The 72,089-nt window shown below is 39.4% G+C and overlaps 2 protein-coding genes across 3 annotated transcripts in view; both read left to right on the forward strand.

The window, feature by feature from the left end:
• Nucleotides 1–5,112: 5,112 nt before the first annotated feature.
• LOC121390940 lies at nt 5,113–46,733 on the forward strand. Its single transcript, XM_041522785.1, has 4 exons — nt 5,113–5,669; nt 33,913–34,004; nt 42,895–42,944; nt 45,275–46,733. Exons 1-4 carry the CDS (start codon nt 5,584–5,586, stop codon nt 45,527–45,529), a joined length of 483 nt encoding a protein of 160 aa, XP_041378719.1. The 5' UTR covers nt 5,113–5,583; the 3' UTR covers nt 45,530–46,733.
• An 11,914-nt stretch (nt 46,734–58,647) lies between these two features.
• Nucleotides 58,648–72,089, forward strand: part of LOC121371453 — a 34,963-nt gene continuing 21,521 nt past the window's right edge. For both annotated transcript variants that reach the window (XM_041497349.1, XM_041497358.1), the window contains exons 1-6: nt 58,648–58,756; nt 59,966–60,049; nt 66,314–66,464; nt 67,977–68,146; nt 70,334–70,505; nt 71,220–71,368. In XM_041497349.1, the coding sequence (XP_041353283.1) occupies nt 58,717–58,756; nt 59,966–60,049; nt 66,314–66,464; nt 67,977–68,146; nt 70,334–70,505; nt 71,220–71,368 (766 nt within the window). In that variant the 5' untranslated portion in view covers nt 58,648–58,716. The remainder of the gene's footprint in view (nt 58,757–59,965; nt 60,050–66,313; nt 66,465–67,976; nt 68,147–70,333; nt 70,506–71,219; nt 71,369–72,089) is intronic.

A 72,089-nucleotide genomic window follows, 5' to 3' on the forward strand; every position in this document is an offset into this window, starting at 1 on the left:
ATTTTCCTTTCGGTCTTTGACCAACTATTAAATTCGTATTCCAAATTCCGCCCACCTCAAACTTAACCCCCCCCCCCCCCCCCCCCCGGCCTGGACCGGACCATATAGATCGGACTTTAAACCTTTAGGCCTTCGAAATTTTATGTCGAAATTACTTCTTTTTTAAAAATATTATTAAATAGTCCGATCCTCAGTTCTTTCTCTTATTTATTTTTAGACTGTCCTTTAAAAATGCTCCAAATTATATAAATATTCGGCCGAGCAGTCAATTTATTTTATTTTTAGCTTGTAAATTTTTGTTATTATTATTTTTATTTTTTTTTATTATTAATTTTTTTTCTTCTAATTTTTTACTTATTAATTTTTTTTAATCCTGCTAATTTCTATTACTAATTGCTATTTTCAAAATTCTGTCAATTTTCACCACACCACCCCCGTTAAACTAGTTATTTATCTATCTAATGTCTTTTTGACAGCCCAATCTAATCTAGCGACAAAATTTAATGAGTAGGTTTTTTTATTTATTTATAATTATATTAATTAGAGATGCGCATCAAAATTTTAAAGGCCCACTAATTAATTTTTAGATGTAAATTTCAAAATTGTCCCCTTAATTTTTTCTGTCCCAGAGCAAGTCACTGGCTATCCAGAGACAGGCCCCGGGACGGACATGCTCGAAACTCTAGTGGTATATGAGCATGTAAAACTTATACTCGCACTCGCACTATGCATTATGGATATACACACACACACACACACACACACACACACACACTCTCTCTCTCTCTCTCTCTCTCTCTCTCTCTCTCTCTCTCTCTCTCTCTCTCTCTCTCTCTCTCTCTCTCTCTCTCTCTCTCTCTCTCTCTCTAAATGCAATACAGTAACATGATTTGGCATCTATGTTCAGCGCTGGAATTAAGATGCATCATGCTATTTAACTTTATTCCTTAATCTCATCATCATCTAGTGTAAGTGTCGGGTACTCGGGTCCGAGTCAAGTTTGACCCTTAAGTACTCGAGTCCAATATTTTGGACTCGTGGAGGCCCTAGTACCTACCAGCCTTAAGTCCTATGACCATGATACGACCAGAGGTCGGTCTGCTAATTGTAAATATACTTAAAACACTCACGCACTTTTAATTATACAGAATCCCAGATCAAAGTTCACAAATACCAGACACTTCATATTGCAACACGTGAAAGTTTTAGGGAAAACTCCATTCCTTAATAAACAGGAAATTTGTTACAACGAACGGTGAACGAAGATATTAATTTACAGTAAAGTACACTTATAACGAACATGCTTAGAACAAACTATTGCATAGAACGAACTGATCGGAAATTCCCGTTTTATCTCCCTACGCATTAATAACCAACTTGTACAAAGGCATACAACGAACTATTGCTATATAACCAAATAACTACCATGCCCCCTTCCGGTTCGTTGTAAGAGTACTGTATTACTATATATCGGCCTTATGCACTATTAAAGACATATTGTCACAGACCACTGATCTATTACATGGCCTAACAAAGTAGTACTTAAAAATATATATATTTGATTTGTCCCTAAATGTACTTTATCTAATCATCTACGTAACCACCATACTCCACTTATTAATACTATTTTGTAAAAATAATTGAATTATGGCAATGGTCCATAATTAAAAAACTAACATTGCTGAGAGGGTTAACATGGATTTCACTTCATCATGGTGTAATTAAAGTGATGCAATAGCTAGATTTGATCTGTAAAAATTAATGTAATTTTGATTTATTTTAAATTTTTAGACAAATAAGGTCCTTTAAGATGATCTTAGCGCTATGATCGCTTCGTAAATGGGCCCCTTTCCACAAAGCGATTTTAGCAGTACTATCGCCATAAATACCTGACATAGCGACCTCTTTTTTTTCTACGATCACCAGCTCGTTCCACGACGAGGCGAAGCTTGCTATCGTCGTAAAGGTAGCACTATACCAATTGATTTCCGGTTGGATCGAAGTTCGAGGTGCACCGAACTTTTGATAGAGAAGTTAACACCACAAGTCCTGTGATTGGTTATAAATGTGAGTGTGTTGGTTGTAAAAAAAATTAGTTTTATCAGGGCTAAAAATGTATGCAATTTTATTTGATGTAGTACCACCATGTCAAGTAGCCTTGTGCTTGGAACATGTGTGGGGTACCTGTATAAAAAAAAGTACTCACATTTTGTGCGAAACTAGGGGTGTTGTGGAAACATCTGGTTATACCGAAAATGAGCCATGAAAGGTACCATTTTCTGCAGTTAATACCTTGAGGTAGGGGTTGTAGTACTGATATTTATGGGTCATAGTTTGGTTGATATATTGCATATAGTGTTTTTAAATACAAACGTTAACATGGTCGCCTATGGGATTTTATTTGGTATAGTCATACCTAAATTACTGTGAAAATGTACACTTGGTATGAGGCAGTTGTAAGCCACTGACGTAGCTGATAAATGGCAGTTAGATGATAATTTTATAATTTTCTAAGAAGGATACTAACGTTTTGTGTAAAGACTAAAAGTGAATACAGACAAAGGTATACAGTGATGTATGCGAAATGCTGGACTTCCTAGTTTACAACATATACCGATGGAAATAAATACGTTATCACTCAAATTGTGACAGAAAACATAATAACTACAACAAAAACTATCAATCCATAGTGTTAGAAGTTGGCCGTGTCTGGTAGTCAATTCAACACTACTGACATTCAATCTCACGTTACAAGTTTGCACACAAAAAAATACGCCAGTAATAAATTAACTTTGGTCTACAATTCCACGCGTTCTTTTATTTATTTCAGGGCGGGACATAGCCCAGTGGTAAAGAGCACGCCTGATGCGCGATCGGTCTAGGATCGATCTCCGTCGGTGGGCCCATTGAGCTATTTTCCGTTCCAGCCAGTGCACCACGACTGGTGTATCAAAGGCCGTGGTATGTGCTATCCTGTCTGTGGGATGGTGAATATAAAAGATCACTTGCTACTAATGGAAAAATGTAGCGGGTTTCTTTTACTCTATTTCAAAATTACTAAATGTTTCACCTCCAATAGCCGATGATTAATAAATCAATGTGCTCTAGTGGAAGGAAAGAAGGAAATGTTTTATTTAACGACGCACTCAACACATTTTATTTAACGACGCACTCAACACATTTTATTTACGGTTATATGGCGTCGGACATATGGTTAAGGACCACATAGATATTGAGGGAGGAAACCCTCTGCCGCCACGCAACTGGCTACTCTTTCCGATTAGCAGCAAAACAAACTTTTTTCCTTTATTTCTTTCAATCAGTATATATGTCAATTTCGGGAACAGAACCAATAAACAGGAAATTGGAATCTCCAATGGTGCCAACTGTGCTCCACTACTTGCCGATTTGTTTGAGTAATTTTGTTGTTGTTGACTACTCTGATTAATTCAAAACAAAAGGAAACTGGCTGAAACATTTGATTTTACTTTCTGCTATATTATTAATCTTATATCATTCCAAACCAGCAGGATAACAATTTATCTTCTATTGGTTTACCCACTAGAGTTAGAAATAATTTTAAAAACCGCTGAAGGTATAAAATCAGTGCCATATCTCTATCTATGAAGAGGTGGGTTTTTTTTTTTTTTTTTTTTTTTTTTTTTTTTTTTTTTTTTTTTTTAACGACACCACTGGAGCACATTGATTAATTAATCATCGGCTATTGATTGTCAAACATATGGTTATTCTGACTCGTAGTCATCAGGGGAAACCCGCTACATGTTTTTTCTAATGCAGCAAGGAATCTTTTATATGCACTTTCCCACAGACAGGAAAGCACATATCACGACCTTTGTCCAGTTGTGGTGCGATCCAAACAAAGCTGTATGACAAAAGAGATGCATACGACTTCAGCTTTTCAATAATCAATTTTCCTTTTTGAAATTCGTGGAAAGAAACACAACCATGGCAAAGTTTAAAGTTTGTTTTGTTTAACGACACTACTAGAGCACATTGATTTATTAATCATCGGCTATTGGGTGTCAAACATTTGGTAATTTTGAAATAGAGTAGAGGAAACCCGCTACTTGTTTTCATTAGTAACAAGAGATCTTTTATATGCACCACCCCAAAGACAGAATAGCACATACCACAGCCTTTGATATACCAGTCGTGGTGCACTAACTGGAACAAGAAATAACCCAATGGGCCACTGACGACAATCAATCTCAGACCGACCGCGCATCAAGCGACCGCTTTACCACAGAGCTACGTCCCGCCCCTCAACGATGGCATTACCTTTTTGACTCTATCTTGTGTGGAGATACGATTTTTATCATTATTAAAGTTTTATTGAAATGCAAAAATAAGAAATCATAAATAATACTGATAACTTTAAAGCCATTCTACAGTGGCCACAGAACAAGGGGCGAGGTAGATACTCCCTATTTTTCCTGTTACTGTGTTCAGAAGGCTAGAAATGCCATTCTCTCTCTCTCTCTCTCTCTCTCTCTCTCTCTCTCTCTCTCTCTCTCTCTCTCTCTCTCTCTCTCTCTCTCTCTGTGTGTGTGTGCGTGTGTGCGCACGTATGTGCATGTGTGTGTGCATGTGTGTGCATGTATGTGTGTGTTTTGTGTGTATGTATGTGTGTGTGTGTGTGTGTGCGCGCGCGCGCGCGGGGGTGTCTGAAACATATATCTCGATACCGTCAATATATTCATCGATGTCTTATGTTAGAAGCTATCGGTTTTGAAATGCTCCGTATGAAACGTCTTATAAAATATTTACTTGTTTCTCTTTTATCAGATTACTTTCACTCTGATCACTCTGCGTCTCCTTGGGTTTAAAAATCTAAAGCTCTGTAAAAATTATAGATTGCCAGATCTAGAATCTGCTTCATACGTGTGGCAACATGTCGTCTCTCATCCTGTTATCTCCGACTGACGTGTTTGCGATGGTGACATCGAAGTTCAAGAAGGAAAACATGCTAAATGGACGCGAAAATATAAAACATTGTGTAATAATAAATTGACGGTGATACGAACGCAAAGACAGGCGATATGGAAGGGAACGCAGACGTCACTTGTCACCAAAGAGGTTGTGATACATTCTGCTCAAACGTCTTATCGATTTAACTGTGTTATTATTTTTTTTATACTGTGACTGACAATACTGAAATGATTGTGTGTCATTTACCTCAATCAATATACATTCTGGGTTGTTTAAACATGTTTGGAATCTATCGATTCCTGCCACAAAAGACTTTTGGTCTATTGTGGCGGAGCGCAGCAAAACAACCATCATCGCCTGATTGAGTGGACACCAGCAGCCGATAACGTCTGTGAATCAGTGCTTCTGGACAGAAGCAGACGACAACACACCCGATTCCCGCGCTGCGTCAAAACAGAAACGTCAAGCGACATCAGCCAGTTCTGTGAAAATAATTCAAAAGTCTTCTCTAGTTTGTTTTAACCAGTGAAACTTTCAGATAACTTTTGATCTAAAAAAGAAGAAGACATCTTATAATCGTCTGTTACTTCTAAATTTTATATATAAGCTTAAGTACATTTTAGAAAAAACAAAATGTCTGTGATATTTATGGGTGTTCATAAAAGGAGGGAAGCAATGAAGAAGAAACAAAAGAGGAAGGTTCACGTTACCCCACACAGGTAAGTTTTTCATGATTAGAAAAAAAGTGATCAGATTTGTTCAGGAGGCGGGGGAGGGGTTACGCGGGACGTAGCCCAGTGGTAAAGTACTCACTTGATGTGCGGTCGGTGTGGGATCGTTCCACATCAGTAGGTCCATTTGGGCTATTTCTTGTTCCAGCCAGTGCAACACGACTGGTATATCAAAGGTATGTGCTATATTGTCTGTGGGATGGTGCATATAAAAGATCCCTTGCTGCTAATGGAAAAAATGTAGCGGGTTTCCTTTCTAAGACTATATGTCAAATGACCAAATGTTTGACATCCCTCAGCCGATGATTAACAGATCAATGTGATCTAGTGGTGTCGTTAAACAAAAACAAACCCCACATTTTTTGTTCAAGAGGGCGGGCACTGATGTAGAGTTCTTAAAAGCCCCAGATGCGTGTTCAGAAGGCCCCGCCCCACCCCACCCCACTCCCAATCTATGTTGTTAGTTACATAAAACGTCTTTTACTTCCAGGGTCTCTAGACTTAGATACATTCTGAAATATATTAAATCTGGTTTTTCTATTATATTAAAAAAAATTTTTTTTAAAAAGCAGAAAAAAATAAAAGTGGGGTGGGCAAATGGGGGTGGGGGGGGGGGGTGAAGCCAAGTCAAGTCTAACCAACCGCCACGGTTTGACGACCCTGTATTGATAATTTTATCGATAGCTCACAGGAAACCAACATACGTCATCATATATTAGTCAATACACATTGTCGTCATCGACAGAAAAACCCCACCCTATTTTTAATAATAACACATCTAATTACTGTTTAGTTTGATCCTACACATGCCATTTTAGCTTTTCGTATCAATGATCAAAGGATATAATATTATTTGTAATATTGATGCATGCAGGCGTAGATGCAGGGGTTTTGTAGTGAGGTTTGCGAGTTTTTAAAAAGGCTCCATCAGTGCTAGGCTTGTATTCCCAAGTAGGCCTACACTAATATAGCCCATTGGGCTATTTCTCGCTCCAGCCAGTTCACCACGACTGACACATCAATGGCCATGGTTTATGCTATCCTGTCTATGGGATGATGCATATAAAAGATCCCTTGCTGCTAATCGAAAAGAGTAGCCCATGAAGTGGCGACAGCGGGCTTCCTCTCTCAATATCTGTGTGGCCCTTAATCATATGTCCAATGTCATACAACTGTAAATAAAATGTGTTGAGTGCGTCGTTAAATAAACCATTTCCTTCCTTACTTTGTTCTTATTTTCCCCAGAATACATTGTCATATAGATACTGTTACACAGAAATTCAATTATAATGGAAGCAAAAGTGAATGGTGATATGAATATGCTTCAAATTTTTTTACCCTGATCAAAGAAACTGTAGAGTAGGCCTGCTGGTGCGTGATGTTCCATTTGAAAACAAACAAATAAACAAAACAAAACAAACAAAAAACAACACACACACACACACACGCACACACACGCACACACACACACACACACACACACACACACACACACACACACACACACACACACACACACACAAAAGAAAGAACACAAACAAACAAAACAACCCCACAAAAAACCAAACAAAAACAAAAAACATACATAATTAAACAACAAAATTAACCAAACCTGTTCACCCATCTTGTTTCTTGGGTACATATTTTACAAAATGTATGTATAATTTGCTGCACTTTATGGTTAATACCTTTTACAAACAATTTCTACTTTTATATAACGTTCGTTTTAAAGGGACATACCCTAGTTTTTAAACACTAAGACATATTTAAAACTATTAGAGCTGTTTTTGATAACTGAAATCATACTTTACTTAGATTGTATTGTGTAGATTATCCATTTCCATACATTCGAAGTGTTTTTGACCATCCTGTTGTTTTTAATAGCACAGAATGCATTTATCATATTTTTAAAAACGCACATGCATCTGAGAAGAAACAGTTATGGAGTAGAGTTTTAGTCTATTTTTAGAGGGTATTTCACCATTTCAAAGTCACAGTCTCATGTTTCACTCAAATGTAACTTTATCCAAATGTGTTACAGGTTTGTAGATTAACTAAACTTAGTGTTAATTTTCACGGGTTGAAACTAGGGTATGTCCCGTTAATAACATATTGTAGTATCAGACATTATATACAACACACCGTAAGGTTCTGTTTGGTACTGATTTCACGTAACAATGGGGCTCAAATAAAGTAAAGTAAAGTTTCTTTTGTTTGTCGACACCACTAGAGCACATTGATTAATTAATCATCGGCTATTGGGTGTCAAACATTTGGTAATTCTGACTCGTAGTCATCATCGCTACATTTTTCTTAATGCAGCAAGGGATCTTTTATATGCATTTCCCCCACAGACAGGAAAGCACATACCACGGCCTTTGATAAGTTGTGGTGCACTGGTTGCAACGAGAAAAACCCCAATCAGTTGAATGGATCCACTAAGGTGGTTCGATCCTGCAACGCAAGCACGTCAAGCCAGCACTCAACCGACTGAGCTAAATTCCGCCCCGGGGATCATTCATTCATTCATTTCCACTTATTTACGTGCTTATATCCAACTAAGGTTCAAACACGCTGTCCTGGGCATACACACCTCAGCTATCTGGGCTGTCTGTCCAGGACAGTGAGTTAGTTGTTTTAGTTGGCTAGTGGTTAGTGAGAGAGAAGAGGACGTCGTGGCCTTACACCTATCCACTGAGTTGTTAAAACTCGCTCTGGTACCGGGCTGAGAACCCTGTACCTACCAGCCTTAAATGTCCGATGGCTTAACCACGACACCACCAAGGTCGGTATAACATACTAAATACATGTTCTTGTTTAGAATACCTGTGTCTGTATTTCCAGTGTGTTTGCAGACATGTGCTGTTTGTTGCATTTATTTTCGTAATGTTGCGTAATGTTTTTTACATACGTACAAAATTATTCGGGGGTAGGGGGAGTAAAATTTGGTTTGTGCTACTAAAAATATTAGGACGACAACAAACACCTTGTTTATACAGACACTGACATTCTAATCAGAAATATATATATATATATATATATATATATATATATATATATATATATTAAACGGAAAAAATATCTTTAATATGTAATGTTAGTCATCAGAAAGCATCCATATGTCGTAACCATGTTACAAAGACAGCTCACTCTGGATGATCCCTTCAATAAATTTGATGTAAAATCCAATAAACGTTTCAGCTGAACCATGTAATTTAATTATTAATATTAGCACATCAGCGTAACAAGCAAAGTTATCCTTCAGTGAATCTGCTAACACGTATATAGAAACAAACATTGGTTGACTTCTTTCTTTGTCAAACACTGGCGTAGGAAGCGGGTGGGTGGGGCAAGGGGGTAAGGGGGGCATGAGCCCACCCCACTTTGTAGCAGCAGCGATGTTTATATATATATATATATATATATATATATATATATATATATATATATATATATATATATATATATATATATATATATATATATATATATATATGTATTTATATATGTATTTATATACATGTGTGTGTATATATATATATATATATATATATATATATATGTGTGTGTGTGTGTGTGTGTGTGTGTGTGTGTGTGTGTATATGTATATGTATATGTATATACATATATATATGTATATATATATATATATATATATATATATATATATATATATATATATATATATATATATATATATATACATGTCGATCCCACACCGACTGCGCATCAGGCGTGCGCTTTACCACTGGGCTACGTCCCACTCAGTTATTATTAAGAACACTCAGCAACGGAAGATTTGGAAATATGTACTTTTATGTGGCTGATATTAAATGAAAACAAAAAACACTTAGTCATCAATAACACAAAACATATCCACCAGCACTGTTTGAAGCAAATTTATTTCGTAGAACAATGCTATGGGCGGAGAAACATGGTAACCAATTGGACGTTTTGTGTATTAATTTGAACATAGCACTTTCGATTAATTGTCTGCTTATTTATTCATATTACCCACGAGGAATATTTTTGCGTCAGTACTTCCAACACATCGTGATGTTAAGAAGCATGCATACCCTATCCTGGGGCGTAGCCAGAGAGGAAAAAACCCCGAGGCAAACCCAGACCTGTGAAATAAATAAATAATTTAAATAAAATAAATCTGGGGAAAAAAGAATGAAATGTTTTATTTAACGACGCACTCAACACATTTTATTTACGGTTATATGGCGTCAGACATATGGTTAAGGACCACACAGATTTTGAGAGGAAACCCGCTGTCGCCATTACATGGGCTACTCTTCCGATTGGCAGCAAGAGATCTTTTATTTGCGCTTCCCACAGGCAGGATAGCACAAACCATGGCCTTTGTTGAACCAGTTATGGATCACTGGTCGGTGCAAGTGGTTTACACCTACCCATTGAGCCTTGCGGAGCACTCACTCAGGGTTTGGAGTCGGTATCTGGATTAAAAATCCCATGCCTCGACTGGGATCCGAACCCAGTACCTACCAGCCTGTAGACCGATGGCCTGCCACGACGCCACCGAAGCCGGTAAATCTGGGGAAATTCAAGACGAGGCAAGCGCCTCATCTGTCTCATGCTGGCTACGCCATTGCTATCAGGAAATATTGTTATTATATCAGGGCCGTAGCTAGGATTTTTTGTTGGGGGGCGGGGGGGGGGGGGGCAACTGAGTAGTTAACAGTCTAAAACTCCTTAAACAGCTAAGAAGAGAATTTTCTTTAAGTTTCTTTAATCCCCCCCCCCCCCCCCCCCCCCTCCGCTAGCTACGGCCCTGTATATGACAATATTGTTGTTGTCTTGGTGAACTCATGATACACACATTCTATTTACACTATTGTAATCCATGTAACAATGCGTGGCGATTCGATTGCAGCCCTATAATAGCTGTTTGGTAGTAATGCTAATATGAAGTATCGTTGTAATCCAGATTCGGGCACTGTTGTTTAATTTTGGCAAAAATCAGCCTCTCTCCCCCCCCTCTCCTCCCCCCCCCCCCCCCCCCCCCCCACGATACACAAATGGGAGCCTATGTAACCACCCACGTACGTCTACCCTTTCTCTGGTCACTTCAGGGACGAGACGTAGCACAGTGATAAAACCCTGGCCTGATACGCGATCGGTCTAGGAATCCACGTCGGTGGGCTCATGGAGGTATTTGTTTTCGTTCCAACCAGTGCATCAAAACTGATGTAGCAAAAGTCGTGGCATGTACTATCCTATATATGGGATGGTACTTGTAAAATTTGTACCCATGAAAGGCGTGTGCTATAACAGCTTGCTCTAAAGGTGTACGTTAAACCACTTGGGACTTGAACTTGCTAATCAAAACAGAGGTTTTATGACTGGCATCATGGATCAGTAAATAAAAATGTGTTTAGTTCGTCATTAAACAAACCGTTACTTTCTTTCTATTCTGTCATTTAATTAACACAGGTAGTCGGTAAACCTTCTAGTTAGCCATCTATGCATATATCTCATTCTAGCAAAAATTTTAAAGCGGAGGTTTCCGGAATATTTTTATTATTTAAGGATATAGAACAGAAAATCCAATTACGTTTGGTGCATATATATGACTCCGCACTCCGCATTGGTTTCACTACGCTGGCTTATCCAGGTTAAAAACAAAGCCAGTATTTCGAAAGTGGGACACTTTCGACGGCTCCTACCGATCTCGGTTTTCATTGGCTTATCACAAGTGTGGAATTCCCCAACAAGAGATCACGTGAGATTTCGCAATTTTTGAACAAATTTAACTGTCTTGATTGAGGGGTCGTCTCATATCCCCAAAACATATTTATATCCATAGAGGTATAGTACAACGCCTTTCCAGGGGTCGGTGGGTGGGGGATTTGCCTTGAAATTTTGACAGTGGCCAGCTGTTGGCATACGCGTTACATGTAAGAGGGTGTTACTAATTACGTAACGCTCTAGGGGTAGAGGAAGAGGGTAAATAATAATTTCAAACTCGATGAGCAGTCGACATTCTTGACTGTGGTAAATATTCAAAATTTGCATTTAAATATAGAACGTCTTTGTTATTTAAAAAAACATTGAAGAAAATTGGGTCTGCCGTTTGAAAGGAATCGGTCGTGAGAAAGTTGTTTGCGTAACTACGTGTTTCTGTCTGCTGAGCAATGCAAACAAACCAATGACAAAAACATTGGATTTTATTCTCCTAAACTGTAGACTTAGCAGTGTAAAAAAGAATGCCATACAATTATATGCAAATACAGAAACAAAACAGACCATTGTTTTGACATTGCCACTATCAGTCATCCCAGCTCTCCAGTCTTGCACTTGAAAAATATTGAGATGATTAATAATTCAAGGGTTTTTTTTAATATACTGTTCAAAATCAGTAGGGGATATTCAAATATAACACAATATAACAGAGATGTATTAATTTTTATTGCAATATTAATTAATGGTAAAACACAAGCACTCATGTGATAAGGGATTGGCATTAAAGATTATAGCCAAGATAGTGATGTAGGTCCGGCGGAGACACAAATAGGCAACAGGGGTGATGCTTGTCAATTTGAAGTTTTCAATAATTGCACTAGTATCGGATTAAGTCCCCGCAGTTCGCCAAACATGCACGAATCCGACGTGGCATGCTCCTGATTAAACGTCCAATAACATTTTGGGGGATCCTGTCCCTTTCCTTTTGGAGAGCGGCGCCTATTTCAGCCAAGTTGGTTGACTGACGTTGACGTTCTCGGAGACGTAGCCCAGTGCTAAAGCGTTCGCTTGCTGCGCGGTCGGTCTACGATCGATCTCCGTCGGTGGACCCATTGGGCTATTTCCGGCTGGGGTCAACATGCGTGGATGTTACTTCTATGCAGTCTGTTACGAATAGTCTGACCAGATACTGTAACACCAATTCTCTTGCGATTTGATTGGCTGATTGCCTTCGATTCCACAAAGGGTAAGTCCTAATGAAGCGGTCTTGAACCGAAGTTGTCGCCCTTGGCCGTCCTGAACGGGGACGATCATCCACATTTCTGGTTTGTCGATATCGGGCCCACATTCGGCTAATGACTGATTATGACACATTACGTCTACGGGCCACAATTCGCTGGGTGGTGCCAACTTGAAGCATGCCTACAGCTTCGCATTGAGACGTCGCATTGTTGAAACGCTACACAATGTCGTAAAGAATGTCACAGCAAAGTTATAATTTAGTGTTCCAGTAACAAACAAACGTACACACAAACTAACTGTTCAATTTCAAATCAGATGAAGGGTGTGAAGGGCACGTGCAACGTCACGTCACATGCTTCGCGATCAAAACAATCTGTGCGGGGTTTTTTCCATGCCCTTTGAGTGAGAACAGTAACGCACACTAATACAAAATGAAATGTGTGACTGTCACGTAGTTATATGGTGTTCGGGGATCCATACACGAAACTCTGAGATTTGTCAATAACGTGTCTGAGCACCTTGTGGATTGGCAGTGGTACAACGTCCCTCATTCACTGAACATGAGCGAGGTGGTGGTGGTAGCGACATGGTGTGGGCAGGAATTCATGACATCGGACAATACCACCTCATTTGCATCATTCATGGGAACCTAAATGCTCACTATTACACACCAAACTCTAAACCGGGTCAACCCGGATTGATTCGGATAGGATACGGGTCGTGACACACCAAATACGGGTTCCAAACCGGGTCAACCCGGTTTGGTTTCAATTCACATATGTATGTGGATTGAGCAACACGCTTACGGGTCAGTTCGGTTTGGGATTTCGGTGTGTCAACGGTACATTGGCGAATAAGCATCAGTTCAAAGATTTTATTTTATTGCGGCACTGTTCAAAGCTTCTGCTGTAGCCATTGGTTTCCATCTCACTAGATATCCTTACATATATCTTCTTATTTCTAACTAAACCATCCAACTGGCCTTGAATACTGTCGTCGGACCATATTTTGATCAAGCATAGTACTTCTTCATACGTCCATGGTCGGGATGTTTCCTCCATTTTTGTGTTTGATGCGAAAAGGAACTTTCCAATGTCCCACAATCCTTAGCAGTGTATGACGTCATTTGTTGGAATTCCGCACAACGCTAGCTCTAAGAACCGTATTCGGTGTGTCTGGGTCCAAACCGGGTTGACCCGTACTGGTCGCCGGTGTGTCAACGGTAAAGGCAATTCGGGTCAACACAGATCAATCCGGATTGATACGCATTGGACAGAACCGTATTTGGTGTGTCAACGGTATTACAGTGACGAAATCATCACACCAGTTGTCATTCCTTTCAAGCAACAGCATCCAGGCGTTATGTTTCAACAGGACAATGCACGCCAATGTTCAGCCAGACTAACGACTGGACTTCTTCAGCGGACCAATACTGAGACATTAAAAACTGGCTTGCAAGATAGATCGCCTGTCTTGTTTCCTATTGTGCAGGTATGGGATTTGTTGGGCCGTAGGGTGCGAGAGACCCATGCGCATATTAACAACGTCCACAACCTAAAAATGTTTTTAACTCGTGAATGGATCTTTATAGCTATTCCAGATATCCACTGTCTCATCAGAAGCATGACCTGACGTTGCACCGCTGTCAACATACAATGCCCAATGTTTTGAGACACGTTACTGACAATTTTCAGATGTCCGTGTATGGACCCCAAGCACCATTCAACGACGTGTGACAGTCACACATTTCATTTTGTATTGGAAATATCTTTTAAGTCCACCGGATAAGTACATGTAGATATCTACTTGTCTACCAATATCTTTACTGGTCCAATTAAGTTGTTAGTTTTATTTAAGTGCAAGGATAATGTCTTTGATTGCACAAAATGAAGCCAATATATATATATATATATATATATATATTTTTTTTTTTATTATTATTATTATTTTTTTTTTATATATTTTTTTTTTATTTTTTTTTTTATCCCAGTGCCCCCTTTCCTTTCTCTCCTTTGAATTCCATCTCCTTTCTTCCCGATCTGGCAACTCCTTCTATCTTTCAACTTCTTTCGCTGTCCACCTCCACATCCCAGTCCTTGTCTCTCCAACCGCGACAGGTGCTTGTCTCTTGTGACTATCTGTGCCACACACCTGTTCCCCATCAGCTTTTAGCTGTGGGCTTAGTCTGACCACTTCGGGGAGTGTTCAGTAGTTACTTCTGGCATTGTTAAGAGGCACTTGTAACCACCTACTATGCACCCCTGCTACTGGCGATCGTTAGTTAGTGCCGTGGGTCAGACCAGATTTATTAGCGGCAGAGGACGAGGATGCCAGGTGGGTGCAGGGATATACACAGAGACTGCACCCGTGGAGGAAGTTGAGACAGGTAGGCGATGGTGTGGACAGCTCAGAAGACAGAGTCGGAGGAAATTGACAGAAAGGGTCGAAACAGATTCAAATCGTGGGAGAAATTGGCAAGTTTTTTTTATATTAAGATAATGAGAATGATAGGCAGAGGGTGATAGATGAGAAAGATGAATGAATGTGTGAGCCAGCTTTGACGGGATTTGAACCACTATCGTCAGCTTGATTGTCCAGAAGCTTATCCATTAGACCACGGAGCTCAATGCCACAAATATATGATGCCGCAGTTAAATCTAGCGACTGATTTTATTTTGTAAGTCACGAATTTCCTTTTATTTAAGCACATATACCAAATTGCTAAACTTTTTTTGGTTAAGTATATATATAACAGTATAACACCAACGACCTTCGCAAACATAATCGCCATGGCATAAACCAAAACATACACTCGTTTACACTACAACATTGTATTGAGAATCAATAAAACAATGAGTCTGGAGACAATCAAGACCATTGTCAACGATCATGCAGCGTGAACACTGGGAATTCCATGAAATGACGCCATCGGTGAAGGGGCAGGACGTAGCCCAGTGGTAAAGCGTTCGCTTGATGCGCGGTTGGTCGAGGATCGATCCCCGTCGGTGGACCCATTGGGCTATTTCTCGTTCCAGCTAGTGCCCCACAGCTGGTGTAACAAAGGCCGTGATATGTACTATCCTGTATGTGGGATGGTGCATATAAAAGATCCCTTGCTGCTAAAAGAGTAGACTATGAAGTGGCGACGCGTCGGCGGACCCATTTATCGTTCCAGCCAGTGCACCACAGCTGGTATATCAAAGGCCGTGGTGTGTGTTCTCCTGTCTGTGGGAACGTGCATATAAATGATCCCTTGTTGCATTAGAAAAAAATTAAGCGGATTTCCTCTCTATGACCGAGTCAAAATAACCATATGTTTGACATCCAATAACCGATGATTAATAAATCAATGTGCTTTAGTGGTGTCGTTAAACAAATCAAACTTCTTGTTATCATCAAAATTCTGTCACGTGCCAAACGGTCAAATCAAGGAGGGCGGAGGGCAAAGGGGGAGGGGAAGGGCGGCGTCACATAAGGCCACTATCGTGATTCTCATATAGACATTACAACTAAAAAAAAAACCCTGGGTATTCAAAACTAGATGTTCTAGACAAACAAAAATGTTTCAAACGAGAAGTTCCATACGAATATCTGTAGAGGAGTCAGGACCATGTGCCTCTAAATAAAACCCTACTATACAGGGCCCATATTTTCGAAGCTATCTTAGCCTACGAAATCGTAAAATCATCGTAAGCTATGACGTCACTATGGCGTGTGCTGTAGTGACGTCACAACCTACGACGGTTTTACGATTTCGTAACGCTAAGATGGCTTCGAAAATATGGGCCCAGGCATAGAGATAATCACTGAAAAGGACTAGTATAATTTGTAATTTCATAGTTCCCGATTTTCCAGTGGCAGCGGGAGCGACGACGTCAATCTTTGCGTTCTTAGTTCAGCTCAATGTTAAAGTTTAATCCCATTTCTCACAAACTACATCAATGAAACTTGGTTTATAGTTATATTTACATAGACGAATATTCATCCCAGTGCTTGATAAAATGTTTCAAATTTATTAAAGTAAAATGTTAATTTAATTGTGTGTTGTTGTTTTTTTTAAATACAGTTTAATCTTATAATTTAAATAATTATAATATTTATTTCTAACATGCACCGAGATCAGATTAAACTCTATGGATGCAACTATCAGCGACATTGAATTTAAGTTTATGGCAGGTGAAGCATTTAATTCTGTGGAATTATTGGTGGTTGTGGTTGTGGTGGTTGTTGTTGTGGTTGTTGAGGTGGTGGTTATGGTGGTGGTTGTGGTTGTGGTGGTGGTGGTTGTGGTGGTAGTTCTGGTGGTGGTTGTGGTAGTGGTGGTTGTGATGGTGGTGGTTGTGGTGATGGTGGTTGCGGTGGTGATGGTGGTGGTTGTGGGGTGATGTTTTTGTTGTTGTTGTTGTTTTTGGGGGAGGGGGCGCGTTTTGTGGCGTAGCGCAGTGGTTAAGCCATCGGACTACAGGCTGGTAGGTACAGGGTTCGCAGCCCGGTACCGGCTCCAACCAAGACGGAGTTTTTAACGACTCAATGGGTAGGTGTAAGACCACTACACCCTCTTCTCTCTCACTAACCACTAACCAACTAAAACAACTAACCCACAGTCCTGGACAGACAACACAGATAGCTTAGGCGTGTGTGCCCAGGACAGCGTGCTTGAACCTTAATTGGATATAAGCACGAAAATAAGTTTAAATGAAATGAAAATGTGTGTTTGTTTTATTTATTAATTAATTTATTTATTTGTTTGTTTGTTTTGGGAGTTGTTATATTTTTTCCATGTAGATGCTTATGGCCCGATCACACTGGCCCGAATGCCATTCCGTTTGTTTTCCGAATAGGAATTTGGGTGTTCGGGGAGCTAACGGATCATATTCGGGAAGCATTCGGTGTGTTCTAGGAGTATACTGGCTGTTCGGCTCCGTACGGATGCATACGGAACGGCATTCCGTAGCTCCAAAAAATTTTTTGCATGTTCAAAATAATTTTCATCGACCATCCGAATGTGGCGTCCATGTGATTCGGGAAGTATTCGGGAAGCATTCTAGGTGCATACGGCATGTACGGAAAACGTTCGGGAAGCATGCGTCTAGTTCTTGGTGCATTCGGAATGAAAATTTGGAGGTGCTGGGTTCCGTATGCTTTCCGAACACCCCGAATGGACATAGAACATGACGAACCCTTTCCGAACGCTTTTTGAACCCTTGCGGAAAGCATGCGGAAAGAGTTCGGTCCAGTCTAGGTCGATTCGCCGTGTTCTGAAAGCATTCGGAAAGCATACGGAAAGCGTTCGGAAAGGAAACCTTTCGAAGTCAACATGCGGGAAGTATTCGGTCTATTCAGAAAGCATTCTGAAACCATACTGAAAACATTCGGAAAACAAACGGAAAGCATTCGGTGATACATTGGGGAAAACACATTCGGAGGGACATTCGGCCAGTTTAAAAAATCACACCACTTTCGTATACGGAAAACAAACGGAAGCTCATTCGGGCCAGTGTGATCGGGCCATTACACACACACAACGACGCACAAGCAAGTATAGTTTTAAACTCCTGTTTTGTACAAACGTCGTTGTTAGATGGCATTTTAACTTACGGCTATTTAATCACATGGGGCGAAATGTAGCCCAGTGGTACAGCGTTCGTCTGATGCGCAATCGATCTAGGATCAATCCCCGTCGGTGGGCCCATTGGGCTATTTCTCGTTCCAGTCAGTGTTCCACAACTGGTGTAACAAAGGCCGTGGTATGTACTATCCTGTCTGTGGGATGGTGCATATAAAAGATCCCTTGCTGTTAATCGGAAAGAGTAGCCCATGAAGTGGCGACAGCGTGTTTCCTCTCTTAATGTTTGTGTGGTCCTTAACCATATGTCCGACGCCATATAACCGTAAATAAAATATGTTAAGTGCGTCGTTAAATAAAACATTTCCTTCCTTCCTTTATGTAATCACTGGATGGGATCGCAAAAAAACATTAAAAAACCCCCACAAATAACCCTCACCAAGAAAACCCCACCAATACCAACAAAAGAGAGAGAGAGAGAGAGAGAGAGAGAGAGAGAGAGAGAGAGAGAGAGAGAGAGAGAGAGAGAGAGAGAGACAATAAAGAGTTAAAAGTTTAGAGAAGAAAAACCGACACAATAGACCTCGAGTCTATGAGGGTGATCGATCCTTGACCCATCACACCTCGCGAACTGAATATTATGTATATGCGCATTTATGATCCGTCTATACCCTAACGAAAACAGCCATCCCTTGAAGAATAACAATCCAACATCTGAATATTATTATGTATATGAACATTATAATCCGTCTATACCCTAACGAAAACAGCCATCCCTTCAAAAATAACAACCCAACATCTGAATATTATTATGCACATGCGCATTTATAATCCGTCTATACCCTAACGAAAACAGCCATCCCTTCAAAAATAACAACCCAACATCTGAATATTATTATGCACATGCGCATTTATAATCCGTCTATACCCTAACGAAAACAGCCATCCCTTCAAAAATAACAACCCAACATCTGAATATTATTATGCACATGCGCATTTATAATCCGTCTATACCCTAACGAAAACAGCCATCCCTTCAAAAATAACAACCCAACATCTGAATATTATTATGTATATGCGCATTTATAATCGTCTATACCCTAACGAAAACAACTATCCCTTCAATAATAACAACCCAACATCTGAATATTATTATGTATATGCGCATTTATAATCCGTCTATACCCTAACGAAAACAACTATCCCTTCAAGAATAACAACCCAACATCTGAATATTATTATGTATATGCGCATTTATAATCGTCTATACCCTAACGAAAACAGCCATCCCTTCAATAATAACAACCCAACATCTGAATATTATTATGTATATGCGCATTTATAATCGTCTATACCCTAACGAAAACAGCCATCCCTTCAATAATAACAACCCAACATCTGAATATTATTATGTATATGCGCATTTATAATCGTCTATACCCTAACGAAAACAGCCATCCCTTCAATAATAACAACCCAACATCTGAATATTATTATGTATATGCGCATTAAAATCCGTCTATACCCTAACGAAAACAACCATCCCTTCAATAATAACAACCCAACATCTGAATATTATTATGTATATGCGCATTAAAATCCGTCTATACCCTAACGAAAACAACCATCCCTTCAAGAATAACAACCCAACATCTGAATATCATTATGTATATGCGCATTAAAATCCGTCTATACCCTAACGAAAACAAACTTGCTGAATAAGAATAAAAGTCTTTTATTTGCATTGTACTTTAAATTTCCATTTACCAGCATTACTCGCACATATTCCAACAAAAACCTAATGAAAAAATTGATAAAGAATGAAAAGGCGGGGGAAATCCCCAGACCCACCCGTTAGTGTTAGAAAATAATTTCCTACTACTGACGGATCCATAAATAATAGAATGGTAATGCTTATACTGCAGTAAGGCACAGTCCATTGATGCGCATGGATTAATCGGAAAATCATGCGATCATATATGCACGGTACATTTCGAGCACAGAATATGTGGGTAGCGGTAAACAAACGAGTATCGATCTAGGAAAAGTTTTAGACTTCGCTCTCAGGTATACACTGTGATCAATGGAGAAATGTATGATCGCCGAGTCGTAATTACAGTTCGGCTCTTACAAGTGAATAGTGAAAGAATTGAATGGGTCCTTTAAGACTGGTATAACAATAAGGTACTTTCTACCTTTAGGGCCGTGTTTTGTTTTTGTTGTTGTTTTGGGGTTTTTGTATGTGTGTGTGCAGTTTTTGTCGCGGCGCGGCACGGACGCGGAACGTCGAAAACGGATGCATAACAAAATCAATTCTATGGTTATCAATAATATGGGCGACGCGAAAACCGTCTACATTGAAAAACGGCCCTTTACACTTTAATAAATGCTCGAATCGTCCCCCTCCTCCCCCACCCTGCCATCACAATTACATACCAAACGCATTGTACATGCATATTGATTAATTAATCATCGGCTATTGGATGTGAAACCATTTACCATAGTTTGACACCCAACAGCCGATGTATTTTTCGTGTTGGGGAGTCGTTAAATTCTATTCTATTCTGTTCTGTTCTGTTCTGTTCTGTTCTATTTTATTCTATTCTATTCTATTCTATTCTATTCTGGATGTCAAACATTTGGTATTTCTGACATATAGTCATCAGAGGAAACCCGCTAGATTTTCTATTAGCAGCAAGGAATCTTTTATATGCTCTTTCCGACAGACAGGAAAGCACATACCACAGCCTTTCACCAATCGTGGTGCATTGGTTGGAACGTGAATAGATCCGCCGAGGTGGTTCGATTCTGCGACACAAGCACCTCGGGCAAGCACTCAACCAACTGAGCTAAAATAAAAATAACTTATGTGTATTTATAAAAGTTTAATTTGTGTGTCAAGTACATCCAGTCTGAACTACAAACCTAATCAGTTATCTTATTGAAGATGTGACTGCTCCCATAAATCACTGTCGGGTGTTTTGCCAATATGAGGGATGCCACTCCCTAAGATGGTATCCATCCCTGCTTTGTAAGGAGTGCTTCCACTCCCTAAGATGGTAGCCATCTCTGCTTTGTAAGGAGTGCTTCCACTCCCTAAGATGGTATCCATCCCTGCTTTGTAAGGAGTGCTGCCGCTCCCTAAGATGGTATCCATCCCTGCTTTGTAAGGAGTGCTTCCACTCCCTAAGATGGTAGCCATCCCTGCTTTGTAAGGAGTGCTGCCACTCCCTAAGATGGTAGCCATCCCTGCTTTGTAAGGAGTGCTGCCACTCCCTAAGATGGTATTCCTGGTTTGTAATGAGGACTGCCACTCCCATATATGGTAATCCTACCCACTTTGTAAGGAGGGCTGTGATTCTCATATGTAGTAAACCTCCCTAGTTTGTGAGGACTGCCACTCCCATAGATGGTAACATTCCCTACTTTGTAATGAAGACTGCCACTAAATAAGATTGTAAATCTTCCTACATTGTAATGCCATTCCATAAGATGGTAAACTACCACTTTGTGAAGAGAAATGCCACTAAATAAGATCGCCACTCCTTAAGATGGACTCCTTTCTACTTCGTAAAGAGGACTGCTACTCCCTAAAATTATAATCGTTCTTAATTTTGTAATGAGGTCTGCCATTCCCTAACATGGTAATCCTTCCTACTTTGTAAGGAGGACTGCCATTACTTAAGATGGTAACATTTCCCACTTTGCAAGGACCGCCACTCCCTAACACTAATCCTGTCTACTTTATAAAGTGGACTGTCACTCCCAAGATTGTTTTAATAAATCCAAATCTGCCAAAACAAAGAACGTTTCCGTTTTGTGATTTATTTATAGTTAGTTTGTTTTGCTATTGGATGGAAAACATTTGGTAATTTTGACATATAGTCTTAGAAAAAAACAACGCTACAGTTTTCCATTAGTAGCAAGGGATCTTTTATGTGCACCCTCCCAGAGACAGAATAGCATATACCACGGACTTTGATATACCAGTCGTGGTGCACTGGCTGGAACGAGAAATAGCCTAATGGGTCCATCAACGGGGATCGATCTTAGACCGACTGCGCATCACCCGAGCGCTTTACCACTGGGATACGTCCCGCACCTATATTTATTCATAGTTACATACCAATTCATCTGTTTCGCTTTCACATTAACGAACTATAGGTAGTACTAAACCAAATAACTTCCGGCTGGGTCAAAGTTCGAGGTGCACCGAACTTTTCATAGAGAAGTGAACACCACAAGTCCTGTGATTGGTTATAAATGTGAGTGTGTTGGTTGTAAAAACAATTAGTTTCATCTGGGCTAAAAATGTATGCAATTTTATTTCATCTAGTACCACTGTGTCAAGTAGCCTTGTGCTTGGAAAAAAAGTACTCAAATTTTGTGCGAAACTAGGGTAGTCATAGACGCTACCCGTTATCTCAGAAATGAGCAGCTTGACACCCACTTTTTTGTGATTCACTTTAAGGATGAGGGGTGGTAGTATTTATATCCGATTGATACGTTGCAGGTAGGAGTTTTAGCCACATATGTTACTATTGTCGTCTGTGGGATTTGATTTGGTAGTATACACCCTGAAGAGCGATATACGAGAGAATCGATTATGAATAACCTGGGGGATGTATCGAACAACAAACGGATTTTATCGATTAGCGATTACACCTTGACCAATACACTTCCGGTTAATACGTTGGACGTTGACACCTCTTATTGTCCCCCCTATTTTGTTGACGTCATTGCAATTGATAACTTCCTGAAACACTTGAAATCCATTTGGTTATTAAATGCATGCCATGAGCGTTATCGTGTTTTTATCAAATTATGATTAAGACAATGATATTTTGTTGTTAATGTTCCACGAAGTGTTAGCCTTTTTAGTGATTTTTTTGTAATTATGATTCCCGATGATCTTGGTAAAGCGCTCACTTGATACGCGGTCGGTCAACGATCGATCCCCGTCGGTGGACCCATTGGGCCATTTCTCGTTCCAGCCAGTGCTCCACAACTGGTGTAACAAAGGCCGTGGTATATACTATCCTGTCTGTAGGATGGTGCATATAAAAGATCCCTTGCTGCTAATCGGAAAGAGTAGCTCATGAAGTGGCGACAGCGGGTTTCCTCTCTCAATATCAATATGGTCCTTAACCATACGTCCGACGCCATATAACCGTAAATAACATGTGTTGAGTGCGTTGTTAAATAAAACATTTCCTTCCTGCTTTCCCTATGTTCTTGTGTTGCACACCGTGAGCAGACACTTGTTCGGGAAATTATGCGGGGGGGGGGGGGGGGGGGGGGGGGGGGGGGGGGGAGGGCGTGTAGACTGTGGCGAGCAAAGTTTTTAATGAGGGTGTTCAGATGATGCTCCGTTGGAAACTACTTAGAGAAAATTAGTTTTGAGCAGAATGTTTTAACCCCCGATTGCACACGCACATACACACACTCACGCACGCACGCACGCACACACACACACACACGAGCACGCGCCTGCTCTAGAGTGAAAACAGAGCAACATCTAACTCTAACAATTTGCTGCAAGCATGATTTGTTTTTTTTTATGATGCTGGCTTTTTGTAACAAACTTGGTGGCGAGACGTAGCTCAGTGGTACAGCACTCGCCTGATGCGCCATCAATCTAGGATCGATCCCCATCGGTGGGCCCATTGGGCTATTTCTCGATCCAGTCAGTGCTCCACAACTGCTTTAACAAAGGCCGTGGTATGTGGGATGGTGCATATAAAAGATCCCTTGCTGCTAATCGGAAAGAGTAGTCCATAAAGCGGCGACAGTGGGTTTCCTCAGTGTGGTCCTTAACCACATGTCCGACGCCATATAAGCGTAAATACAATGTGTTGAATGCGTCGTTAAATAAAACATTTCCTTTGTAAGAATGTTTTAGAAAGGCTTTCAATAGAATCATCCGGATGTGTGAGAATTCAGCACACTTTAATTGATCAAGAACACAAGAACTTACACTTCACTATACACGTTTAGCAGACTCCGACTACCGGCAGTTCCTCCCGCAGCTTGAGATCACCGGATTCATCGGATCCCCCTAGACGCCAACCTCCTTTCCTCCGTGAGTAACCTCCTTTTTTGGGCTAGTTAGACTTTAAATGTTTTGGAATGCAGTTCAAAATTTTTATGTTTATTTTTTTATAAATAGTCTAACGCATTTTGTTTTGGCGCCCGTTCAATTGCTCAAAATCACCTTAAAACTTTTCGGCCGAGCAGTCTTAACCATTTTTGGCTAAAATTTTAGAGTCCAGACATGTATCGGTATGCAGTACTCTTTGTAGACTTAGGTAAAAAACAGGCTTCACCGAGGAATCGAAATTCAGCCAATCAGAACACGGCTCCCACTCGGTGTTACTTCTTGTTTATGAAGTGTCTGCTAGTCGGTCCGCGCTTACTAAATGGCTTTTTTCCAAATTCCGCCCACTTCAAACTTACCCCCCCCCCCCCCCCCCCCCCCCCCCCTGCTCCGGAGTCAGTCACTGGCGAAGTCAGAGGCTAATTCCGCAGTGGGCGTGCCTGAACCTTCGTGGATAGGGGCACGTAAATATAGTTACCCATACCCATGCACGTTTTAATAAGTTTGGCCTGAATTCTTAGATGATAATATACTTTAAAATAGATTTTACCAAGCTTATAGCACAGGTGAACGCATACACTATTTTAAGCAAATTAAGTTTAGACAGAAATATGTCTTTTAAGGGGCGCGAGTGTGATCGCGCTCGTACAGCGCACGCAATTTCAATTTGACGAGTGTAAAAATAACGCACGTTACACTTAACAAACAGCGCACATAAAATAATTTTGTATATTGATTGCCACTATTTACCTTATGTTGCCGATAGAAAGACACGTTTAATAATACCAGAACAATAAAAAATGTGACGAGAACGGTAGCGTCCATGCAAGATTTTAATATATGACTGGTACTTATCTGTGCTATACAAATCGAAGAACACTGAAATACCATACATGTTATAAGCGGAACAAATATCTTCAACCACCATGTGACTGAGACCTGGGATTTAGTTCAGTTGAGCCTGTGGGAAGCACAAATAAAAGATCCCTTGCTGCTAATCGGAAAGAGTATCCCATGTAGTGACGACAGCGGGTTTCCTCTCAAAATCTGCGTGGTCCTTAACCATATGTCTGACGTAAATAACCGTAAATAAAATGTGTTGAGTGCGTCGTTAAATAAAACATTTCTTTCTTTAGTTCAGTTGAAAGAGCGCTTGCCTAAGGTGCTTGGATCGTTGGGTCGAATCCCATCGATGGAACTTTTATCTGATTTTATTTTTTAATCTCAGTCATTACCCCACGACTGGTATATCAAAGGCCGTGGTATGTTCTGTCCTATCTGTGGGATAGTGTATATACAAAAGACCCCTTGCTGCTAATGGAAACATGTAGCGCGTTTCCTCTAAAGACTATATGTCACATTTATCAAATGTTTAATATCCAGTAGCCCGGGCCGAATTTGCGAAGCATGGTTGGTTTTTGTTTGTTTGTTTGTTGTTGTTGTTTAAAATAAAAATTTTAAATTTTAACACTTAGATGTTTAGGCAGTGTACATACATGTAGTTACACGCTTGTAAAGTTGGCTTTCGACGTTTAGCTGAATATGCTCCAGTGGTGTCGTTAAACAAAACAAGCTTTCACTTTTTAACTCATTTTAATGCATCTGTCCAATATGTTCTTGCCTGGGACCACCACTGTGACGGGTTAAATGTTACGGGAAATAATTGATCTCCGACAGGTTATTACTTATTAATTAGTAGTACTGTCGCGGGATCACCCAAGACAATTGCCTGCAATGGAACCGTATGGATATAGATCCAGGAACCATTAACCTATTAATTGTGTATGTGTATGCATATCTATAACGGTCTTTCTAGTTGACATACATTTTTGTGATGATATGTCGGGGGCATGAAATATTCTGGCTGCAATGAAATTTCGTTGCATGTACTGAGCCACTAAACTCAGAGAATTTGATTCAGAATTAATATACAGTGAAACTCCCTCTGGACCAAGTAAAACGTCCGCTTTTCTGAGGTATCCGGTTTAGAGAGGTTCTCTTCTGTACACTGCCCCGGAACCGCCCACTGGCGAAGTCAGAGGCCGAATCCGTGGTAGGCGTGCCTGAATAGGCCTGGATAGGGGCACGTAAATAGAGTTCCCATTCCCATTCTTCTGTACAGATATTTAAAAGGGGGCCGCTAGCTAGGTTTAGAAAATAATTCCTCATTAAAAAAAACCCCACAATTCTTAAATTTCTCTTGAAAATTTTATTTGATGATTACAAGGAGGCTGGTCTCTGTAGTATTTAAATAATCCATCGTTTTGAAGTTAGTTGCTATTTTTAGTGCGAAACTTTAGTGGTAAACTGCCACTTGTATAACAGTAAAATGAGCTGGTGCTCTAGCATAAGGGTGGAAAACTGTTCCTTTTGGCGATCAACCTATGATAATGTTTTGCAAGGTAGTTATCAAAGGAGGGTACTCCCAAAAACAAGCAGTCTCGTAGCTCTCTCGATATTGTATTTTTAACGAAATATATTATGACATAAAAAGTGTATTGAATTGCATGGATTAATTAATGTTCTTACACACCCGTTGGTCACAACACCATACGTCATTTTTGATAACACATAGTTGTTTACACATGTACGTGTGTTAACAATTTTAAGACTGGCTGCTCGTAGGTGATGACCAGGACACCAATGCCATATATCCAATAAAAAAAACAGCACGGTGGAGATCGATTACATTGTGACATATAGTTAACCTGGCAATCATGTGTCTGTGGCGCGTAAGTCAGCTACCAGTGTAAAGGGTTGTAAACATCTGTTAGTCGATAAATATGTTAACATTTGCTTAAAACGTGGTTTTTGAGGATATGTAAGAAATAGAATAATACATTCGAGTCCGTTAGATACCATTTATCTCACAACTCTTTTTTAAAAACGTACCAAACTCGCTTTCGCTCGTTGAAATACATTTTAAAACAAGTTGTTTGTGAGATAAATGTTATCTAACGGCCACTCATGTATTATTCCCTATGTAGTGTGCAACCGTATTGTAACATGATCTGTCTGATAAGACCAATGTGATTAAAACACTGACACGAACACACACGAGTGCTTTCATTTAATATGTATGTCATTGTTACAAGTTAGTTATTATTTAATCGATTTAACAGAAGTAATAAATGAACGAACGAATGAATGAATGAATGAATGGATGGATGAATGAATACATGGATATATAAATGTTTAATAACCTCACAACACGAAATGAATTATTAATATCAATACAAAAATCAAACAGACTGAAGTACAATGTAAAGAGTTGCGAAAACAAAATATCACAGATTGTGTACCTAAATCCTTTAAATCGAAATATCTTTGAGAGCCGTTCCTTATCATGGAGTAATTAACGGTGGCGTGCAACCTAAATACAATGTGCATACCTGTATTGTAACATGATCTGTCTCAGAGGACCAATTTATTTAAAACACCACGCTGCAGGCACACCAACGAGCTTTGATTTAATGTGCATAGCATAGTTACAACAAGTTATTTGTTTTATTTGTTTCATCTCATTGATTGATCGAAAGAATAAATGAATGAATGCATGAATACAATTATTTAATAACCCCTCAGCATGAAATACATTATTAATATAAATATAAAAATCAAAGAGGCTAAAAGTCCAATGTACAGATTTGTGAAAACATAAATATCACAGATTGTGTATCTAAATCTTTCTGTCTTTACATTTAACATCATTGTGCAAGGGATGACAGAATATTCCTCCATGTCTCTTTCTCTCTCTCTCTCTCTCTCTCTCTCTCTCTTACTCACCCCCCCCCCTCTCTCTCTCTCTCTCTCTCTCTCTCTCTCTCTCTCTCTCTCTCTCTCTCTCACACACACACACACACACACACATATATATATATACAGACAGACATAGACACCGGCACACTAACCAGTAACAACTCCTGGACAGACAACTCATATGAGCTTACGCGTTTCCCTAGGACAGTGCCATTATACATTAATTGGATACAAAACTCGAAAATAATAATAAAATAAACAATGGCCCTGTCATGGCCTCAGCTAAATCATCAGCACGTTCTGTTACTCAGTGGAATATAAAATTGTTATTCTACATCGATCTGTAATTCCCCGGGAGGTAATTTTGTAAGGTTCGGTCACGCACCGTTGATGTGTATAAAAAAAGCTGTTATTTGATATCCGCCTGGAATAATAAACACAATTGCAATCTCAACATGCACATGATGTAGAAGAATTCATGGTATTGTGGCACTTTACGCTGATTCGCAAAACCCGTCTACCGCGTGCGGTGATTGGTTGACGCGAAAGAACAATACCAGTCGATGGACAACTCGGCCGATTACGGTTTCTCGGGTAGTTTACCTCGGATGTATCATTAACCTCTTTCAGCGACACCGGTAATGTAGTGGTCATTGAACATAAGGCTGGTAGATATTGGGTTCGAATCCCAGTACCGGTTCCCACTCAAAACGAGCTTTATTTGGCTTAACAGATAGGTGTAAAGCCACTATACCGACTCTTCTCGCACTAACAACTAACCCTAGTCCTGGACAGACAGTACAGGTAACTAAGGTGTATGCCCAGGACAGCGTGCTTGAACTTTTAGCTCCAAATAAATTGAAATGAATGAATTAACCCATTGTTTCACAGACAACGCAGATAGCTAAACGTGCTTGAACCTTTTAGGGGATATGAATTTAAACGTTTGTTTGTATGCATATTCAACGATATATAATGCACATTATTGCTTAATATCAGCAAGTATAATCGTATAGTTAATTAATAAAACGGTTAAATGTGACGGCTATTATATATAACGGGCGCAGCCATTTTGTACCATCCCAGTGAATACGCCCTCTGGTGAGCTGGTGGACGTGTTACGTCAGGAATTAGTCTTCGAACTGAAGAAACAAAACATAACTGATTTTTGCGAATGCATCGTAATGTTCTGTAATAATAGTCATCCCAGTAAGCTAACAACAATTATATATTATTTTTCAATACAAAATAAACTACCATTGTCAAAGTGTTGAAATAACTGTATTATGGTTTTACATAAATTAATTCATGTACTGAAATAATAATAGGAATGTTTTCTTGGTTAATTGGTCTTTTCTTGGCAGGTGTACATTTAGACAGTCCCCAGACACTGTGTCTAGACACACTAAAAGGACGTGCCTCTTTTATTAAGATCACAGGGTATTGTGTGGTAACCGCACGGATACCCCTCCAGTCGCAATGGGCATTATCAGCCGCTTGCTTTATTACTGTAAGTAATTCTGTAAAACCCTTGATTAAGTAGACTTTCTCAACTAAAATCACAAAACTGACCAATTACGTCGTCCGAAAGAAAAGAAAAGTATCACTTGGGTATCGTGAGTGGTCGTTTTTGCTCGAACGTACCCTACCAATAGGCCTAATAATATGCATTTTTTCTTTGGATTTTTTAAAAAAGAAAAATATTATAACTCCAATTCGTTCTATTGATGCAAATTGAAATATATTTAGTTAAATAGTTTATTATACTATCAAGTCATTTATGTTGTTTTACAAATCAGGTTAATGAAAGCGAAGCGCCTTGTCGTAAATTAATGCGTTTGTTTACACTGTGCTTAAGAGATGGACGGAGCTAACGTCATTTCGTCCCAAGCTATACTACCGGTCGTCACGAAAACGAAACAAAATGGCTGCCCCCAGTTAGCAGGAATAATCATGTTTTTTTAGTAACTCTAAAATTACACGATTTTCATTTGTTAAAGTGTCAGTATTTGTTGGTGGTCCGGGTATGCATCTTTCCAACACATAAGGCTCTTGGTTGAGTTGACCCTACCTTTAACGACACAATAGAGCACATTGATTTATTAAAGGAACAGACCCTAGTTTCAACTCGTGAAAATTAACACGAAGTTTAGCTAATCTACAAACCTATAACGCATTTGGATAAAGTTACAACTGAGTGAAACATGAGTCTATATCTTTAAAATGGTGAATTACCCTCTAAAAATAGACTAAAACTCGACTTCATAACTCTTACTTCTCCAACGCACGTGCGTTTTTAAAATATGAGAAATGCATTTTGTGATATTAAAAATACCATGATGACCAAAAACACTTCGAATGTACGGAAATGGATAATCTAAACAATAAAATGTAAGTGAAGTATGATTTCAGTAAATACAAACGGCTCTAATAGTAAAAAAAATATGCCTTAGTGTTTAAAAACTAGGGTTTTGTTTAACGACACCACTAGAGCACATTGATTTATTAATCATCGGCTATTGGATGTCAAACATTTGGTCATTTTAACATATAGTCTTAGAGAGGAAACCCGCTACATATTTTCGTTAGTAGCAAGGGATCTTTTATATGCATCATACCACAGCCAGGATAGCACATACCACGGCCTTTGATATACCAGTCATGGTGCATTGGCTGGAACGAGAAATAGCCCAATGGGCCTACCAATAAGGGATCACACCAACTAGCAGAAAAGAGTGACTGGAACCAAATCTGAACGATAAAACTATAATACATGGTCAGGTTCAAGCGGGCATTTGGCAGTCTAAAAGGCGGCCTTTCTGTCAGCATAGATTTTTGTGATGATATGTCGGGGGCATGAAATATTCTGGTTGTAATGCAATTTCGTTGCATATACTGAGCCACTAAACTCTATAGAAGGACAGCCACTCCCGAGAAGATCCTTCACTGGAGATTCCGTCCTTCTTGCACAGCCAAAAAGAGGACTGCCACCCACAGTCTAGTTTACTAATAAGATCTAGCACCGGACAGAGCTCTTTAGAATATGTACAGCTGTGCTGACATGCACTCATGAATCACTGTCATAACAGTGGTGATATCAGGTGTGTGCGAAATATGGTCATATCCTGCCCCACCAGTGGACTTTAATCGTGTTACCCACATCCAATCCCACATTACTGCCATTCAATCTCACATTACTGACATTCAGTCTCACATTACTGACATTCAATCTCACATTACTGCCATCCAATCCCATATTACTGCCATTCAATCTCACATTACTGCCATTTAATCTCACATTACTGACCTTCAATCTCACATTACTGACATTCAATCTCACATTACTGCCATTCAATCCCACATTACTGACATTCAGTCTCACATAACTGACATTCAATCTCACATTACTGAGATTCAATCCCACATTGCTGGCATTCAATCCCCCCATCTCACATTACTGACATTCAATCTCACATTACTGACATTCAATCTCACATTACTGACATTCAGTCCCACATTACTGAGATTCAATCCCACATTGCTGACATTCAATCCCCCATTACTGACATTCAATCGCACATTACTGACATTCAATCTCACATCACTGACATTCAATCTCACATTGCTGACATTCAGTCCCACCTCACTGACATTCAATCTAATCTCACATTACTGACCTTCAATCTCACATTACTGACATTCAATCTCACATTACTGCCATTCAATCCCACATTACTGACATTCAGTCTCGCATAACTGACATTCAATCTCACATTACTGAGATTCAATCCCACATTGCTGGCATTCAATCCCCCATTACTGACATTCAATCGCACATTACTGACATTCAATCTCACATCACTGACATTCAGTCTCACATTACTGACATTCAGTCTCACATTACTGACATTCAGTCTCACATTACTGACATTCAGTCTCACATTACAGATATTCAATCCCACATTGCTGACATTCAATCTCACATTACTGACATTCAATCTCACATTACTGACATTCAATCTCACATTACATATTTGCACTTTATACAGGCATTATGACGCTACGTAATGGTGGCTGAAATTTGGTCTAAAATACCCAGTGTTTTCTTATTTCTTTCTATCAGTATATATGTGCCGATTGTAACATATAATTTTGGTAACACGTACCCCTCTCCTAGATACAACAACGCAGTTAGCAGTACATTAAATAGTATTTTAGCGGGTCAAACTTTTCACTCCACAGTTAACGTTACCAGTCCTGCCATTGGCTATAAAGAAAGAAAGAAAGAAATGTTTTATTTAATGACGCACTCAACACATTTTATTTACGGTTATATGGCGTCGGACATATGGTTAAGGACCACACATATACTGAAAGAGGAAACCCGCTGTCGCCACTTCATGGGCTACTTGGACAGGCGTGCGCTACAACAGCTTGCTCTGAATGTGCACGTTAAACACTGACCCGACCTGTGAATTCCAAAAGATGACGTCACCGGCGTCTACAAACCTACCAGAACTAACGCCTTCGCCAATGTACCGTTCACACACAGAATTCTTAATATGAAGCGCATTATTATTTTTCAAACTCCCCCCCCCCCCCCCCCCCACACAAAAAGCACCAAGCACAGTTCAATTCAAAGAACTATTTAATTGTAATAACAGAAGCACTCTTCGTAAAACGTCAAAATTAATTATTGAAATTACAAGTAAATTCAGTAAACCATAGACAGATATCTTCAATATCATTTGATTCTTTTAAAAACATTGACTTGTAAAAGTATTTCTGCTAGATATTTGAGTGTCTTGTCACCATGTGTCTTCTTTTTTAAAATGTGTATATTGCTATTTTGAATTATGTTTGTATATATTCTACGAAGAACTCCTGTTGCCATCTTGTCACTGTAAATCACTGTTATACAATAATTCACCATACGCTGTCATTTGACGGCCTGAGTGTACCAAAATAAAGTTTAAAAGTCATTTCAATTCAAGCTCAGGGTGCACCAATTAATCTGTTGATCACATTCTATGAATTTTCCAATATATTTATTTTTTCTTCTACTAGTAAATACAATTATAGGTAATGATCTGTATTTTTTTCATGGACATTATGGTCAATATTTAATTTTTACATTTCAAAATAAATAAGTAAATAAATAAATTAAATAAATAAATAAATAGTAATTTAACAAAAAATGACAGCAACATAAAAAACAACAACAGTGATACTAATAATCTATAATATATTAATACTCATGACCTTTTTAACAGCTCCCGATTGCTTCTCCTTTCTTGATCTGCACTGCCGACAGCCTTCTTTGTACTTACTCGATGCACCGCTTTGCAAGGATCTTTTTGTTCAAAGTCGACTACTGTACACACACCATGCTAAATATTCCATAAATACAACAACCATGGGCACAGCCATATTTGTTATCACATGGCATGTTGTTCTTTTTAATGTTGTTTGGTTTTGGGGTTTTTCCTTTGCTTTTGTTTTTTGTTTGTTTTTGGAAGGGTGTTGGGGAGCGGGGTTGGTGGTAGTGGTTATCTTTTTAATTAAAGTTAATCCCATTATCCTCTTTCCTTCCTCTCCTTTGATTTTCACCTCATTTGTTTCTGATCTATCATTTCCTCCAGTCTTTCAACTTCTTTTGTTGTCAAACTTCACATCCCAGTCCTTGTCTCTTCAACCACGTTAGGCGCTTTGCTTATATATATATATATATATATATATATATATATATATATATATATATATATATATGGTGTGTGTGTGTGTATGTGTGTGTGTATCCATGAGTGGACATGTTTGTTAGAACACAGTTTTATGTTTATGGTGTTTTTTATATGCAGGAGAGTGGGGACGTGTAAAGAAGATGGAATAGCCAGAATCACTACCCGGTGGAAGTTGGAAATAAACGGCGAGGAAATCGATGTAGCTTTCTGTGAGTTTTAAAATTTAAATATCAAATAATAATTTAAACAATAGCTGTTGTAATAAATGAAAGAAGTAGAAGTATTTTCCTTAACGACGCACTCAAACGATTTTAGAGCGGGACGTAGCCCAGTGGTAGAACGCTCGCCTGATGCGCGATCAGTCTGGGGTCGATCCCTGTCGGTGGCCCATTGGGCTATTTCTCATTCCAGCCAGTGCACCACGACTGGTATATCAAATGCTGTGGTATGTGCATATAAAATATCAATAGCCGATGTTTAATAAATCAATGTGCTCTAGTATGTCATTAAACAAAACAAACTTTATATATCAAAGGCCGTAGCATGTGCTGTCCTGTCTGTGGGAGGGTGCACATAAAGGATCCCTTGCTACTAATGGAAAACTGTAGCGGGTTTCCTCTCTAAGACTATATGTCAGAATTACCATGTGTTTGACATCCAGTAGCCGATGTTTAATATATCAATGTGGTGCATAGAATAACTACAAAGCAGGCTGTCGGCAGTGCAGAGCAAAAGAGGAGAAGCGATCAGAAGCAATCGGAAGCCATCGGAAGCTGTTAACAAGGCCAGACAAAACAAACTTTTAACTTTATACTTGATAACGTAATTCGCTTAGTATTCTCTAGGGATAATACCACTGTTACCGGGAAAATAATTCCACTATTTAAAAAAAAAAATTGAATCAAAACTGATTGCAAACAATGTTTATAAAAACCCTCACAAAATCATATTTTAAGAACAGGGCTGATTTCTTCTTCTAGAACTGAAGGCCATGATTATCATGTAAGGTCTCACTACACAGTTCACTTCCTAATTGTGACATATTCACTTCTAGTAATTGGGGAAGAATTAAAACAATTTGTATTTTTCAATGGTAAGCCTTCTAGCTGGATTTTGCCCATGCTATTTTGAAATATTGTACATTTACTTTTTGGGACATGGGTGTCTTGCGGAAGAGGCGGTAGGTATGAATGGGTTCCAGAACTACCCGTTCGGAACGGTACTACAGCCAGACGCCGTCATATAGCAAAACAACTGAGACGGAAATGTTCTTAATTTTGCGTATATAATGTATGTTCACAATGGTGTAAATTGTTAGTGCCAACGAGAGCCCGTTCTGTTGACTATCTTCATTTGAATTTGGGTAATTTAACATGGATTTCAATGGCTGGTATATCAAAGACTACGTATGGTGACCTGTTTACCATTTTGAGAATGCAATCTGTGTAATGAGATCTAAACTGAGTTTTAATTAGAGTTGCTTCCCTTTTCGGACCTCTCGAAGTAAAAAGTGGTATATTTTGAACTTCAAAAGAAGACACTGTCGATTTTTTTTTGGCAGGGGTGGGGGATGTTTTATATATATATATTTCAGGGATGTTTAATGATCAGCTTCGCATGCTGCATAAATAATAACTATTAACTTGTTAATGACGAGTGGTATACTCCTTTCTCACGGTATCGCGGGTTCCACGGTATCGCGGTATTTGTATGTTTCGTAATTTATCATGCGCAAATCCACCTGATTGCAAATTTAATTATATAAACACGTTCACAGATGGTACTCTGTCATCTCTGTGAAGACATTTGAAATAATTTAAAATTGTTTTTAAAATTATAAATGTTTTACTGATTCCTCACAGAATTACTAATAGTGTGATGTTTCTGACACCCGTATGCTTACAAAAATCCCCAGTACTTGCAATGCAAATTTAAAACATTATGGCTTGTGATACAAGACTATTGTCTGGTCGTTAACAATCAAAATGAGGCTACGTATGGTGACGTGTTTACCATTTTGAGAATGCAACCGAAGTAGAAATATATCGGGAAATTTAAGGGTCCAAAATATATTTTTAAAAACCTGAAAATATCATTACACTTTATCTCGACAATCAGAATATGCGAGAGGCTGTTGTACTTTTGTAAAATGGGCAGAATATAACTTATTGTCTTAAGTGGAAATATCTCAGCCCCGATATTTTGATCATACGTTCGAGTGATAAGGCACAAAAGAGTTTTAAATGCGCTCTCTGTTTTAAACTGGTTTTCTATGGGGAACTGTAGACATGTAGCTGAACTGAACAAACGAATTTTAGGATCTTTTTTGTGTTCAAAATTTTGTCTCTTCAATTTTACTGTAAATTTGTAAATAAAAACCACATATTTAACCATTCAGGTGAATTGTATACCATATTTTCGAGTTGCACCGATATCACGAGAAGCACGTCGAAAAACTCTGCAACGGCAGGGCACACTTCCGCCAGTAATATTTATTTACAAACAGAATTTATATGCAAATATATGACGTGTAGAACATGGAAATATGAGGTAAAATCCAACAAAAATATATTTACCTTGATGTATGTAGGTATATTATTTTATTTCTGCACTATCATTAAGTACCGCGATACCGTGAGACCCCAGTATAGAACATGGAAATATGAGGTAAAATCCAACAAAAGTATATTTACCTTGATGTATGTAGGTATATTATTTTATTTCTGCACAATCATTAAGTACCGCGATACCGTGAGACCGAAGTATATTGGTTTGATCCTTTAAAAGCAATAATGTCATAAGATGGGGGTCGGAGGCTAGATTTCAGCTTTAACTGAGGATTATTCCAATTATCACACGGAGGGGGAAGCAAAATCTGTAGTATGTGCTGTCCTGACTGGGAATACTACTTGCTAGTGTTGAATTAACGTGTTTGACACACATTTGTTTCATTCCGTTGTGCATGAAATCGTGCATGAACCAAACATTAGTCGATAATCAATGTGTTACGCAGCCCGCTTTGTGAAAACACTAAAGAAATATAATGCACGAGGCAATAAAAGCTATAAAAGCAGTAGGGTATCGAAATCCGTGTCTCCAGAGAACAATAAATATAGATAATTATAAAGCAGTGACATGTTTACAAGTCGGTGTAAGCGGGTAGAAGAGTTCACACGATAAAGTAACACAAACAGGAAAATGCAGACAATGGAAATAATTATACAGAGATGTTGGTGTCTGCAGTGGTGCAAAGCAGGCGCGTAGGGCAGGGTTGTTCGGGGCTCGATTTGTTTTAATGTGTTAAATATAGTTTCCGGGAAAGCATGACTCAATCATCTTGGAATCTTCCCTTGCCACAGTCCAGTCACACACACACACACACACACACACACACACACACACACACCCACACTCTCTCTCTCACACACACACACACACACAGACACACACACCCACCCACACACACACACACACACACACACACACACACACACACACGTGCCTGTTAATGATGACAGTCTCCGCCGTCTCCTCGTTGGATTGGATCCAAACTGCCCCTCACCCCCACCCCTACCGAAAAATAATATAGGCTAAACAGGATGTATCATCTTCAATGCACGGTGTAACAATATGCCTGCAACGGGGTTTAAAGAAGTTCTACCGGCCTCGGTAGCGTCGTCGTTAAGCCATTAAACATAAGGCTGGAAGGTACAGGGTTCGCAGCCCGGTACCGGCTCCCACCCAGAGCAAGTTTTAACGACCCAGTTGGAAAGAGTAAGACAACTACAACCTCTTCTCTCGCACTAACCACTAACAATTAAAAACTAACTCGCTGTCCGGATAGCTGAGTTGTGTGCCCAGGACAGCGTGCTTGAACCTTAATTGGATATAAGCACGAAAATAAGTAGTAATGAAATCAAATGAAAAGAAGTTCTACTGAAATATTAACGAAGCAAGCTCGTCTCATCATAACATATAGTTTGAATACCATTTACCAGTGAACATTTACACAAACAAAACAGCAGATTTAATAAACCCATGTGTTTTTGCTAACAACGTACATATTATATATTATTATCAATTGCCTGGACACAACAGGCCCGTAAGAACGACTTTGGGAGTGTGTGTGTGTGTGTGGGGGGGGGGGGGGGGGCACTGACGGATCGGGTACAAACTCTATCAGATTTTGGTTACAATGGCAAACATTAATGTGATAAAAAAGAAGAAAAAAAAGGCTCACAAGTGGGGGAGCAGGTGTCCCCCCCCCCCCCCACCTTCCCGGTTCTTACGGACCTGCACAACACTGACATCTGTCTCCAGTTTTAAAGACATTGTTAAACTAAGTAGTGGAGAAGTATCAGTGTTTTGAATATTAATGATGAATTAATTAGGACAGGGCCGGATCCAGGAAATATATTTTGAATGGGAGTGGGTTAGGGTGTAACTGAAAAAGGCACATGGACCAACACGTGAAAAGGGTAAGCCAATGAAAATTTAAAAATTAGAAGAAAGAGTTTGTTTTGTTTAACGACACCACTAGAGCACGTTGATTAATTAATCATTTAGCAATGCTAAATTCGGGATAACATACCTTAGAAATTAAATCAGAGTGTACGTTAGTCTTCATTCTACCATGACATTTCATTTTCATTACAAGTTATTTTCGTGCTTATATCCAGAGGGTGTAGTGGTCTTACACCTACCAAATGAGTCGTTAAAACTCGATCTGGGTGGGAGCCGGTACAGGGCTGCGAACCCAGTACCTACCAGCCTTATGACATGTCCGATGGCTTACACCACCAAAGCAGATTACCATGACAAAAACGTGTTCAAATTGGAACTATTTTTAATACGCCGCGCAAATAGACGTGTTTAAACGCCAACGCCTGTTGCTAGTAAATAAATCCTCTGAAAACAATATAATTTTAATAATAAAAAAGAGATTATTTATTTTTTACCAAAGTGGTGGTGGTTGTGGTTGTGGGGTCGATCCTGAATCGCCTCCCACCGCAAACATGCCACTGGAGATTATTGGAATCAAAGAAATGTTTTATTTATTGACTCATTCTACACATTGTTTTAACGCGTATTTGGCGTTGGACATATGATTAAGTCTCACAACAGATAATAAGAGAGGAAACCCGCTGCCACAAATCCATTAGCTTTTTTATTAGAAGCAAGTGCTAATCGAAAAGAGTAGCCCATGAAGTGGCGACAGCGGGTTTCCTCTCTCAATAACTGTGTGGTCCTTAACCATATGTCTGACGCCATATAACCGTAAATAAAATGTATTGAGTGCGTCGTTAAATAAAACATTTCTTTCTTTCTTTTTTATGCGCCAGTCCAAAGAGACAATTGTATATGCCACGATTAAAATGTAACCCTAGTCGTGGTCCACTGGCTGGAGCGAGAGGTAGCACAGTGGGCTCACCTACGGGGATCGATCCTTGGTCGATCGCGTTTCAGGCGAACGCTTGGCCAATGGGAGATTAAAGATTACTTTATGTTGCTCGATTAAAGATGTGATCGAAAATGTGTGTATGGAGTAGGGTGGTGGTTTCGTTTTGTTTCGTTCTGTTTTTCATGGATCACGAGTTGAGATGGGTTTTTAAAAAATCCTATGTAACAAAATGATATAAAACGCTCCACCCATTTATTTTAAATGTATATATATCGTTGTTTCTCAACGGTTGCTAAGCAAGCATGTCAAGATCTGTTTCTTAGAACTGAATCACAAACCAGGAAGTCCTTGATTGTCAAAGTATGAAGTAGTTGAGTGCATTTATGTATAATAACATCGATCTAAGAGCGATGTTTTCAATATAGATTTATAACACAACTGTTAGTTCAGTTCATAAAGTCCGTCTCTCTCTCTCTCTCTCTCTCTCTCTCTCTCTCTCTCTCTCTCTCTCTCTCTCTCTCTCTCTCTCTCTCTCTCTCTCTCTCTCTCTAATTATCGATACAGAGCGTCCACAAGCACTGTGTATCATAGCGAACCTTCAAAATAAACATTACGTTAAACTTGGAGACAATCCTTCCCCTTCCCAAACAAAGGTTATTTTGTTTAACGACACTACTAGACAACATTGATTTCTTATTCATCGGTTGTTGGATGTCAAGCATTTAATAATTTTTCCTTCCCAATCAAGTCAAGTAGCATGTTTTGGTGGTGTTTTTTGTTGTTTTTTGTTTTGTTTCGTTTTTGTTTTGTTATTTTTTTTTTTTTTATACGCGAGGAGTATAATAATGCGAAGCCATTTGTTGTGACGTATTATTTTATGATCTGGGAAACTGAGAACATTTTCTCAAGCGAGCATGCCCCCTAATCCCTTTTAACAGGTCCCGGCCCTGTGGGTCTTTAAATTTCCCTTCCACATGTCCATCTGAATAACAGTGCCCCCTCCCCTTTCAAATAAACAAAATAAAAATTAATACTTTATTAAACGCAATTTAATACAATAAATAATACGACTGCATTTTTGTCTGAACACACATACATGTATTCGGTGATGCAGATGGGAGTTTAAGGGAGTAAAGAATGAAGGAAATGGTTTATTTAACGACGCACTCAACACATTTTTGTCTGAACACACATACATGTATTCGGTGATGCAGATGGGAGTTTAAGGGAGTAAAGAATGAAGGCAATGGTTTATTTAACGACGCACTCAACACATTTTTGTCTGAACACACATACATGTATTCGGTGATGCAGATGGGAGTTTAAGGGAGTAAAGAATGAAGGCAGTGGTTTATTTAACGACGCACTCAACACATTTTTGTCTGAACACACATACATGTATTCGGTGATGCAGATGGGAGTTTAAGGGAGTAAAGAATGAAGGCAATGGTTTATTTAACGACGCACACTCAACACATTTTTGTCTGAACACACATACATGTATTCGGTGATGCAGATGGGAGTTTAAGGGAGTAAAGAATGAAGGCAATGGTTTATTTAACGACGCACTCAACACATTTTTGTCTGAACACACATACATGTATTCGGTGATGCAGATGGGAGTTTAAGGGAGTAAAGAATGAAGGCAATGGTTTATTTAACGACGCACTCAACACATTTTTGTCTGAACACACATACATGTATTCGGTGATGCAGATGGGAGTTTAAGGGAGTAAAGAATGAAGGCAATGGTTTATTTAACGACGCACTCAACACATTTTTGTCTGAACACACATACATGTATTCGGTGATGCAGATGGGAGTTTAAGGGAGTAAAGAATGAAGGCAATGGTTTATTTAACGACGCACTCAACACATTTTTGTCTGAACACACATACATGTATTCGGTGATGCAGATGGGAGTTTAAGGGAGTAAAGAATGAAGGCAATGGTTTATTTAACGACGCACTCAACACATTTTTGTCTGAACACACATACATGTATTCGGTGATGCAGATGGGAGTTTAAGGGAGTAAAGAATGAAGGCAATGGTTTATTTAACGACGCACTCAACACATTTTGTCTGAACACACATACATGTATTCGGTGATGCAGATGGGAGTTTAAGGGAGTAAAGAATGAAGGCAATGGTTTATTTAACGACGCACTCAACACATTTTTGTCTGAACACACATACATGTATTCGGTGATGCAGATGGGAGTTTAAGGGAGTAAAGAATGAAGGCAATGGTTTATTTAACGACGCACTCAACACATTTTTGTCTGAACACACATACATGTATTCGGTGATGCAGATGGGAGTTTAAGGGAGTAAAGAATGAAGGCAATGGTTTATTTAACGACGCACTCAACACATTTTTGTCTGAACACACATACATGTATTCGGTGATGCAGATGGGAGTTTAAGGGAGTAAAGAATGAAGGCAATGGTTTATTTAACGACGCACTCAACACATTTTTGTCTGAACACACATACATGTATTCGGTGATGCAGATGGGAGTTTAAGGGAGTAAAGAATGAAGGCAATGGTTTATTTAACGACGCACTCAACACATTTTTGTCTGAACACACATACATGTATTCGGTGATGCAGATGGGAGTTTAAGGGAGTAAAGAATGAAGGCAATGGTTTATTTAACGACGCACTCAACACATTTTTGTCTGAACACACATACATGTATTCGGTGATGCAGATGGGAGTTTAAGGGAGTAAAGAATGAAGGCAATGGTTTATTTAACGACGCACTCAACACATTTTTGTCTGAACACACATACATGTATTCGGTGATGCAGATGGGAGTTTAAGGGAGTAAAGAATGAAGGCAATGGTTTATTTAACGACGCACTCAACACATTTTTGTCTGAACACACATACATGTATTCGGTGATGCAGATGGGAGTTTAAGGGAGTAAAGAATGAAGGCAATGGTTTATTTAACGACGCACTCAACACATTTTTGTCTGAACACACATACATGTATTCGGTGATGCAGATGGGAGTTTAAGGGAGTAAAGAATGAAGGCAATGGTTTATTTAACGACGCACTCAACACATTTTTGTCTGAACACACATACATGTATTCGGTGATGCAGATGGGAGTTTAAGGGAGTAAAGAATGAAGGCAATGGTTTATTTAACGACGCACTCAACACATTTTATTTACGGTTATATGGCATCAGACATATGGTTAAGGACTACACAGACATTGAGAGAGGAAACCTGCTGTTGCCACTTCATGGGCTACTCTTTTCGATTAGCAGCAGGGGATCTTTTAAATGCACCATCCCATAGACAGGATAGCACATACCACGGCCTTTGATGTACCAGTCGTGAAGAGGGAGTAAGGAGTGTGTTCCTTAAGAACTGGCGTAGCCAGAGAGGGCCATAATGCCCACTTCCCAAATCACCCCCCCCCCCCCCCCCCAACCATGTTATATATTTTTCTGTCGCCACGTCACATGACTCATAGACAATATGGTTGTCCCTCCAATGTTGGTGCCTCCCCCTCCCACCCCAATATAAAATCCTGGCTTCGACAGTGGACTCTTTCGTTATGTATGGTTGTCCATCCTATACGTTCTCGATTAAACTTGAGTCATACATTCCCTTCCTTTATTATACAAACTATTTACTGTTAGTGTATTTTAAAAATAAAAACCTTTTTTTTAATTTCAGCTCGAGACAATTACCACGTGTACATCGACGGAGTTCCAGTCGAAGCCAATGTAAGTTCTTTTTTTTTCAGTTTTATTTCGTCATTCGGGAGTCAAAACCTTGTAAGACGCAATTGTCATTTGTCTGTGATACGTATGCGTATATAGAAAGAAAGAAAGAAATGTTTTATTTAACGACGCACTCAACACATTTTATTTACGGTTATATGCCGTCAGACATATGGTTGAGGACCACACAGATTTTGAGAGGAAACCCGCTGTCGCCACTACATGGGCTACTCTTCCGATTAGCAGCAAGGGATCTTTTATTTGCGCTTCCCACAGGTAGGATAGCACAAACCATGGCCTTTGTTGAACCAGTTATGGATCACTGGTCGGTGCAAGTGGTTTACACCTACCCATTGAGCCTTGCGGAGCACTCACTCAGGGTTTGGAGTCGGTATCTGGATTAAAAATCCCATGCCTCGACTGGTATCCGAACCCAGTACTTACCAGCCTGTAGACCGATGGCCTACCACGACGCCACCGAGGCCGGTCCGTAGGCGTATATACGTCGTCAATGATGGGGCATAATGGGATTATACACTGACGCATACGTACATACGTACGTACGGAGGCGCATAAATGGAATATGCTCAACCTATTTGCCTGGAAAGTGAAACGGATTACGCATTGTTTGTTTGTTTTGTTTAACGACACCACTGGAGCACATTGATGAATTAATCATCGGCTATTGGATGTCAAATATTTTGGAATGCTGACTCGTAGTCATTAGATGATGATGATGATGATGATAACTAGTTTAACGTGCCCATATACCACTAGGGTTTCGAACACGCCCATCCCGAGTCCGACCTCCGATAAGACCGGTGGCCTGACTCAGGATGGAGAGGTGGGGGGGGGGGGGGGGGGGGGGGGGGGTGAAAATGGGCAGAATTTTGAAAATAGCAATTAGTAAAAAAAATTAATAGAATAAATAAAAAAAATTAAAAGGTTACAAGCCCAAAAAATTGACTGCTCGGCCGAATATTTATATAATTTGGAGCATTTTAGAAGGACAGTCCAAAATTAAATAAGAGAAAGAAGAGAGGATCGGACTATTTAATAATATTAAAAAAAAAAAAAAAGTAATTTCGACATAAAATTTTGAACGCAGATCTAAAAGTTTAAAGTCTGATCGATATGTCCACGCGAGTGGCCTCGTTAAGGCCGTTTGGGTGCACAGCTTAAAGGGACGAGATGGGTTACATCCCGTCAAGAAAACCCCTAGATTGACAGTCGATAGACGTTGAAGGTGTAGTGCTGTGCTGAAATACAGATCTTGAGAAGCCGAATCCGTCTGAACGAGAGAGAGTATCAGACTAGGGTATAGTCCAGTCGTCATGGTTTGGTATAGTGGTGCGGACGGGCCCGACTCCGGAGGATACGAGATGGTATCACTATAAAGCAAGGTAAAGTCTAGAAAAAGAGTAGTAGAGACCGACCCCGCTTCCTATTTCTTCTTAGAGTGGGGCGGTCAATCTTCCAGTGCTGCTACGACAGGCTCGGACATGTAGGGACTAAACGCGAACAACCGTGGCGTTCTGCAGAATGGCCGTCATACGAGTCACGAAAAAAAACCAGTCGACAGTCAGACGGAGACATGACGTGGAGGCAAGGAATCTCGCTAAAAAAGAATCCAACCTGGCGGTGCAGGCTGTCGAAACGAGAAGCGTTCCAGCGTTCAATCAGTTCCAATGGCCGCATACATCCCAGTAGAAAAATTCATTTCGCTGACAAAAACAACGAAATGAAGGACCCCCAAGTCGAGCACACGAAAGCACGTGCAGTGTGTACAAGCGAAACAAACTCGTCTTACCGCGTGGAGCTCCAGACTGGGAATGTAGTCATCAGAGGAAACCCGCTACATTTTTCTTAATGCAGTGAGGGATCTTTTATGTGCACTTTCCCACAGACAGGAAAGCACATACCACGGCCTTTGACCAGTTGTGGTGCACTGGTTGGAACGAAAAAAAAACCCAAGTAGTTGAATGGATCCTGCGACGGAAGCACCTCAGGCGAGCATTCAACCGACTGAGACGCACACGCACACGCACACGTACACGGCCTGGATTACGGATAAAAGAAATTTGCGCCGAACGGCAATTATAGACATACACAGTTACAATGTTTTGGCTCCCGAATGATTAAACGTTACTCCAAGGTACGTAGCGGCTTTCCTTTAGTTTAGTCGTGTAAAAATTACCAAATGTTTGATATTCAATAGCGGATGATTTATAAATCAATCTGCTCTAGTGGTGTCGTAAAACAAAGCAAAAAATATACTAATAGCCATAGAATAATATTTTAGTTAAATGTTCCACATTCCTTTCTCCTTTCAGGCGTTTCCTTCAGACCAAGAGTACGACCTTGACATCACGTTTTCCTTAAAAGGCATGAAAGGTCACATCTACAGTGACGTCGAGGGACCGGAGATGGTCAACTACCTTTGGGTCAATAACCAGTTGGTTGCCAAGGAGGAAATGGGAAATCCTGAGAAGAGTACGAAGGCAAAGGCGAAGTCATCTAAAGGGGTCACCACTCCTCTCAAACAGTACATGAAGGAGTCCAGGGACCACAAGCTCGACCTCAAGTGATCTCACGGACTCAACTTAATTATGCGCGACGACAGTTACCGACAATTCCCGACAGTTCCCGATAGTTCCCGAAATAGATTAACGATCTCCATGTATAGACCTTTTAGTGCTTGTTAAACGGGAATTTTGACTGCTGAGCCGAAAGGCAACAAAACGTCACGAAGCAAGTGTCGTTTAAATAAGGGACATAACTCCAAAGTTGACCTTTTAATAAGAATTCCCCCCCCCCCCCCCCCGTTTTGTTTGATATTAAATTTTGTTGTGTGAAATAGAATATTTTATATGGGGTTTTTTTCTTTAAATGTGAATTAACAGTACATGCAAATGAAAAATATATGAATTGCTGACTGCACGCTTTTCTTGTAAACACGAACGTTTGCAGACAGGACAGCACATACCACAATCGTTGATGTACTAGTCTTGCGGCACTTTATGGGACAGGAAAAGCCAGTTGTATTGTTAAAGAGTAGAGAAACAATGAAATGTCACTGTATGTAAATTTTGACTGCAGACCTATTATATGTCTATATTTAGATCTGAACACACTGTTAAATGAATTTCGTTCTTATATTCCGTTTAGGTACGCTGTCTTGGGCACACAACTGAGCTATCTGGGCTAATATGTCCATGAGAAGGATGAATAGTTTGTTGTAATTTTGTAGTTTTAAAGTGGCAAAGCCTAGTTTTAACTCGTGAAAATGGACATTGTGATCGTTAATCTACAAACATGTAACACATTTGGATAAAGTTACAAATGGAGTAAAACGAAGAAATGCCTTTAAACAAAACCCAAACCAGAGCTCATCTGCATAACCATTACTTCTCAGAGGTACGTACCTTTATAAAATATGGAAGAAAAAAAACCATTTTGTGTTATTAGGAACACCAGGATGATAAGACACACTTAGGATGTACGGAAATGGATAATCTAAACAATAAGTTTTTAGTAATGTCTGATTTAAATTATCTAAAATGACTATAATAGAAAGAAAAAAAAGCCATAGTGTTTAAAAACTAGGATCTGTCGCTTTAAGGTTGTTAAAGGGACTATCCTCTTGTCTGCAATTGTTAATATGATACCGACTAACAGATACTTTTTAGCGACTTATCATTTTTAATAAAAACAAAACAATTTTTAATTATTATTATTATTTTATTTGTTTGCATAAACTATCGGTGAATATAAACGTGTTTCTGATCGTCCTTATGCTTGCACTAGGTCAAACTTCATTTTATTTCCTAATATATTATATCACAAGACACGAGGTGGGATATTCTTTTTATCATCCATTATCATTATTTTCATTTGCGACAATTGTAAACAATGTCAGGCCCCGTGCTTATAAACCTTAAAGTCTAGACTTTAATAAAGTCCAGACTTTAAGGTCATGGCAACGCCATTCAAATAGCATTATTTTAAAGTCTGGACTGTATTAAAGTCTAGACTTTAAGTTTTATAAGCACGGGCCTTGTAATGTGGGTTCAATGTCACTATATTTGGCAGCGGTAGACACTTTTTAACTAGCAGAACGACAGTGGCGTGACGTCACTAATGTGAAACATACACAGTGACGTAACAAAATATTGTCTTGTGCTTAGGTCTCACTACACAGATCACTTCCGGGTGAGAGTTCATTAATCACGGTCCACTATAGTTTCTAATTGTGACACATGTTGTGGTTCACATATTCACTTCTAGGTAATGATGAAGAATTAAAACAATATGTATGTTTAATGGTAAGCCTTCTGGCTGTATTTTGTCCATGTTGTTGTGTAATATTGTGCACTGATCTTTTGGGATATGGCTATATAGCGCAGGAGACAGCCGGAGTGAATCGGTTAATGAACCACCTGTGCGGACTGGTACTTCAGCCAGATGCGGTCATATAGCAAAAAACTGAGACGGAAATGTTCTCAATTTTGGAGTGAAAATAAATGCTTATACAATGTATGTTTGCAATGGTGTATGTTGTTACTGCAAATGAGAACCCATTCTATTGGCAATCCTCATTTGAAGTTGGGCAATTTAACATGTGTTTCAATGGCAGATGACATCTATGTAGTGAGACCTTAAAATTTGACCAATCAAGATTATAAGAAGTGATATCTCCTAGGAGAATATCGCAAGAGATATCGCAAATTATAGTGCCAGCAATATCTCCTACAAAAGCCTTTAATGAATGATAAATATGTTTTCGTACGTTCGAAATTATTTACAGAACAAATCCAGTTTGGGCGACTTACAAATATCAAAACGATCAGAAACACACATAATATACGCTGTGTTACAGAGCTTGATATTCTAAACAAGAAAATATATTTAATATGTAATTGTAATCATTAAAAGATTTTATTAGTCGCAAGAATCAGGATAGGCCTAGTCCGTCTAATGGCGGAACCGATTTTGACCAATCAAATACCAAATGAGAACAACAAAACAAATACATGTATTAAAAGTTTGATCATATACGTATATCCGTCCGCACACGATAACGAGACACATTTTTACCCTGCCGCACTGACAGCATCCGTTACAAGCACAGCCATGTTTGATTTTCGCAAATATTTTTTAAAGGAAAGGTCTCGCAGAAATTCGCTTACTAAATGGCCCAACAAAATATGGCTTTGCAAGATAGACATTCCAATTGTCTTGAAAAGTACTTTATTCAATCATATATATATATATATATATATATATATATATATTCGACAAATCCCATTTGTTATCGATACGTTTTGGTATGAAATCTAATTATGGCTACGATGTCATAAATCAGAAGAAAAAAAACCCCACAAATGTATATGAGATTTCAACACCGTTTATTTCAATGTGGTCGAAAAGGATTTGGCTTGTCATTAGTTAGAGTTAATATTGGCTGAAGTTTCGTGGAGACCAATACGTGTCTTTAACAGTAGTTGATTAAAACGATTTCAAAACGGTTTATTGTAGAAAGCGTTAACGGAAGAGAACATGACAGTGTATATTTTAAGTCGGGAGATCCGTGTAACCGCGCGTTTAGTTGGTGTGAGATCATGCCATTAAAATACCAATAATTGAATTCCGTCCTTTTCGTCCATCTCTACTTTTGTACTTTTAAAATTATATTTCAACAATTGCTAGATTATATACATTTCTTTGAATTTTTATTTTTATGTAATTATTATTTAATTGTCGTTTTAAATGTTAGTTTTAATTCAAATGATTTGTCATTGCTATATGTTTTTAGTTCAGATGGTGTTGTCATTGTTGTGTGTTTTAATTCAAAGTTTTGATGTTATTGTTGCATGTTTTAATGAAATTGGCTGTTGTCGTTGTTATCGTCTTGGGTTGCTGATGTCACGTCGGTGTTTAAGATGCTTATTTTAGTAATATTGTTAAACTTTTCCTCCAAGAATTTTATAGAAAGTTTGTCATGTTGATTTAGCTACCGCAGCATGCATGCCAGAATTTCCTGTGGGGGAGGTTGGGGAAGGGGGTGGTGGTTCTGAAAAAAAGAACCCTCAATAACTTTAAAAAAAAATGCCTATAACATTTTTGTCCGATGGGTGGGGATGGGTGGGTATATGTGCATATGTGCGTATTTATCTCACCCACTCCCAAAATACAGGACTGTATACCTGTATAATGATTTTCTTAGTAGAATTGTAATTTATAGCTATAAATAATGGCTTATAAAAATTTATTTATTTACATATTATATATAGTGGCTTTAAGTGTTTACTAATATATATTGTTTACGTGAATTTACAGGAATAATGAATCAGAGAGAGAGGCAGAGAGACAGAGAGAGAGGCAGAGAGACAGGGAGAGAGAGAGAGAGAGAGAGAGAGAGAGAGAGAGAGAGAGAGAGAGAGAGAGAGAGAGAGAGAGAGAGGGGGGGGGAGAGAGAAAACGAAAGAGAGAAAGAGAAAGAACGAACAAAAAAATGCATGAGAGGGATAATGCATGAGAGAGAGAGAGAGAGAGAGAGAGAGAGAGAGAGAGAGAGAGAGAGAGAGAGAGAGAGAGAGAGAGAGAGAGAGAGAGAGAGAGAGAGAGAGAGAGAGAGAGAGAGAGAGAGAGAGAGAGAGCAATAAGATGTTTCTTAAACATCAGTTTAAGTACATGCATTTCTAATTATAAAGCCAAGTACCCAACTGGCTTGCCCGTTCTCTGTCACGTGTAACGTAGCAGGTCTAACCCACCGCACTATTTAATAATATGGGCCAGTAACAATAAAAGAAGTTGACATCCAACACTATGGGTTAGGCCGACTGCGTCCTTTGTTCCGACTTAATAACGATATACATCAGTGTTTGTTCTTGTTCCCTGCACATTTAAAAATTAATTTCTGACTTATGATTCTTAGAGCTGAGTGTACGAATTTTGACAAATTAAAATTCGTTATTTTGACAAATCAATCAATGGAGATTTGAATTTGATAAAACAAATGAAAAAAGTCTTATTTCTTCTTAAGATGTACATTACGAATCTATGAAGTAAAAGTCCCTGATAATTTCCCAATTTAACCTTGTCACAGGCGCGTGTGCAGATGGAGGGTTCGGGGGGATCGAAACCCCTCCCTACTCTAAGCAGATTTTTAATGTATTTTCTGGAGAAGCAATCCCGACCCCACCCCTCCTGATAATTTTCTGCATATGCAGATATGTTTAAAAATTATTTAAATACTCTTGTGGTGGGGTTTGTGGTTGTGGGTTTTGCGGTGTGTTTTAACCAACATACCAGCTATGTGACTCAAACATGTGACTAGTTATTCATTTCGTGTATTGCATTTAAATTAATAAATTAGAATCGTAAATAATGCAAATTGTTTATGATATGTAAAGTGAGCTCAGGATTCCCTTGTTTACGAAATGTGTGTTCGTGAATTTGTGTTCTTGTTTATTGGAATGTATGATTATTGTAAACTACATACATAATTATCGTTGTGCTCGTTTCATTTGTTCAGTTTTATTTGCATTGTTCAATTTGATTTGAATGTGTTCTATTTGATTTGTATGTGTTAAATTAGATTTATAATTGTTCTATTTCATTTGTACTAGCATATTTTGACAAACTTCCGACAATAAAGCTTTAGAAAAAAACAAAAACATATTGTCATTGTTTGTTGAAAATCTTCTCTCTCTCTCTCTCTCTCTCTCTCTCTCTCTCTCTCTCTCTCTCTCTCTCTCTCTCTCTCTCTCTCTCTCTCTCTCTCTCTCTCTCTCTCTCTCTCTCTCTCGGGCATATACTTTTGGCACGTGGGTAAGAAGTCTCAGGTTTTTGGTTTGTTTGTTTGATTTCTCTTTCGTTTTTGCTTACACAGAGAATTTGGTCTAAATGAAAAACAAGTGTGGAATAATTTTCGGGACGGTTGGTTATATATATATATATATATATATATATATATATATATATATATATATATATATATATATATATAATATATAGTATTTATACGTTTAAATATAGACACACTTTATGGTTATAGACCATCAGACACGGTTAAGATATAATATAATTATAGAAAGGAAACCCGCTAACGCCACTCCATAGGCTGCTCTTTTCGATTAACAGCAAGATATTATTATCTGCACTATGTCACAGACAGGATAGTACATACTACGGCCTATATTACATCAGCTGTACTGACTGGACCGAGAAATAGCCCAATGGGCCCACAAACGAGGAGAAATAGACTGATTGCAAATCAAACCAGTGCTTTACCACTGGGTTACGTCCTGTTTCTTCAAATATGATACATGATCAAATTAATTGTTTTGTTCGTTTGTTTTCGAGTTGTAAGAGCGCTCAGACTAGCAACTGGACAGTCGTGACAACAGAAAGTTGGCCAACTTTCTGCTGGCAGTTGGCAGTCTGAACTTAGCATTAGGTACGGAAAGAATTGGGCCTTGAGCCACAGTAAAAAAGAGTGGCGTGACAGATATGTTAACTCCAATATGTACGTACCTGTTTCCGTGTTTACCCCGCTGTTCGTCTTACTTCTACTGAGGGTGAGATTTAACTCAGTCGGTTGAGTGCTCGCTTGAAGTGCTTGCGTCGCAGGATCGAACCATCTCGGTGGATCCATTCAGCTGACTGGGTTTTTTTCTCGTTCCAACCAGTGCACCACAACTAGACAGTGGCCGTGGTATGTGTTTTCCTGTCTGTGGGAAAGTGCATATAAAAGATCCCTTGCTGCATTAGAAAACATGTAGCGGGTTTCCTCTGATGACTACGTGTCACAATTACCAAATGTTTGACATCCAATAGCCGATGATTAATTAATCGATGTGCTCTAGTGGTATCGTTAAACAAAATAAAGTTTATTTACTTTACTTCCATTGACTGGAGAGAGAAAAATAAATTAATTAAGAGACAATGTTATCATTAAACAGTACAACTGTTGTTTTGTTTTGGGGTTTTTTGGGGTTTTTTTTGTTGTTGGTTTTTTTGTTGTTGTTTTTAAAATAAAATTATGGATTTTTGATGTGGTTAGCATAGTAAGTCTTTGAAACTGTCAGTTAGGTGCCGTGCTGGGTTAATTTCGCAATACTTACCATAATAATCTTAGAGTTTGTTTTTGTTTAACGACACGACTAGAGCGCATTGCTTTATTTATCATCGACTATTGGATGTCAAACATTTGGTAATTTTGACATTTGGTCTTAGAGAGGAAACCCGCTAATTTTTCCATTAGTAGCAAGGGGTCTTTTATATGCACCATCCCAAAAACAGGAGAGCACATACCACGGTCTATGATATACCAGTCGTGGTGCACTTTGCTAAAATGAGAAATAGTATAAAAATTAATTCTTGACGTAGCCCAGTGGTAAAGCGCTCGCTTGATGCGCGATCGATCTAGGATCGATCCCCGTCGGTGGACCCATTGGGCTATCTCACGTTCCAGCCAGTGCACCACGACTGGTATATGAAAGGCCGTGGTATATGCTATCCTGTCAGTGGGATGGTGCATATAGAAGATCCCTTGCTACTAATGGCAAAATGTAGCGGGTTTTTTCTCTATGACTGTGTCAAAATGACCATATGTTTGACATCCAATAGCCGATGATTAATAAATCATTATCTCGCCTTCATGTAAAATTCTTTAATATCATTGGTTGTTTGCCGTTGGACAAATCCCTTATCCCCCTGTGGGCGGAGCCAAATTCTCTTATACCCCGTCTGTAATTTCCAACAGTTTCCAGCCGCCCCAGTTAATGCTAAAGCAATAATTAGATTATAAATAACATTGATAATCAATCAAGTATACATAATTAATTTTATTTTTACTATAAAATACACTATTTCAATACTTTTAAAAGCTGCAATGTTGAACTCGGCCACCTAATTACGGTCGTGGTGTTATTGTATTAATGCGCGATTAGCAACAGTTGTTTTTTATTTTTAATATTTTTATTTTTTTTACTACATACATTTCTGATAAAAAAAAGTTGTTTTTTTTTTATTTATTTATTATTATTTTTTTTTTTATTAATATCTGTTTCAGACCATTTCGTATTACAAACATTTGAAGTTAAAAACTCGTTTATCGATGGAACTATTTTTCGTCACTGGCAAGTGGTTTCGTTCGCGTCCGCGTGGTACGGCTCCGTTAATAAATTGTTAACAATTATTGTCTGGCGTTAATTTCATTATTTGGCTATATGGTTTAACATGTCGGCAAGATAAATTCGTTGTAGAAGCATCTCTCGGGGTATATGGCTTTTTATGTACCCTCTGTGTGCTCTTTTACCCCCTCGCCTTCGGCTCGGGGTAAACGAACACACAGAGGGTACATAAAAAGCCATATACCCCTCGTGATGCTTCTACAACTTATAATGTGCTCTAGTGGTGTCATTGAACAAAACAAACTTTAACTTTCGTTGTCCTGTATATTACTTTCGTGTTTGTAACTATTAACAATAGATAGTTGATTAGTCTACAGACACGCGATACATGGGTGATAAAGGGATATTCCTGAGTTTGATGCAATGTTTAAGGTGTTATCAACTACCAGAGACTTTTTAACTATTGTAATTACATATTAAATATATTTTTCTGCATAGAATATTAGTAGCTGTATATTAAACGTGTTTCTGGTCGTTCTAATATTTATACTGGGTTAATTTCATTTTATTTCCGACAAAAATATGAAAACAAAGTCCAGTTTGGGCTTCTTACAAATAGACAGCCTATGAATAAAATACATATATACTGAACAAAAAAAGAAACTTCCGATTTGTACATATAGTATTTGTTGTGTTAAAGAATTCATTGTGTAATGAAATTATATAGGTAGTATTAGCCGTGAGCTGTATTATCAGGATTCATGAATTTTATCGATTATTTTTGCACTGTTAATCGTCGACAACGTGAAATTCAATTTGCACGTGCATGCATGGTTCGACATGTCCCGTGTAGTATTCGGTCAATTTGTTTTACTTGTCTTACTGACATTGTTGTCAAGTGAACGAAAACGCTTCAAAATTTGTAAAAACATTAACGTTTTTTACATTGTAGCCTTTTTTGTATGCCAAGAATACCCAATAATTTACGCGAACGGGCGATTGGCATGCTTGATGCTGGCATGTCGACAGAAGACGTTGCAAGGCATGTTGGGAGTTCTAGTCGAGCGATACGAAATCTTCGCGTAAGATTTCGAACGACAGGAAACACCAACGACTTGCCACGTCGTGAACGTCCGCGTGTTACAACGCGTGGTCAAGACCGCTATATCATGAACACGCATTTGCGCAATCGATTCCAAACTGCCACCGCTACTGCTGCTAACACACCTGGGCTTCATAATAACCGAATCAGTGGGCAAACTGTTCGTAATCGTCTGCGGGAGAACGGTTTACATGCACGACGTCCTTACGTCGGATGCGTTTTAACGCAACGTCATCGTCTAAATCGTCTTAATTGGGCACATGTACACACTCGTTGAATACGGCGACGCTGGAATACCGTTCTTTTTTCGGATGAATCCAGATTTTCTTTACAACGTGGTGATGGCATGGTGCGCGTCTACCGTAGGAGAAATGAACGCTATGCTGACTGTTGTGTTCTTGAACGAGGTCGTTTCGGGGGTGGGGGTTGTGTCATGGTCTGGGAAGCCATTGCCCATGGTTATCGTTCACCACTAGTCGTCATTGATGGCAATTTAAATGCTCAACGTTACCGCGATGACATTCTCGCTCATCACGTCATTCCTCTGTTCCATAACAACGCCAACATCTCGATTTTTCAGCATGATAATGCAACCTCTCATACAGCTAGAGACACTGTAAATTTTCTTAGGACAAATAACATTGATTTCATGACTGGCCCGCTAAAAGTCCTGATCTCAACCCCATCGAGCATGTCTGGGATAGTCTGGACAGACGATTGAGGCGTCGTCCCAACCCACCCGCTAACGTCAACGAACTTCTTCAAGCGCTCATTCAGGAATGGAACAATATTCCACAGGCAGAAATCAACACTTTAGTCAATTATATGCGCCTGCGGTGCACTGCAGTGGTCAATTCAAGAGGTGGCCATACCCCTTATTAAGTGGGTTTTTTTTTTTTTTTTAACCCCTACCACACTTGATAAAAATTTCTCCCAGTTTCTGTTAACCTATGGCCATGATTTTTGTATTGTGAGAACATGATTTTCCGTTGTGTCACTATTGCATTTTTAACAAAATAATAATGAAGGTTTAATAAGCTCTGTTTACAAACAGTCTACTTTATGTACGTAAGGTGAATTAGTGATAACATCGGTTCGTAAAACGGAGCTCAGATTGTTAAAGGGACGGTCAACTCAAACAAGAGCCTTATGTCTTTCCAATACCCGGACCACCAACACATACCGACACTTTAGCAAATTAAAAACGCGTAATTTTAGAGTTAATAATAAAAAAAACATGATTATTCCTGCTAACTGGGGGCAGCCATTTTGTTTCGTTTTTGTTGCGTCCGATGGTATAGCTTGGGGCGAACTGACGTCAGCTCCGACCAACTCCTGTATACACAGTGTAAACAAACGCGCTAATTTACGACAAGGCGCTTCGCTTTCATCAACATGACTTATAAAACAACATAAATGACTTGATAGTATAATAAACTATTTAACTAAATATATTTTAATTTACATCAATAGAACGAAATGCATATTATTAGGCCTATTGGTAGGGTACGTTGGAGCAAAAACGACCACTCACGATACCCATGTGACAATTTTTTTTTTGGGGACTCCGTAATTGGTCAGTTTTGTGAATTTAGATGGGAAAGTCTACTTAATCAAGGGTTTTACAGAATTTTTACAGTTATAAAGCAGGACGGCTGATAATGTCCATTATGATTTTAGGGGTGTCCGCGCGGTTATCGCACAATACCCTGTGATGTTAATAAAAGAAGCACATATTTTTAGTGTATCTAGACACATTGACTGGGGGCCGTTTAAATATACACCTGCCAGTCAGGAAACACAGGTACAAGCCACGGAAAGAAAAGACCAATTAACTAAGAAAACATTCCGATTATTATTTCAGTCCGTGGGTTAATTAATGGACAAAAACAGTTATTTCGACACTTTGATAATGGTGGTTTATTTTGTATTGAAAAATAGTATATACTTATTGCAGGCTTACTAGGATGGATATTATTACAGAACGTTGCGATGCATCCGCAAAAATATCAGATACGTTTTGTTTCTTCAGTTCTAAGACTAATTCCTGACGTGACACGTTAAGTATTACGTAACCACTGGCTCGCCAGAGGGCGTATTCACTGGGATAGTACAAAATAGCTGCGCCCGTTATATATAATAGCCGTCACATTTAACCGTTTTATTAATTAACTATATGATTATACTTGTTGATATTAAGCAATAATGTGTATCATATATCGTTGAATATGTATACCAATCCAAAAGCCTTGCACGAGCATCCCTTTAATTGAATGGTTTTTCGTTGGCACCATTGACGTAGTAGCTAGATAGATGGCAGGAGGTGGGCATGCATCTCTTCGGTAGGGTCTTCACGAGTACTCGAGTTCGAGTACTCGGGCACGGGATGAGTCTAGCTCGAGTACCCGTGCAAGAAAGATCACTCTCAATTAAAGGCATATTGTCACAGACCACTGACCTATTTAATGGTCTAACAAAGTATTACCTGAACAAAAATAATTTGATTTGTCCCTAAATGAACTTTATTCAACCATCTACATAACCACCGTACTCCATTTATTAACGACATTTCGTAAAAATAACTGAATTATGGCAATGGTCCATAATTCAAAAACTAAAAGTTCCCAGAGGAATGACGTGGATTTCACTTCATCATGGTTCAGTTAAGGTGATGCGATAGCTAGATTTGGTTTCCAACAATTAATGTAAATTTTATTTATTATAAACTTTTAGAAAAATAAGGTCCTTAAATCCGTGACAGTATGCCTTTAATTATATTCTTTACGGCAGTTTGTCATATGCTTCCCGCCGGTTACGTTATAGGGCTTAAAGACATCGAGGGAAGACATGGAATGCAATAGCCTACAATGGCATGATTTGGCATCCATATTCAGCGTTGGAATTAAGATGCATAACGCTGTTTTACTTTATCCCTTAAGTCTCCGGGTCGTGGAGGCCCTACTCTTCAAGGATTCAAGGTTTTCTGAAAGGAGTAGAGGTGTGTGTGCGTGCGCCGGGCATAGTAAAAGGTGTTTCAACAGGCCCCTCCCTCCACCATCCTACCACCCCTCCAAACCCAACCCGGATCCGCGCCTGCTCTTCACAATTTTTGTTTCTCTACCTAATATAGATTACTGGCCTGTCCGTTGCTAGTTTTGATATAATAAACTACCGGTAGTCTCTTATACAGGCCCGTACGCAGAAATGTATGTGTGTGTGTGTGTGTGTGTGCGTAATCGACGGCCGGAGTTGCTAGGGGGTCCAGGGACATGCTCCCCCCCCCCCCCGAAATTTTTTAAAATCTAGAATGCAGGAGATGTATCAAAATGTCAAATTTATTTTTAAACATCCACGGACGGACCTTGGCAGACCCCTCGCACCCCTCCCTCCCCCTGCGCACGGGCCTGTTATAGACGAGGCACTAGATAGAGATTCATGATGGAATCAACCACTATTTTGTCAAATATCCATTCGACTCTTCCTTGTACAGAGATACGGTCTTGATCATGGATAACGGTTTTGTCGTTCAGGGCCTAATAGAGTGGGGATTTTTTTACGTGACCCCATCCGGTATGAAATCCTGGCCTGGTGCTTATAACACTTTTAGAGTCTAGACTCGAGACTCTAATAGAGTCTGAGACACTAATGTCATGAAAACTCCATACAAATTGTAGGCTATGCGTGTGACGTCATTAAAGGTTGAGTCGTGACTCTTAAAAGTTTTATTAGCACGGGCCCTGGTACTAAATAAATGATTTCTGGGCTCAAAACTGGCCAAATTTAGCCTACCACATACTACTCCTACAGAAAGGTAGTAATCTTTTAGGCTTATACGCATTTCCCCATAAACAGAACCAAAAGGAAATGTTTTATTTAACGACGCACTCAACACATTTCATTTACGGTTAGGCGTATATGGCGTCGGACATATGGTTAAGGACCACACAGATATTGAGGGAGGAAACCCGCTGTCGCCACTTCATGGGCTACTCTTTTCGATTAGCAGTAAGGATCTTTTATATGCACCATCCCATAGACAAGATAGCACATACCACGGCCTTTGGTGTACCAGTCGTGGTGCACTGGCTGTCTGAGAAATAGCCCAATGGGTAAACAGAGCAGGTAATTTAAAAAAAAGAATGAAAGAAAAAAGAAAAGAAAACAAACAAACAAAAACACAAAGAAAAGAAAAAAACCTCAAACGATTGAGACAAATAAAACATGTACGCCTAAATGCAGGGGTGTAAGCTGGGGGGTGGGGGGTGGGGTCGGGGATTCGGACGAACACCACCCATGCTGAAGTAAATGGTGCGCTTTCAGAACTAAAACAGACATGTTTATACATATGGAGTTTCCGGTGGTGCAAAAGCAAAATAGAAAAAGGGTCCACTTGATTCATATGCAAACCCTCCCTGCCCCAGGTCCAGATCACGCTACGCCCCTAAAATGACGTCATTTATGGTGTGATCTTACGTCATCAATAATGCGGAAGTAATTTGCTGAAATAAACGATGAAAAAGAGCATGACCAAAGAATGACCACCATATCCACAAGTATAAGAATCACCAAGCAATGTAAGTATGTTCCATAAAGCGGGGCGAAAGGTGAGAATACGTAAGAGTATGGGGAAAAAACGATGTTTGATACTGTACTTGTATTTTTCACCGTTCTTGTGACGTAATTGCCAGCTAATGGGCCACGTGACACGGGGTGGGGTGGGGGGGGGGGTCATCTCAAACAGTGGATCCTTAAAAAATGGAATAGTTTTGTATGTACTAGTATTCTTGATTAAATATAGGGGCGGGACGTAGCCCAGTGGTAAAACGCTTGATGCGCAGTCGGTTTGGGATCGATCCCCGTCGATAAGCCCATTAGGCTATTTCTCGTCCCATCCTGTGCCCCACGACTGGTATATCAAAGGCCGTGGTATGTGCTATTCTGTCTGTGGGATGGTTCATATAAAAGATCATTTGCTACTAATGGAAAAATGTAGCGGGTTTCCTCTCTGAGACTATATGTCATAATGACCAAATGTTTGGCATCCAATAGCCGATGATTAATAAATCAATGTTGTCTATTGATGTAATAAAAACAGCAATGATAACAACCAGTGGCGGATCCAGATCCCAATGACATGAAGCGAAGCCAAGGGAACTTTGGGGGAGGTTTGGAGGACCGTCGATGTCAGTATGTTGACTAAATATCAGGGTCGTACCAACGGGCGGCAGGTGGGGGGGGGGGGGGTACTTGCCCTACACTAAAAAATATGAATGTGTCTGGTAGTTTGAACGTATTCCTTTTGTCTACAAGGTTAGGTCAGGTCAGGTCATAGAGTTTTACGTGCACATTCGGAGCAAGCTGTTGTAGCATACGCCTGTCATGGTCACAGGTGTCGGCCCATGCTGGATTCTCCGTCCATAACAGGAAGCGGTTTCTTGGACAGCACTCGCTGGCAAGTGTAAGAGAGCACCAGCAGCCCGACCAGGGGCGGTAGCGGATGGGGGCATTTGTGGTGCTATTGAATTTTGAATGTCCCGTAGGATTAAGTCCAAAATATAAAGATTTGCGCAGTTTTTATGAGGTGATTTTGTTTCATAACAGTTAATAGAAGAGAAATGCAGCTATCTGAGTAATTTTGACTTAGTTTGCTGAATTGTAGCTCATCTTGGCTCTTTGTCTAGCTGTCTATACTATGCCCCAATTATGTTACCGCCCACCCCTTAGTTATTTTAGCCTCCGGCCCTGAATCTCTCACCGAGTCAGCCACACGTTTCATTTTTCAGGCCCTCATCACCTGACCCTGATATTGGTGCTAATGTTTGTCAAAGTCACAGGTCCAGGAAAACTGAAACCCAAGAAGTACTACAGTAAGTTTTCAGTCACATGTGGTTTACGGGTTAAAGCGGGAAATCAGTTTTCAATTACACGTGATTTACAGTTTAACGCGGGAATTCAGTTTTCAGTTACACGTGATTTACAGTTTAACGTGGAAAATCAGTTTTGAATTACATATGATTTACAGTTAATTTGGGAATACAGTTTTCAATTACACGTGATTTGCAGTTTAACGCGGGAATTCAGTTTTCTGTTACCCCTAATTTATAGTTTAACGCGGAAATTCAGTTTATAGTTAACCCTAATTTACAGTTTAACGCATGAATTCAGTTTTCAGTTACATATGATTTACAGTTTAATGCGGGAATTCAGTTTTCTGTTACCCCTAATTTATAGTTTAATGCGGGAATTCAGTTTATAGTTAACCCTAATTTACAGTTTAACGCATGAATTCAGTTTTCAGTTACATATGGTTTACAGTTTAACGTGGGAATTCAGTTTTTAGTTAACCCTAATTTACAGTTTAACGCGGGAATTCAGTTTTCAGTTACATATTATTTACAATTTAACGAGGGAATTCAGTTTTCAGTTACCCCTAATTTACAGTTTATCGCGGGAATTCAGTTTTCAGTTACATATGATTTACAGTTTAACGTGGGAATTTAGTTTTCAGTTACCCCCAATTTACAGTTTAACGCATGAATTCAGTTTTCAGTTACATATGATTTACAGTTTAATGCGGGAATTCAGTTTTCTGTTACCCCTAATTTATAGTTTAATGCGGGAATTCAGTTTATAGTTAACCCTAATTTACAGTTTAACGCATGAATTCAGTTTTCAGTTACATATGGTTTACAGTTTAACGTTGGAATTCAGTTTTTAGTTAACCCTAATTTACAGTTTAACGCGGGAATTCAGTTTTCAGTTACATATTATTTACAATTTAACGAGGGAATTCAGTTTTCAGTTACCCCTAATTTACAGTTTATCGCGGGAATTCAGTTTTCAGTTACATATGATTTACAGTTTAACGTGGGAATTTAGTTTTCAGTTACCCCCAATTTACAGTTTAACGCATGAATTCAGTTTTCAGTTACATATGATTTACAATTTAACGAGGGAATTTTTTTTACATATGATTTATAATTTAACGAGGGAATTCAGTTTTCATTTACATATGATTTACAGTTTAACGTGGCAATTCAGTTTTCAGTTACCCCTAATTTACAGTTTAATGCGGGAAATCAGTTTTCAATTACATATGATTTACAGTTTAACGCATGAATTCAGTTTTCAGTTACATACGATTTACAGTTTAACGCGGGAAATCAGCTTTCAGTTACACGTGATTTACGGTTTAACGCAGGAATTCAGTTTTCAGTTACATATGATTTACAGTTTAACGCATGAATTCAGTTTTCAGTTACATACGATTTACAGTTTAACGCGGGAAATCAGCTTTCAGTTACACGTGATTTACAGTTTAACGCAGGAATTCAGTTTTCAGTTCCATCAAATACAAAATCGCATTTCTTTCAAGCACTAATAAAATCACTTGGATATACATGGTCCACTTTGCGAGCATATCAAAGGCGGTGGTATGTGCTGTCCTATGTTTGAAAGTGCTTGTAAAACGTTTTATTTGTTTTGTTTAACGACACCACTAGAGCACACTTATTTATTAATCATCGGCTATTTGATGTTAAACATTTGGAAACCATCCCATTGACAGGATAGCACATATCACGACCTTTGATAAACTAATCGTGGTGCAGTGGCTGGAACGAGATGGGCCCACCGCCGGGGGTCGATCTCAGCCCGACAGCACATCAAACGAGTGCTTTGCCACTGAGTTACGTCCCACCCTCAGTTTTATCAAATACAAAATTGCATTTCTTTCATGCACTATTGAAATCACATGAAAGTACAAGGTCTTCTTATAGCGTATATCAAAGGCGGTGGTATGTGCTGTCCTGTCCTATATAATGAAAACAAAATGTAGAGGTTTCCCCTAAAGACTATATATTATAATTACCCAAAAATTGTTTGAGATCCAACAGTCGATCGATGATTAATTAACCAATGTGCTCTAGTGGTGTCGTTAAACAAAACAAACTTTAGCTTTTCTTATAAGTAAAGAGTGTATAGTATTCTCTCTAAATAGTAATTGTTTTTACATACATGTGGTCAGTTGCGGGGGTTGTGTTATGTCACATTACGTCTCATTGCAACTGAACCGGCCTCGGTGGCGTCGTGATTAGGCCATCGGTATCCAGGCTGGTAGGTACTGGGTTCGGATCCCAGTCGAGGCATGGGATTTTTAATCCAGATACCGACTCCAAACCCTGAGTGAGCAAGGCTCAATGGGTAGGTGTAAACCACTTGCACCGACCAGTGATCCATAACTGGTTCAACAAAGGCCATGGTTTGTGCTATCCTGCCTGTGGGAAGCGCAAATAAAAGATCCCTTGCTGCCTGTCGTAAAAGAGTAGCCTATGTGGCGACAGCGGGTTTCCTCTAAAAAAAACCAGTGTCAGAATGACCATATGTTTGACGTCCAATAGCCGATGATAAGATAAAAAAATCAATGTGCTCTAGTGGCGTCGTTAAATAAAACAAAATTTCTTTCTTTCTTTCTCAATGCAATTGCATTACGTTACGTTGCGTTACGTTGCGTTACCTTCAATTCAATTCGTTTATTTTCCTTATGCCTTACGGCACATACGAACAAAATAATACACATTTAAATCAGAAACAGAAACAAGATTTTGGCAAGATGGTAAATATTAAAACAATAACGGTAACTACAATACAGTACTATAATTATAAGACATAATAGTAAATACTTTTTGTACATACATTATGTAACATGTAGAGATATATGTATAGAACGATTGATTCTAGTGGGAGACACAGTAGAGTATAGTTACAGTAAAGTTCTACGCTTAGCTGTAGCAGCATAAAGAAATTTACAGACATTATTAATAACTTTGACGCTAGGTTTGCGTAATAATTGGATAAGTTTGAAAACTGAAGGGTTAATGTAATAATATTTCTTAATGTATTTCACACGCAATTCAATAAACAATGGACAAACGAGTGTGAAGTGGAATTCATCCTCTAGCTCTCTTATATCACATAATGAACATATGCGATCACTTCTGTGCAGGGCAGAATATCTTCCGGTTTCAACATTTAAAGAGTGAGAGCGTGTTCGATATTTGGTTAGAATACATCTATATTTGGCTAAAATAGGTTTCTGTAAATATGGCTGAAGCTGAAAGATATCCGTGATATGTTTGAATAGTATACATTTTGATGAGTTATTAAGTACAGCAGCAGTGTTTTGTATAAAGTTGTCTTGAAGACGTTTAAATTGATGTAGGAAAGCATTTTCATTTGTAACATACTGAGCTTCCCACACATAAGAAAAACCATTTTATTATATAACATTTAGTGAAATATTTTAAAATATCAGTGAAATAAAAGTGTTATCTATTTTTTTCACTCTAAAATGTGTTATCGTCACTGTAGAAAGTGTTATCTTCACTGTACGAAAGCCGGAACTATTTTGCTGCTGGTATTTTAAAAATAAAGATCAATTGCCAAAAGTTATATAATAAATTTCATGTTTTTGTCAAATATGATTTATATCTCATCTCGTGAAGTTTGCAATCGTATCACTCTTCGGGCAAGCGCGACTCGTGAGATATGATTGTAAACTTCAAGAGATGAGATATAAATCATATTTGACAAAAAACATGAGATATCCTCTATTTTACATAGTAATTTGTTCACATGGTACAACCAGTTCATTTTACAATTGGGTTTACTCCGTAGTAGATCAATAAGTTCCTTGTAACAAGCTTGGAGTATACAGTTATCGGTTTTTAATAACAACACCCAACATTTAATAATACTAATATTCCTTATAATCAGTTGAGGGAAACGTCCAAGTTCATAATAAATCACAGCAGTAGAGGTAGATTTTCGCACACAAAGCAGTCTCTTTAGGAACTGTAAATAAACTTGCTCTATATCTGGTGAAATACAGAAGCCCCAGACCTCACTAGAATAGTTCATAATAGGCTGCATATAGGTATGAAATAGTGAAAGTTTAGTTTCAATGTTCCAACCAACCTTATTGGAGCCAATTCACAAAACATCGTACGTTTACGTCCGCGACAATCAGTTATACCGGTCATACGTGCACACGTGTTTGGCATCAATTTCACGCAGAAAATTACATCATTACGGAAGATGAAGCATTTTAAGGACAAAATAAAATAAAATATGTGTACTTCAAACTATATTAGTTGTACTGTTAATTAGTTATAAGCAGAGTCGTCTTATGAATATTTGAGACCTCCGGGCAAAGCAATGTACTGGGGCCCCTAGCCCCCCTACACCCCCTCCCGCCCCGTAATTTTTATTTTTTAAATTGAATTTCGGGGCCCCTAAAATAGCGGAGCCCGGGCAAGTCCAGTGTGCCCATGCGATAAGACAGCAACTGCCCATTGTGCCCATGCCATAAGACGGCAACTGTCCACGGTGCCCATGCGATAAGACGGCAACTGTCCATTGTGCCCATGCGATAAGACGGCAACTGTCCATTGTGCCCATGCGATAAGACGGCAACTGTCCAGTGTGCCCATGCGATAAGACGGCAACTGTCCAGGTGCCCATGCGATAAGACGGCAACTGTCCATTGTGCCCATGCGATAAGACGGTAACTGTCCAGTGTACCCATGCGATAAGACGGCAACTGTCCATTGTGCCCATGCGATAAGACGGCAACTGTCCATTGTGCCCATGCGATAAGATGGCAACTGTCCAGTGTGCCCATGCGATAAGACGTCAACTGTCCACTGTGCCCATGCGATAAGACGGCAACTGCCCATTGTGCCCATGCGATAAGACGGTAACTGTCCAGTGTACCCATGCGATAAGACGGCAACTGTCCAGTGTGCCCATGCGATAAGACAGCAACTGCCCATTGTACCCATGCGATAAGACGGCAACTGTCCATTGTGCCCATGCGATAAGACGGCAACTGTCCATTGTGCCCATGCGATAAGATGGCAACTGTCCAGTGTGCCCATGCGATAAGACGGCAACTGTCTAGTGTGCCCATGCGATAAGACGGCAACTGTCCATTGTGCCCATGCGATAAGATGGCAACTGCCCATTGTGCCCATGCGATAAGACGGCAACTGTCCATTGTGCCCATGCGATAAGACGGCAACTGCCCATTGTGCCCATGCGATAAGACGGTAACTGTCCAGTGTACCCATGCGATAAGACGGCAACTGCCCATTGTGCCCATGCGATAAGACGGTAACTGTCCAGTGTACCCATGCGATAAGACGGCAACTGTCCAGTGTGCCTATGCGATAAGACGGCAACTGCCCATTGTGCCCATGCGATAAGACGGCAACTGCCCATTGTGCCCATGCGATAAGACGGCAACTGTCCATTGTGCCCATGCGATAAGACGGCAACTGCCCATTGTGCCCATGCGATAAGACGGCAACTGCCCATTGTGCCCATGCGATAAGACGGCAACTGTCCAGTGTGCCCATGCGATAAGACGGTAACTGCCCATTGTCCCCATGCCATAAAACGGCAACTGTCCAGTGTGCCCATGCGATAAGACGGCAACTGGTAATACGAACTGTGGTTTAGTCGTATATATACTGAGAGGTATAAATAACGCAATGGGTATTTCACTGAATAATCTCTTATAGAAATGTCAAATCACATATATTAAGTATGCGGACAAATAACATGTTGGTAATAATTGTAAGTGAAAGAGGATTTTGTTCAAATCAGAATTTGTTTTGAACAAAATGAGTTTTCAGCAAAAAGCATAACTGGTGTGTTTATTATAACAATACAACATTGCATATGAAAATCTTTTTGCATGTGCATTGCCTGCTCTCGTCTCCCTATAAAAGCAACACATTTTTAGTGTTTTCTGTCTTTTTTTAATATGCCATGGTAGGTAATGTTAAAAAAATTGCTGTTTTATTGTCAAAAAACCCAGTTGTGTTTTTTGTTTAAAACCACATTTTATTTTTTAAAAACCCGATTTGAACAATATCTTCCTTCAATTACAGTTGTTACCAGTACGTCATTTGTCTGCATGCCTAATACTGATGACATAATATTTCTATAAGAAAATATCAGCGAAATACCCATTGCGCTATTTATGCCTCTCAGTATATTTACGTTCATGTGCAAAACTAGGCTCACGAAGTTTTAAGAAATTAAGGTCCGTGTTGTTTGAATTGCAGAACATATCGGCTGCTACGTTGAGAGTTTCCGGCCAGATGGAGTTCGGCCGTGGTTCTTCCACGACCAGTATCATCCGATGATCGTCTCGTCCCTGTCCACGTGTCTCCTACACTGTCTCACTCACAAGTTCTTCTATGTCGCCGTCGACAAGTAAGTAGTAAATACCTGTGTCAGTGGCGTAGCCATGGTGATTTTCGGGAGGGGAGGGTGGGGGGGGGGGGTAGAAAAAGTATCTCTTTATTAAAAGCTCACATGTTTTTTTGCTCTCTCTCTCTCTCTTTTTTTTTTTTTTTTTTTTTTTCCGTGTGTGGTTGTATTTATGCACCGGCCTCGGTGGTGTCGTGGTGAAACCATCGGACATAAGGCTGGTAGGTACTGGGTTCGCAGGCCGGTACTGGCTCCCACCCAGAGCGAATTTTAATGACTCAATGGATAGGTGTAAGACCACTACAACCTCTTCTTTCTCACTAACAGCTAACCCTCTGTCCTGGAGGGCTATTTTTCGTTCCAGCCAGTGCTCAAGAACTGGTGTAAGGCAGTGGTATGTATTATCCTGTCTGTGGGATGGTACATATAAAAGATTCCTTGCTGCTGATCGAAAAGAGTAGCCCATGAAGTGGCGACAGATGGTTTCCCCCCTCTCTCTCTCTCTATCTGTATGGTCCTTAACTATGTATCTGACGCCATATAACCGTTAAATAAAACATTTCCTTCCTTCCTGTCCTGGAGAGACAGCCCAGATAGCTGCTGAGGTGTGTGCCCAGGACAGCGTGCTTGAACCTTAATTGGATATAAGCACGAAAATAAGTTGAAATGAAATGTATTTTTGCTGTTGTTTGTTTGTTTGTTGTTATTATTGTTTTCGTCGTTGTTTGTTTTGGTTTTGGGTTTTTAAAGTGGAACTATAGATGTCCAGTGGAGGATCTAGAAAATCCATTAAGGGGGGCCCCCAATGACATGAGGCGGAACGCCAATGGAACTTTGGGGAAGGTTTGAAGGGGGATCGTAAAAAAATGAAAATTAATACATAATTATGTGTGTGTGTATGTGTGTGTGTGTGTGTGTGTGGGGGGGGGGGGGGGGTCATTACAAGCTAAAACGAAACTTGCACCGACATTTAAAATAGCTTAAGTATTGAAAAGTGACTTTCAAAGAAATGTACATACGAGGTAGTAGAAAGAAATGTCTTTCATAGGTTTATTTCATGGGAAAACTCTGTCCTATATACATAAGGATGAAGAAGGATTCTTCTTCGTCTTCTTTAATCTAAGTAAACACATACGCGTACGAGATAACTAGAGCTGAAGCAAAACCTCAAATTCGGCCAAAAATGCTATAGATATTCGGGCAAAATGTGCTAACCTGAGACCTTTTTACTATGTATGTCCATCATTCTACCCTCAAAATTAGTTGTAATCCATGTAAAAATGCGTAGTGATTCGTTTGCAACCCTATATAGCTGTCTGGTAGTAAGTACATTGTGTATTAGTAATTATAATATGAATAAATGTTGTTATTCAGATTCGGGATTTTTCGTTTAATTCCGGCAAAAGCCAGCCTATCCCCCCCCCCCCCCCCCCAAAAAAAAAAAAAAAAAAAAAGAGAGCCCGTACGGTTATGAGTAAACATATTTTAGAAAATGTTTTATACAATACCTTTCAGAGAAAACTGCGGCTGCGCGAATAACCTGACTAACGAAAAGGGAGAGATAAAGAAGACGAACGTCACGGAATGTAGCTATGTGTGCACCGAGGAACCGTTTGTTAACGTTTCGTGTGGCGCCAAAAACCGCCAATCCGTGTACGAGATCGCACACTCGAGTATACTGCACGGTAGGTTTTATCGACCCTCCATAATATATGAGATCTCTTCCCCGTTAGTGGCCCATTGGGCTATTTCTCACTCTAGCCCATTGGGCTATTTCTCAATTTAGCCAGTGTACCACGACTGATATATCAAATGCTGTGGTATGGGCTATCCTGTCTATGGAACTGCCAGTCCGTGTACGAGATCACACACTCGAGTATACTGCACGGTAGGTTTTATCGACCCTCCATATATAAGGTCTCTTCCCCGTTACTGGGCTATTTCTCATTCTAGCCAGTGCACCACGACTGGTATATCAAAGGCTGTGATATGGGCTATCATGTCTGTGGATGGTGCATATAAAATATTCCTTGCTACCAATGGAAAAGAATGTAGCGTGTTTCCTCTCTAAGAATAACCAAATGTTTGACATCCAATAGCCGATGATTAATAATCAATGTGCTCTAGTGGTGTCGTTAAACAAAACAAACTTTAATTTTTAACTTTGGTATGCCCTCTAGGGTTGGACGTGTTCACTATACTACAAACCATGGTACCAAAAGTTGCTAGAAATTATAAATATCCTTTAGTATTGGAACACTTTTAAAGCAGTACTGCCCTGTCTGTGGGATGGTGCATTTAACAGATCACTTGCTACTAATGGAAAACGTTTAGTTAAACACTCTGACCTGTCCTGACCTAATAAAAAACAAAGAAGTCCATTACGCGGTGGAAGCTGGGTGGTCCTTAACGATATGTTCGACGCTATACAACCGTAACCGGCCTCAGTGACGTAGTGGTTAGGCCATTGGTCTACATGCTGGTAGGTACTGGGTTCGGATCCCAGTCGAGGCATGATATTTTTAATCCAGATACCGACTCCAAACCCTGAGTGAGCAAGGCTCAATGGGTAGGTGTAAACCACTTGCATCGACCAGAGATCCATAACTGGTTCAACAAAGGCCATGGTTTGTGCTATCCTGCCTGTGGGAAGCGCAAATAAAAGATCCCTTGCTGCTAATCGGAAAGAGTAGCCCATGTAGTGGCGACAGCGGGTTTCCTCTCAAAATCTGTGTGGTTCTTAACCATATGTCTGACGCCATATAACCGTAAATAAAATGTGTTGAGTGCGTCGTTAAATAAAACATTTCTTTCTTTCTATACAACCGTAATTAAATGTTTAACATCGTTAAATAAAACAGGGTTTTTCTCTTCATAAAACCTTCCTTCGTTTCCATTAGTAAAATGCGCCTATAGGAGGTGGGGGGGGGGGGGGGGGGTAAGAAAGGGGTGTAATGTTTAAAAATGGCACCTACAGTATTCATTTGGCAATCTGTTTTTTCTCGTTCTAACCCGTGCACCACAACTGGTCAAAGGTTGTGGTATGTGCTTTCCTGTCTGTGGAAAAGGAAGGAAGGAAATGTTTTATTTAACGAAGCACTCAACACATTTTATTTACTGTTATATGGCGTCAGACATATGGTTAAGGACCACACCGATATTGAGAGAGGAAACCCGATGTCGCCACTTCATGAGCTACTCTTTTCGATTAGCAGCAAGGGATCCTTTGTATGCACTATTCCATAGACAGGATAGCACATACCACGGCCTTTGATGTACTAGTTGTGGTACACTGGCTGGAGCGAGAAATAGCGCAATGGGCTCACTGACGGGGATCGATCCCAAACCGACCGCGCATCAAGCGAGCGTTGTATCACTGGGCTACGCCTCGCCCCTTGTGGAAATGTGCATATAAAAGATCCCTTGCTGTATTAGTACAAATGTAGCGGTGGCCTCTGAGTCAGAATTACCAAATGTTTGGCATCTTATAGCCGATGATTAATTAATCAATGTGCTTCAGTGGTATCGTTAAAAAAAAAAAAACTTTAATATATATATTTTTTTTTTCATTTGGCAATCTTCCACAAACACCAAGATATTACATGGCCTCTACTAAAAACAAATATATTCATTGTGTTCATATATTAAACACACCATTTTCGCGGGCTTTTAAAAATTCAGGTTGGGGGGGGGGGGGGGAGTGGAGTACACCCCCAACTCCATACCCCTGCATCCGCGCATAACTAAATATGCTACCTTTTAAAACTTTGTTACTTTAATTTCTTTTTAAATCTCTTCTTCTTTTTATTTTATTTATTTACTAGTATTTTATTTTATTTTATTCAAAAAAATAATTTTGGTTTCACTTTCAGTTTATGTTGGCTGTTACCATCTCCACCCTCTGGACGCGTCTATGGCTTGGGTACCGCTGATAAAAAACTCGCCATTCAGTCACGAATTCACAAAGATGCAAGACGGGAAGGCCAGTCACTGTATTAAACACTGCTCAAAGTCGGGATTCAAATACGCTGCAATATTCGCTGGGTATGAACAGTGTGCAAAAAAATAAATTAATAAAAAATATTTTTTTAAAACCCACCATCACAACCACCACCACAACCACCACCACACCACCATCACCATCACCACCACTACCACCAAAAACAACAACAACCGGGAAATAACATGTGGTAATAACACATATATGTATGTATATGTATCACATTGTAAATACATATGGCTGGCTGCTCCTAGGTGATGACCAGGACCCCGTTCCACGAAATGATCTAAGCTCTACGATAAAGGTAGTTATTTACTTACGATGAGCTTGTAGCCCAGTGGTAAAGCGCTTGCTTGATGCGCGATCGGTTTGGGATCGATCCCCGTCGGTGGGCCCATTGGGTTAGTTCTCGTACCAGCCAATGCACCACGAATGGTATATCAAAGTCCGTAGTATGTGCTATCCTGTCTGTGGGATGGTGCATATAAAAGATCCCTTGCTACTAATGTAAACATGTAGTGGGTTTTCTCTCTAAGACGTATACGTCAAAATTCCCAAATGTCTGACATCCAACAGCCGATGATTAATATATCAATGTGCTTTAGTGGTGTCGTTAAACAAAACAAACTTTATTTTAAGATGATCTTAGGGCTAAGATCGCTTTGTAGAACGGGGCCCATACTATTCTATGAAAAAACCCCCACGAATTACACAGTGCAATAATCCATAGTAGGATGTCAATCTGTGTTATATTTCAGACAGAACTGTGGCTGTGACCATGTGATAAAACGAAAAACAAAGAAAATCAGCAACATGTACTGCACCTACCCCTGCCTGGATTTGAAACTGGGAACCTGCGGAGCTCTGAAGAACGACATCATCTCTATATACCTCAGTAACGAAGTTGGTGCGTACACAATAAGCTGTTGATGTTTGAATATAGGGTTCGAACCAGGCCCCTGCTTAAAATACACTCTTTATTTTACAAAGCCTGTTTATATCTTGCACGCGTGTAACTATATACATTTACAATGCTTACACCTGCGTCTAAGAAAAATTAGGCTCGTAAATTATTCTCTTAGCGTCTAGTCTCAAGACTGTGTTAGAGTCTGGGGACCGAACCTTGCTCAGTTGGTAGTAGTCCAGGGCCCCGTTCTACGAAGCGATCTTAGCGCTACGATTACCTTATGTGCATATCTACCGTATGTACTTAAGATGATCTTAGCGCTAAGATCGCTTCGTGAAACGGGGCTCTGGGCCAGTTGTAATTCCGTGGGAATTTAATGAAGAAAGTTGGCAACATTTTAAAGCTTATTACATACAGTAGCATTCTAAAAAGCTTTGGTGCCATTTTTTCCTCCAAATATTTTCAAGGTCATATCTCAAGGTCAAAGTCATAGACCCCAAAATGCTGTATTTTGCGGGGTTTTTTCATATATTTACACTGTTTTACCGTATTATGAGGAATTGTGTTTGTGACTGATGTATATATTGTATTTTAAATAATAACATTTTAACCATAGTATTACAAATTACAAAAATGGCATTTAATGTTATTCAGTTTCAAGGTCATGTTAACGCCATGTTCTAAAAACCGCTATATTTTGCTTGTTTGGTTATATGCACAC

This window comes from Gigantopelta aegis, chromosome 1, assembly GCF_016097555.1.
Source record: "Gigantopelta aegis isolate Gae_Host chromosome 1, Gae_host_genome, whole genome shotgun sequence".
In the NCBI taxonomy this organism is placed as follows: domain Eukaryota; kingdom Metazoa; phylum Mollusca; class Gastropoda; order Neomphalida; family Peltospiridae; genus Gigantopelta; species Gigantopelta aegis.

Excerpts from the sequence above, each read along its gene's own strand:
- LOC121390940 (XM_041522785.1), top strand. The coding sequence starts at position 5,584 with ATGTCTGTGATATTTATGGGTGTTCATAAAAGGAGGGAAGCAATGAAG. Across the intron at positions 5,670-33,912 it reads GTTCACGTTACCCCACACAG|GAGAGTGGGGACGTGTAAAG; the intron begins GTAAGTTTTTCA and ends TTTTATATGCAG. Across the intron at positions 42,945-45,274 it reads GAGTTCCAGTCGAAGCCAAT|GCGTTTCCTTCAGACCAAGA; the intron begins GTAAGTTCTTTT and ends TTCTCCTTTCAG.